A 72089-nucleotide genomic window follows, 5' to 3' on the forward strand; every position below is an offset into this window, starting at 1 on the left:
TCTATTATTGACCTCTTACCTGGATGAGTGCAATGAGGCCTATAGGTGAAGAGAAACTAAACAGAGAGATGGATGGGAAGATGACAAATTGGAGCACAACATTTGCTGACATTAAGGCTAAGCATGCAGAAAGGGACCTGGTACTTCCAGCTATGCATAGTTATTCATCATTCATAGGGCTTAGCTTTGTACTTACATGGTGCAGGGTGCAATTACCAGCTGTGATTCTGCCTCCTGTAATTCTGGGAACCCTGCATGAGGAACTTGTAATTGGGTCCTTAGCAGGAAATTGCTTTTTATTGGTGCTGGAGCATGGAGTGGACACTAGAAATGAGGGACCAATTTATTACCTTGTGCGGACCTGAACAATAAAAGTACCAGACAAAACATTCATCAGTTTTGCTATATTAAAGCCTTATGAAGATTTGGTGTAATTTGGGGCCGCCTTTTTGGTATCTGTCTAGGTTGTTTGGAATTTAGTAAAGTTGATTTTATATTTTTATCAGCATTCTTTTATGGCTATTTGGCCCTACGTTCTTTCATATTATTTCAAACTGTTTCCCCTCCCATTCGTGTTTGACTATCTTCAAATGTAATCTGTATTCTCCGTGGTACCTGCTATTAAACATATCTACATTTTCAAATATTTTAATAAACATTATTGTTTTATGTGTACATTTGAGTACAAACTGCTATTCCAATAAGGTTCATAAATTAAATTTTCCTGAAGCCACATTCAGCAGTTCCAACTGTAAGTATGGAGATAAATCCAATATAATTATTTTTAATATTTCCTCAAAATAAAATTATTTTATTGCCTCATTATTGAAAATATATTCCGAAATAATGAGTGTTAACGTTTTTGTTAATTGTTACTGTGGATTATTTTTTTAGCAAGTTTGTGTGCGTATTGTTTCTTCTTTAAGATAAAATAAGTGCATATCAAATATCTAAGAGGAGCTACACAAGACATTCTTTTTTGTAATTTCGGTTTCTTGAACTCTTTCCAATAGTACTTTTAATAAAAACAATGTGTTCCTCAACCTCTGTCTCTGATGCGTTTGCTGTATACACCTGCACATGTCTCCAGGCAGTTGGGTTCCAAGCACAACAATGACAGGTTGCAATTACTTTCAACATCGATTGCTTTAATTTCCGAGGCACTTCAGGAAACTTTTCACTGCGTTTCTCAGTCTCGTAAGACGCAGTATTGACATAATGAACACTATTTTCTTCCTGCGGATGGAGGATATGTGTGTTTATGACCTAATACTGCTGAAACACAATGTCCTTGATTGTTAAGTTGTGGAAATGGCTTAAAAGAGGTTACTGCACCGAGGTCGGCACAGTCCCCTCTAGACATACTCAATCATAAGTCATAGTTATCATCATTGCATACTTTTAATGTCATTGATTAGCTGTCATAAGTCACCTTCAAAGAAAATCACACGCTTTAAATCCTTTTATGAAACTTGAGTCAGCCATGTAGCATGTTACAAATGCGAAAATAATAATTTAAATATGTTTGTGCATGTGTGTGGATATAGATACATGTGTGTGGGTGTGGGTGTCTGTGTGTGTGGGTGGGTGCGTGCGCGTGTGTGTGTGTGAGTAATGATGCATATCAAGGTTAGTGACAAATGCAGCCTTTACATTATATTCTCAGTAATTGAATCGTATTTATATTTTGGGAGGTGTAATTTCCAGCGTTCATTGTGGGGATTTTTTGCTCTCTTCTAGGGCAGATATGAAAAATTCGACCGAATGAGGGGCATATTACCAACGTTAAGCGATATTTATCGCTAACGATGCTTAGCAACGAATTTTTTAACGCTAAGCATCGTCAGAAATTATCGCAGATAAACCTTGCTATTATCAAGGTTTATCGCAAATGCGATAAAAAACGGCCGCAATGCATGAATATCGCTGAAAAGTCAGCGATATTTATGCATTACCGAGCTAATGCTCTTAGCCATGTTATCCACCTCCCATTGGATAACATGGCTAAGAACTGCTCAGGGCAGGTGTTAGTTTTTGGAGATATTTGCGCTTAGCGCGAATATCTCCAAAAGTTGGTAATAGGAGATAGCGATGTTAGCGACTGTTTCCAGTCGCTAACATCTTGGCACGCCCACTTTGCATGTCATTAGTGATAAATATCACTGACATGCAAAGTGGGGCCCAAGATGGTCGCTATCTCCTACTAGCTGTCGCTAACTGGTGTTAGCGACAGCTAGGCAATAGGGAGATAATTTTATCTCCGCTTTCTTGGCTTTTAAAGCCAAAAAAGCGGAGATAAACCCCCTTGATAATATGCCCCAATATTTTTCCGTTCAATGGAGATTTCTAAGCTGTTAGAATTTCAAAAAATAAATCTGACAGTGGAAATATACCCTGAAATTGGGTGTAATTGTTCTGCCTAGGCATTTTACCCTTTATGTGGCAGACTTTAATGTTGGGAAATACGACAAAAATGATGACAAATCGCTCCCAAAATGAATCGGAAATGTAACATGACACAATGTGTGTTTGTGTTACCTCTACATTGTGGCCAATCTAATCAGGATTTCTTCTCTCAAACAATTGGGCTGCTAGACCTCAGGAACAGCAGATGGTGAACCTGTCATTTTCGTGTCTATTGATTTACTGATCGCCTCTAAATAGAACCACGAGGCAGATCCACAAGGAAGTGCCGGAGCGCAGCACAGCAAGTCCTTTGGCTGCGCCACGCTGCAGCACTTCCAGAGCACATGAATGTGACATATTTACAATGATATGTCGCACGGCATTCCTGTGCTCTCCCCTGTGCTGGCGCATAAACAGCTGCCTTGCACAGGCGCAGGCACCCTTGCACCATGGTGCAATGATACTTGCGTCATGGGTAGATTGTTTTTGTGCAGGAAGGGGCACCTTCCTGCACGAAAACAACCACTACAGGCATTTTCCTCGTTCAGTGCGTGCTGTAGAATGCAGCAAGTATTGAAAGAGGGAACAAACGAGGAGAAATGAAAACATTTCTCCTTATTGCACCTGAAGTAGCATACTGATGCATTTCCACGTTTACAATTCCTCGTAAATCTGAAAACGTGTCTGGTTCCATGAGTGTTGCGTGGGAACACCCACAGCAACACCCATGGAACGCCCCTTTCACACAAAGTGCTGCGTTTAAAGGGGCCATATTTACAAGTACAGGAAAAGCCACGCAGGGTGGCTTTTACTGTCCTTGTAAACTATAGGGCACAGAAATGCGCTGCCAGTACGTCACAAAAAGTGGCGTACTTGCAGCATAAGGGGCTTGTAAAACTACCCCTTGTCTTTAAATTGATTTCATCTACAGTTAATCAAAGATAAGGGGGCAGATTTACAAGCCCCTTGCACTGCCAGGACGTCACTTTTTGTGCCACACTTGCAGTGCATTTCTCAGTCCCATATTTGACTTTGAATACAATAAAGAGAATTAGATTAAAACAATAAGTACCAAAAACTGTTCTCAACAGTGTGCTGATGTGAGACTGAAGAAAGGGCACTGTCTTCCTGAAATAAAGGGGAAAGGGTGGCCTGCCACAACATGAAAAATCCATCAGGAAACAAGTATCACCCAGCAGGTGCAAGGTTCTGAAAGAGGTTAGACAAACATCCAGGGCAAGCATAAAGTATGATATTCATTTCCTTTAAATAGGCACAATGGAATTAAGCAATTTTGCGGACATGGAGTATTTCCACATAATTATGGATCTGCTGAATTTGCCATATAGTCCATCATCTGCTGCATAATTTGCAGATTTTAACCAAAAAATGTTTCTCACAAAATGGATCAAAAGTAAACACGTGTAAAAATGACAAAAATTAGGTAATACTATCAGAAAATGTGCGTCATTATGCTGCATAATTTGACTTTTCTTGACGTATGATTTAGAAAACCCAGCCACATAATTTGGTCCTCCCTGCCTCATAATTCCATTGGCCCCACCTACAATGCCTCCTTTGAAGGGGATTAGCCAAAACATCTGCTAAAGTATTAGAGACAGGAGCTGTGCCCGACAGCATGCTTTGTCATGGACCAATTGCATACTCGCCCACTTCTCTTTGACTCTGTGGCTGCTGCTCTCTGTCTTGGGCATCAACATTTGTGACCTTGCAGCTTAAGCCATCCAGTTCCTGCCCTTGCAAAGCTCAGTCACAAGATACCAATAATATTATGTGGCAATTTAACTCATATCAGGTTCTTAGGATGCACCTATAACACTGGCCTTTTATAGTTGTGGAAAGGGACAGTGAAGGTGACAATTTGTTCATGTAAAACGTGAAAGAGTGAGAAAGTGTTCTTTGAGGCCTTTCAGGCAAATTAAAACAGGTATCATCCTTAACAAATGCAAAAAGAACAATTAATGGATAGAATGCAGAACAATGTAATACGTTCACCCCTGTACAGAGATCTGGGCCTAAATCCAACGTTTTTTTGATTACCATGCCATTCCAGTTTGGATCCAGCCATATGCAAATCAGTCTTGTCCCTGCACCCAATGGGAAGAGTCCAGCCCGAACTGCCAAGCCAGGTTTCCCTGGCCTGTAAGCAAGCATCCTAGGACCGGTTTTGGGGTTTTACCAAGCCAGGCTAGCTTGACTCCGGTGGCATGGAGAGCACGGGACCCACAACCTTACGTTGACATTCCATTTACATAGCAAGTATGTGAAGTTAATGTTGATAAATGTGTGACAGTTAACAAAGATACATGCTGCAACAGCAATGTAAGTCTATAAATGATTGTACGTTGCAAAGTGGAAGAGGTGCTACTGTAAAAAGCCATATCAATAAATGTTGTCAAATGGGCGATAATAGATAGAATAATCACAATGCTTATACCCTTTAAGATTTTGACATAGAAAGTCAACAAGAAAGATTGTACCATAATCCAAACCATCTAATTTTTGCATATGATGCAGGATCATTTGTGTTCGGTGAAAGAAACATTTACCATTGTTAATAAAGAACCAGCAGTTTTAATCAACTGCTTATTCCTTCACTTGGATTTAAAGTCACTTAGGGAAGTACTGGTGTAATTATTCTAATGGGGAAATTCACCCAAATCAGGAAATGAAGGAGCATTTAATGTTTTAGAAGTAGCCAATCCAAAGCAGGTGGTTTGTGAAATAGTGGCATTCAGAAACAACATATGGTTTGGGATGAGACATGCACGATGCAAAGCCTCAGTGCCTTGCACTTGCCAACTTTAAGAACCCCAAACAGATTTAAGATCAATGGTATCTTTCCATTTTTCATAGCCCCCAACAGCCAACTGGTCAATAAAGGACTTCGAATACACTAATTTTGTGTGGGTAAGTCTAACCTTGGAAGAGGACTTCTCAGTCATCTTAAAATAAAATGCATTAGGGTTTGATTGATTTAAAGCAGTAAAATAAGAAAACTTTTTCAAAATCGTTTTTGAGCTGCCTGCCACAAGTGCGGGACAGTGTTCCCACTGTGTGTGGTTAACCACATTTCTAAATGACTTAGTCTTATGCAGAAAATGATTGCCAAAATGCTGGTAACAGTACAAATCACCATAGTTTGCAGACTGTAGATATAAATCCTCAGTATTGAAAGCAGCATAGTATTTCAAATTAGAAAATAAAGCCTCTACGGCCTGGACGTCCCAATCATCAGAGCGAATATTTTGTTTAACCACATCCCCCATAGAAACAAGGAGTACATTGGGAACATTAATAACCTCTGGGGGCTCATGAATCTGGAACTTTACAGCATCCCATTCAATCCCATCTAAAATGGGCCAAGCAGTTATATTCACAAATGTCTGGTCCCTTTTCATGATGTCTGAAGAGGAGAGGGGAGCCAAAGTTCCATAAATCAGTCTAATTGAAGTTCTTTCTTGAACACAGTGTCCATTTATAAAATGAAAAAAATATACCACAAATCCGATGGACATGAATTTAAAAAATCTAAAAGTACCAGCCAAATGTAAATCCAAGGAGGAATAAAAAAATGTTTTTTAAACCAGGTAGCAAAAATCGAAACTTTTGAAGGGGACTTAGATGTGGATGAGCCAGTGTCAAATGAAAAACGGGACTGATTAGCCACATGGGTCTCCAAATCAGGCATAGACAAGTCAGTGGGGTAAGTATATTCAGTGTCATTAAGAGGATCACTAGCAGGTGGATTCAATAAAGGATTCATTTCAATGACAACATCAGGACCGATGGCAGGATCCGCGGACAAAACAGAGTGCCGCACCATTGCTGGACACGAAACCACAGACGTCATGCTATAAAGAATCGGCCACCCTGTGTAGTTTGACATTGTCAATGGAGATGTACCTGTTCCCCTTTTGCCCTGGAAGAGGAGGTAAAATGACTCTTCTTGTACCCTGCACGCCAAGCAGGGCAACTGGAGCTCGATAGGAAGGACCGAATTCTTTCTTGTTGTCGATCTTCTCTCGGACCAGTTCTCCAACTTGAGGTAGCCAGCCGACTACCGGAATCTGCATCAGATGTGGAGGGCAAGCGTTCCTTTGCAAGACTGTCTCTGGTCTTTTGTAGGTTCTGGAAAACATTAGAATGTTCATCTACATCAAAGGATGCAGCAGCCGCCGCCATGTCTGGGCCATCAAGGTCCAGGACAAACATTTTGATGCCAAAGAGCATTTTGCATGGGGTCCGCCCACCCAGAGACCTTCTAGGGAGATTATTTAGTGCATGTTGTACGCTATTGAGGTGGATTAGCCAGTCTCGGCCAGCACCTAAAACCTTCGCTGTCAAGGATTGCTTTAACTGAGAAACAAAGAAGGTTTTGGATCCTACATCTGCCCAGCCCGGATCTCAACAACAAAGAAAACAGAGGAAATTGGCTGGACAGGACAATTCACACAAAAATATTCTACAGGCACGTAGTCAATTTGTACCACGTGGCCACTGGATTTATATTCCAAACACATTTATTTTTATTTTTAACTGAAATTCCCAAAAGTTTCAAAAACAAGGGCAAAAACAAGAAATCGTCAGAACAGTTGGTTCATGTATACAGTATCTACAAATATACAAATATACAAAAATACAGCATATACAACGACGAATCAAACAAAGCTGATGATGACACACCAAAAAATTAATGAAAAACATACAGTGGAACAATTAAATTGCAGTTATATACAGTGCATAATTAGTGCATAAACAAAGGAAAGACAACCAGTCCTTAGAACTCGAAAACCAGGGGACAGGCCACACTGTGGCAATTTCAAAGGGTGCCGCTAGGATATAAATCACTTCTTGACCTTGGACCCTAGCAGTGTAACCCCATAGACTCACTCTGCCACAGGTTTTGGGAGACAGGCAGGCACCACTTTCCATCTGTATACCGCCTGTCCCCTGGTTTTCGAGTTCTAAGGACTGGTTGTCTTTCCTTTGTTTATGCACTAATTATGCACTGTATATAACTGCAATTTAATTGTTCCACTGTATGTTTTTCATTAATTTTTTGGTGTGTCATCATCAGCTTCGTTTGATTCGTCGTTCTATATGCTGTATTTTTGTATATTTGTATATTTGTAGATACTGTATACATGAACCAACTGTTCTGACGATTTCTTGTTTTTGCCCTTGTTTTTGAAACTTTTGGGAATTTCAGTTAAAAATAAAAATAAATGTGTTTGGAATATAAATCCAGTGGCCACGTGGTACAAATTGACTACGTGCCTGTAGAATATTTTTGTGTGAATTGTCCTGTCCAGCCAATTTCCTCTGTTTTCAAGGATTGCTTTAAGTCACAGTTCATCCGCTCCACAACACTATTGCCCTCAGGCCTGTATGGAGACGAAAATTTGACTTGGACCCCCCAAAGAACTCATGGCATCCTTGTATGCCTTAGAGGCAAACGCTGGACCCCGGTCCGAATGGAAGGTGCCAAACGCAAAAATTCCCACAAAGACACGCAAATCCCTCACGACAGTTCTGGAATCAGCACTCCTTTGAGGCCACAACCACACAAAGCGCGTGCAAGAGTCAACTGCTACTAAGATGTACTTATATGCAGTATCAGATGAGAAAGGACCAAAGTGATCTAAATAAACACACGCAAGTGGTTTATTAGATATGTACAACTGAGTTTGGGGCGGGTGTGCAGCAGTAGAAGGTTTAATTTGCTGACAAATGTCACATTGAAGGACATAATCACGCTTTTGTTTGTACAAACCCCGCCACCACTATCGTTGCTAGAGAAGAGATACAGTAGCTGACACGCTGGCGTGCGATGAAGACATCCCAGCATGGGCTGCTGTAATCAAAGTCTGCCTGCCGTCCGCGTTGGGAATCAACCTCTCACCAACGTCATTAATTCTCACATAAGAAACTTTATCAGGACTTAAATGATAAGAGTATTTAGAAGGGAAACCTCTAGGGTAATTACCTCCCTTCTCTGTTGCGGCAATAGCTGCCCAGATGTCATTATCAATCTTACTTTTGGAACGTGTAACCGCTGCTACTGCATATGTTGCAACTGCTGTCTTCGCAGCTTCATCCGCTAGACAGTTGCAAACAGCGTGAACTCCAACACGCTGGTGACCCAGAGTATGAATTACAAAGATAAGTGGCAGCCGTTCTTTAAGCTCAACCACTCGAACCCAGTGTTCTATGTTTTATTGTGCGACCCTTGGAGTCACGATAATCATTTTGAGTCCAAAAGGGTAGATTGTCATTGTATGATTGAACACAGTAGTAAGAGTCACTTACAATAGGAGTAGTCACACTGGGATCGGCGTACTCCAATGCAAGCATCAGAGCACGAAGTTCTGCCAATTGGGCGGTACAGTCCCCTAATGTCTGTGTATGCACGATATCGGACTTGAATTCACCATCAACCATAGAACCAACCACAATTGTGCAGGCCGAAGAATATGCGTGCTTTGAAACCGTAGCCGCTTGCGCGCTTCCGTCAGTGTAAATGATACAATGGAAATCCTCAAGTGTAGCCGCTTGCTTGCTTCCGTCAGTGTAAATGATACAATGGAAATCCTCAAGTGTAGCCGCTTGCTCGCTTCCGTCAGTGTAAATGATACAATGGAAATCCTCAAGTGGGCGCATAGTCAGAGGAGCAGGATGAACAAACTCATACTGCAAGAACTCCTGAGTCTGCAAAGAGGAATAGAAAATGAACCTGACATCCGGGGATATCAAGGATGTGGCCCATTGTATCCACCGAGGGTGCAAAGTTTTGGAATTTGGTACACTGGCTTTCGTCACTGCCTCCAAGGCAGGAATCGCAGGAATCGGAGTAACAACCAATATGCGTTTTCCCTGCGACAGTGCACGTTCCTTAAGAATCGCCATTTGCACTGCTGTCAAAACTTTTTCCACAGTGCAAAACCGCAACTCAGCCGAAGAGTACAAGTGAGACTTGTAAGTGATAGGGACTGTGTTACCCTCATTAAAAGTGACGTACCTGAAACCTCCTGCCCCTGGCACAATTCTTATCACCAGGTTGGTGTGGTTATCACGAGTCAACAAGAATCTAGATTCTAGAAGATCAGCCTGCATAGATTGCAAGATGGCTGAATGTTCAGGCAGCCAGCACGATTTGGAAAAAGTTGGTTGTATCAAGGCGTAAAGAGGCTTGATACGCTGGGCATATTCGGGAAAAAAGGTATGCCCGAAATTCAAAAAGCCCAGTAAAGATTGCAGTTTCTTCAGTGTTGTCGGAACTCGCAAAAGTGCACATTTCTCCAGGAAGTGAGGAGCTAAACCTCAACCTTCATTGTTGAGCTCGTAGCCCAGGAACAACGCTGTGTACTCTGCAATGTGACTTTTCGCAAAGTTCAATTTATAGCCAATATCTGCAAAACGGCAAATTATGCGGTGTACACGGCACCGATGCAGCCATAATTTGTTGTCTGTGAGATAAATGTCATCCACATACGAACACGCATCTGCGTCGAGTCTCTCCAAGAGAGAGACAATGCGGGCAGCAAAGATGCCCGGACTATTCTTGTAGCCCATAGCCAAACGGAAAAATTGGTGTTGTTTGCCACCACTGGTAAAAGCTGTCCATTGACTACTAAGGGGGGACAGATTGTGGGCGAAAAAGCAATTTGATATGTCAAGTGTGGTTTTGAACCTTTTACGCACGAGACTATCCACAAGAGCAGAACTGTGGATATTCTCCACCACGCACGTACGACAATGTGAGTTTAAGTGGCGGTAATCCAGCACCAAACTGTACGAGCCATCTGGCTTGGTCACAGTAAAAAGAGGGTTATTCATCGGAGACAAAGACGTTTCAATTACACCTTGATATTCTAATTGTTCAAGGATTTCCGCAACGGAAGCTTTCACTTCTCGCCGCATGGGGTACTGGGGTTGAGGCTGTGGCATCGACCACAAAGGAATCTCATGTCGAGGGGAAAGATTGTCCCATCCACAGTGAGTACGGTACAATGCCGGCGCAAGCGCCTTAGCCCAATCTTCTGCAAACTGCAGTGCCTGCTCCTTCGGCATTGTGTGTGCGAAAGCCGGGAGGATCACCTCCTCCCCTTGTGGAGCAGCTAAGACAAAGGGTGGGGGCCAGTCAACCTCCGCCAACAAAATATCATAGGTAGTAGTTAGATTTTCCTAAAATACTCCTTTTACGGTACGTGCTATGTCACCTTCAATTATGAGGACAATTTCATAAAGTCTTTCAGGGGGAGCCACTCTAGTGTCAGCTGTCTCAACTACAACGAAGGTGTCAGTCGCTGTCACCTTCAGTAGTGGACGCAATGCCTCTCGAATGATGGTAATCTCCGCCGCGCTGTCCAGCAGCGTCAGAGTCCATGTCAGATTCTGAAGCTGCGTTCTCAGTATCTGTGGCATATCTCACTGTTACCGCAGCTACTTTCTTCTTTTGAAGCTGGGGCGTTTGACGCGGTGACTCGTCCTGCTTGCCTTTTCCGTCAGCCTTGCATGGCTGCTCACGGCTCTGCTGGGCACCTTGTTCTCTGCCGCCGCCTCCTCCACCCGTAGATGGTACCGATGTTTCCTGCAAAGAGCGAGGAGAACGTTGTTCAGGGACCTGAAATCTATCAGGAGACTTCATCGTAGCTCCAGTCGCGCAACTTATATGTACGCTCAGTAGAGGCAGGTGTAGATGAAGCAGGACGGGACCCCTGTTTCTGTTCCCCCTGTTTTTTGCTCTTACTCCAATTTTGTTTCGGAAATTTCGGGTGATCATCTTTATCAGATGACGCCTGCTGAGTTTGCTCCTGTGTTTGTTTTTTAGCAAAAGGCTTATCACCCAAACTATTACGGCCAACGGTTTTATAAGCCTCCGTAATAATTCTTGGTAACTGACGGGGTTTCTCGGCCTTGGGAATATCGCGCAAAGCATTATACACCTGGAAACTTACCGCATCCCCCTTGACATTAGCAAGGACGAGATCGCGAACCATGTCAAATGCTCCCACGAGTCGCATTCCCAACTCTACAGCTGACTCCGGTCCATGTTCATCCTGAACACGCTTAATGACGGCGGGCAGGACAGCCATTGACGGGGTGCCGAAGCACCTAGTCTAGACTGCCGCAAAAATCACACCTCAAGTGGTACAGTCATTTACGTCTGGCACTAAGTCTTTCTGCAAACTAATTGTAAGGATCTTGTGTTTCTCCACAGTAAGTATGGGTGAAATTTGCGAATTCGGGGTCCGCAAATTCGCGCAAAATTGCAAAAAAATCCGCAAGTTCGCCCAAAAATTCTTGAACTCACGGATTTGCAGTTTTGCACAAATAGCACTTACTGATTAGCCAGTAGAAGTACTTTCTGTACTTCTACTGGCTATCAGTAAGTGGTACCTCGTTGGGTAAATGTAAAGTGCTTTTCCTACACACAAGATGCTGAAAGTGCCAGAAGAGTTGTCTCCAGTGACCATGTGTGTGTTACTATGCCATCGCGCCGAAGGGCGCAGGGGTCCCTGGAGTGAGCTGTCCATCATAGTGGGTAAATGGTGGGAAGACGGTGCACACAGCTAATGGGTGGGCGGGGCCAAACGGGTGGGCTTCTATGCGAGTTCACATGCCTCTTGTGTGTATATTCTAAAAGGTCAGAGACCGATCAGAGCAGCAGACGAGGAGAAAGAAGCTCTTGGTCACAGGAACTGCACGGGGATTGCGCTTGTGAAAGTGAAGGATGCAAAGGCCTCTATCCAGCATCACAGCTAATTTTCGACTGTAGATATGGGGAGAAAGCACACCTGCCCAGCCTCAACAAAGATCAAGATTGTTTTTGGGCTGATGAATGCGTTACTGAATTTGAGCTTCAACTCGGGCACCTATCTGTAAGTGCTTCCTGTTGAGGTTTCATTTTTGTGACAGGAGCATCATGCCAGAATGAACCCTGCCCTTTATCCAAGAATACGCCATCGTTTTGTGCGATACCTCTACTCAACTGGAGTACTTTCTACTAGCTAATCAGTAAGTGCTACCTCGTTGGGTAAATGTAAAGGGCTTTTCCTACACTACAGATGCTGAAAGTGCCAGAAGAGTTGTCTCCAGTGACCATGTGTGTGTTACTATGCCATTGTGCCGAAGGGTGCAGGGGTCCCTGGAGTGAGCTGTCCATCATAGTGGGTAATTGGCGGGAAGACGGTGCACACAACTAGTGTGTGGGCGGGGCCAAATGGGCAGGCTTCTATGCGAGTTCACATTCATATGCCTCTTGTGTGTATAAAAGGTCAGAGACCAATCAGAGCAGCAGATGAGGAGAAATAAGTTCCTGGAGACAGGAACTGCACAGGGATTGCGCTCGTGAAAGTGAAGGATGCAGAGGCTTCTATCCAGCATCACAACCAATTTTCGACGGTAGATATGGGGAGAAAGCACACCTGCCCAGCCTCGACAAAGATCACGATTGTTTTTGGGCTGACTAATGCGTTACTGAAATTGAGCTTCAACTCGAGCACCTGCTTTATTTATATCTGTAAGTGCTTCCTGTTGAGGTTTAATTTTTGTGACAGGAGCATTGTGCCAGAATGAACCCTGCCCTTCCTATATAATCTGTCCAAGAATACGCCATCGTTTTGTGCGATACATCTACTCAACTGGAGTACTTTCTACTGGCTAATCAGTAAGTGCTACCTCGTTGGGTTAATGTATAGTGCTTTTCCTGGCAGAAGAGTTGTCTCCAGTGACGTGTGTGTTTTACTATGCCATCGCGCCGAAGGGCGCAGGGGTCCCTTGAGTGAGATGTCCATCATAGTGGGTAAATGGCGGGAAGACGGTGCACACCGCAAGTGTGTGGGCGGGGCCAAACGGGCGGGCCTTCTATGCGAGTTCACATGCCTCTTGTGTGTATAAATGGTCAGAGACCGATCAGAGCAGCAGATGAGGAGAAAGAAGTTCCTGGTCACAGGAAGTGCAAGGCGATTGCGCTCGTGAAAGTGAAGGATGCAAAGGCCTCTATCCAGCATCTCAGCTAATTTTCGACTGTAGATATGGGGAGAAAGCACACCTGCCCTGCCTCGACAAAGCTCACGATTGTTTTTGGGCTGATGAATGCGTTACTGAATTCGAGCTTCAACTCGGGCACCTGCTTTATTTATATCTGTAAGTGCTTCCTGTTGAGGTTTAATTTTTGTGACAGGAGCATCATGCCAGAATGAACCCTGCCCTTCATATTTATCCAAGAAGACGCCAATTCTTACTCGGGAGGATTTACCAATTAGCACCAACCACCTACAAAAAAACGGGAATAACTTACACACCAGGTGTGTGAGGTCCTTCTCCATTTGGATACAATAAATAGTGATGGGCATGGTGCCCCCTATGAGTAGGGGATACTGGTGGTGATGGGCATACAGCACCCTATAGTTAGGATATGCTAGTAGTGATAGGCATCCACCCCCCTATGGGGTGTACCCTGCTGGGAGTGATATGCATCCACCCCCCTATGGGGTGGGCTCTGCTGGGAGTGATAGGCATCCACCCCCTATGGGATGGGCTTTGCTGGGAGTGAGAGGCATCCACCTCCCTATGGTTAGGATATGCTAGTAGTGATAGGCATCCACCCCCCTATGGGGTGCACTCTGCGGGGAGTGATAGACATCCACGCCCCTATGGGGTGGACAATGCTGGGATCGATATGCATCCACTCCCCTATGAGGTGGACAATGCTAGGATAGGCATCCACCCCCCTATAGGGTGGACTATGCTGGGATTGATAGGCATCCACCCCCCTATGGGGTGGGACTGTGCTGGGCTAGGCATTCACCCAACTATGTAGTGGACTCTGCTGGGAGTGATAGGCATCCACCCCCCTATGAGGTGGACTATGCTGGGAGTGATAGGCATCCACCCCACTATGGGGTGGAGTGATAGATATCCAACCCCCTATGGTTAGGATGTGCTAGTAGTGATAGTCATCCTCCCCCCTATGGGGTGAACTCTGCTGGGAGTGATAGGAATCCACCCCCCTATGGTGAAGTTTCCTTTCATGTCATTTTGGTGTGTGGTATGTGTCTGACTTACCTTCTGCGTCGTGCACATCGGTAACGGTAGGCATACAGTATAGGGAAGACATGCCCGATTGGATAAATGGCTGCTCCGTCTCTTCCCCGTTGATCGTGTTGTGCCGCAAATTGGAGCTTCAATACGCCTCGTCCGAATGCTGTGATGTGCTGGAAGTGGCGCCCTGTACGATACGTAGTTAAGAGGCATCGTATTTGCGTGTCCGGAAACTGGTTGGGAGAAGCCTCTGTACGACTCGATTTCCGGGTTTCCTGAGCCTGTTCGGTCATGATATAGAGCACAAATGAGAGCGGACGATTCAGTCAGAAATTTGCCTGTAATACGCATCGTACTTGCTCGCTTGTAGAAAAAAGCTCCGGATACGACTCGGTCGTAAGGTAACCCTACGAATCGCATTGGGAAGGCTTTTAGGCGACATCGGAATCGGGCCCTAACTGTATCACTAGAAAGATTCTCTATGTTTGGTGAGCTTTCAGGAGTTCCAGGACTTTCATCAAGTGTGCAGATGAAAGAAACTCATGAAAAACGTACAACTCTCACAATAGATAACATGTTACAAGAGTACTTAATGACCAAACACTATTCCCAGTAGAACAATAAACATTGACCTATTGGAATGGGAAAAAAGGAACAGTGGCCCGAACTCAACATACTGGCACTAAAATACAGAGCATGTTCTGTAGCTAGCATCTCGTCTGAGAGTGGTTCTATTATTACTGCCAGGGTATTGTCACACTCCAAAAGAACAGTCTGTCTCCTGAAAACATGGAGAGACTCACAATGATCAAAATGGAAAAGCATTTCATCCCAACAAAATTACAATTCTCTAAAAGACACAATCGTGGAGAGGAGTAATTTCTCAGATACCACAGTTTGGCAAATTATATTCCCCTCAGATGAAGTACCTAAATGTGAGGTTGAACTGTTCATATCGAACTACAAACTAACACGTAATAACATAATGCCTGCTGTTTTTTAATGAACAGTACTCATTTGTATTATATCTAGGTAGAGAAACAAAAATGGATTAGGGTGCTCAGTGCGCAAGACACAAACAGATAAGATAAGTTACAGTCATTTTAATCTGGTAAACTTTATCAACAAAACCAACCAATCTAACCATAATGTCACCCACAGGCTTTGCAATGAACAATGAATGTCAAATGTGAAATGTGACATATGGGAAGGACTCTTCTAAACTGTGTATTTGTAGTGATTGATGATTATTCTGGGTGGTGCTTGATTTGCCTGTAGTTTATTGCACATCAGCATGTCTTGCTTTTCTCAGGGCTCTTAGTTTCCTTGTATTTAAGTCTTAGTTTCTTTTCTTTTTCAAAAGGTCTGTCTCATCAGAAGAAAATTAATTCTGCATGTCCAGTCGACAGCAATCCTTAGGAAGATTCGTTTCTGGCTGTGTACTTTCTTGTTAAAAGAGGCACACCCCTCTTGACTGGAAACAGATGACTTATTAAGAATAATGCTTGCTGGAGTAATGAGTGGCAAACAGTTCAGTTCAATAACGCAAAATGATTACTGTGGAAGGCAAGATAGTCCTAGTTAAAACCTCTGTTTTAATGTTTGTGTGATCAATCATTCAGGTAGTGTGCAGCTAGTATTCTGGGGTTAGTATTCGATTGGCCTTTGAGTAATGATGCTTACAATAGTTTATGCCCCTGACTCTGATACCTCGTGTACCCCATTTATCTCAGCTCTAATATATAGACTGTCCTTTTCTTTTTTCATTCTTTGCAAGGAAACTCCTTGGCACTTCTGCTATGTGGTTCAACCTCCCTTCTCCCTAGGCAGATGACAGAAAATAGTGCACCATGTTTATGCAGTGTCAGTTTTACTTATTATCAATATTTTCTAACTGTATTTGTTCTCCCTATTTTGCATTCCTAGTAACTAATTTGAGAGGTTATGGAATTATAAACACTTTTAGAATTGTGTTGACTGGCCTCTTCATTTATTAGCAGATATGCTGGGCCCATGGGCGAGGCCTAATGCCACCTCTTGAATGTTCCCTAATTCGCCCATCCAGTCCATTATTTGATTTACAAACAATGTTTCTTCCCATTCTGAGATCTAATGTACTGTAGTATATTTTCACACTTAAATATCGCAGCCTAAAGTTGTCTGATGTGTTCTAAACAATGTTAAGCTTCTAGAGGAATAGGGTAAAACTATGCAAAGTTGCCCAAAACTATCTGCCCTGCCATGGTATATTTTGTTTTGCACATGCACAATTCAGTTTAAAATGACCAATATATTATTATTATTATTATTATTATTATTATTATTATTATTATTAAAGGAAATGTATATGCAAAGAGCGCAACTAAACCCGGAGGCATCAAGGCGCTGAGGATGGAAAACCAGAATGCTCAAATATCAGCCAGGAAAGAGTTAGAGATAGGCTTCTTGAAAAAGCCACGTCTTGAGTGCCTTGCGGAAATGTATGTGAGAAGAGATCCCCTTGAGGTCATTGGGGAGCGTATTCCAGAGTCTGGGCGCAAGGAAGCGAAAAGACCTTCCACCCCATCTGGCTTTGGCAACACGGGGGACAGTGAGTAGGCCTTTGCTGGATGAGCGCAATGTTCTACTGGGGACATAGTGGGCCACAAGGGCACGAATTGCCTCCGGTCCAGATTGATTCAGGGCACGATGAGTAAGGCATAGGGCCTTGAAATTGATCCTTGCCTGCATAGGAAGCCAGTGCAGGTCTTTTCTGATGGAAGTGCCCGAGGAACGTTTAGGGGCACCTACAACAAACCGGGCAGCCGCATTCTGAACGGTCTGGAGGCGCTGGATAAGACCGCTGCTAATGCCGAGGTAAAGGGCATTGCAGTAGTCAAGTCTGGAGGCAATGACTGCTATTGCCACCTGTTTGCGTGCCCCAGGGGAGAGATAATGAGTGATCTTTCTAAGAATCCTCAGGGCATTGCAGCAGGTGGACACAGTCCCAACTAACCTGCTTGTCCAGGGAGAGGGAGGTATCCAAAATGATCCCAAGATTGCGGGCAGAGAACGTCGGCACAGGGCAAGCCCCAAGAACAGACGGCCACCAGTCCAAGGACCAAATATATATTACTATATAATATCCAGTTAAATTGCATCATCAGAAAAATTGTACGGATTCTAAATGGCCTAGATGTTAGTCAGAGGATGCTGATTATCTACATATGTTTGTCAAATATAATTCTTTGAACAGATTTTAGGAATCAATTACGAGCAGCATCCTGAAATAACAAACGTTGAAGTCGTTTTAACAACAAAATTTATTTTGCTTGTCACTAACGACAATAATTTAATATTAGGTACTCATTTGTGTCTAGTCACTGTAATTATTGCTTGTATACCATCAGACCCTTCCTTCACTAAAATACTCATCTGTTTATCTATAGCAGCCAAAAAAGATTATTTTCTAAGACACTGATGTATCGCTGGCTGATGTTGCTCAGGAATTGGATGACGGGTATAGCAGTCAGTTGTCCATAAAGATAATCTATTGTGGCCCAATTTGGCATCAAAGCAGCATTTATAAGGATCTACCCAGACATGTGTCCAGCTTCTATCCATCTCACAGTGTTCTATGCAGCCCCTCCTTTTTGGATGTCTTGATTTATAACATGACTCCCGTTTCAGTGGCAGGAGTACCAATGTCACGTCTAGAAGATTCTGCATAGAAGTGGGCATCCTAACCGGGGTTCCCTATTGAGGATTTAGCTCTCTATTGCCAGTTCCTCTTCCTCTCATCCTTGCACACTTAAAGTTCACATGAAGTTAGTCTTTTTAGGTTTAGCTACTGATATCTTGACTAGAAAGGACTGAACCATCCTATTTTGGAGCTAGTGCAACATGAGTAGTGTTTTCATTGTGCAATGTTTCTGCAAATTCTGACTACTGTATCTCCAGATTGGCTTATGATACTATGGTTAGAGTCCCTGCCTTGAAAACAAATTGTTTAACCCAGGATCCAAAGATGAAGTCAGTTTTACCGTATCCAGATTCCTTCACATACATGATAATTTGACATATGTCTCTGATCCAGCCTCAACAAACATATTTGCCTTTCTGCCAAATGTAGATTTCTGGAAGTTCTATGATGACTAGCAAATGCATCGAAGCCTCTCCCCCCACACCACCAAGAAAACAATCCTGATTTTGGCACCGGGCTCAACACTTACTTCAGGTAATGCGAGCCGTGCTGTGCAATATTTGTCATGCAGTTGTGCAGAAATACACTGGATTGGATACGGGACAGATGAAGAATGCACATGTGCAAGATGGCTCTTGATGGGTTTTTTTTGTTTGCCATTGCAGGGCCTGTGTGCAGTCTGGTACTGCCATGTTGACTGGGCATGTGCACCCTCTTGCCAGTCCCTAAACCTTCCCTTTTCTTCATATCAGACACCCCTATGGTAGGCCCAAGGGCACGGTGCATTGTAAGTATAAGGTAGGACAAGCCCCGATGTGAGTGGCATGTCCTAATAGTGAATTACAGCCATTTTCGTTTTTCACTATTGCAAGGCTACCTATTCCCCATAAGCCAGAATAGGTAGCTAGATTATTACATTTTATAATCCTAACTGACTCAGGTAACTAGGTAGAAGTTCGAGTTTAGTATGCCTGAACTCAGAATGATAAAATACATCTTTTAGTGAAGTTGGTTTTAACATTCTGTGTTTGAAAATACCACTTTTAGAAAGTAGGTATTTTCTTGTCTAACTATCCAAGCCTCTGCTAGGTTGTGTATTCCTTTGTCTGGAGTTTGAGTGACAGGGGCTGGGGTATTCAAGGAGACAGGGTGAGTCAGCCCAGTGCTGAATAGCGAGATCTGCATCTAGATGGGAGGGAGGAGTTGCACCTGGGACCTGCATAGGGCTGTGCCTTCCCTCCACAATGCTGGATCCGCCTCCCATCTCTGCCATGCACTGTGAAAGGAAAGAAGGAGTCATGTAAACAGAGTGCTCCAGGACTGACCAGAACTGGTTTGGACTAGGCAAAGGCCTCTCTGCCTTCAGAGAACAAAGAGAAACTGTGTATAAAAGAGGGGACCCAAACCGCAGAATTTTAGATCACTTTTGAGAAACAAGAAGAAACCTTTGCTGAGGAGCGGAACCAGAGAGACTGAAAGGAGACTATCCCTAAGCTGAAGTGCTCCTTGGGGGATTGGCCTGCAGTGGTTGCCGGACTGCCAAAGAAAGGAGAGAGGAACTTTGTGGGTACTTTTATCAACTTGTAGGGATCTCCAAGGGCTTGAAAAAATAGCTTGCCTCTTGCTGAGGTCTCATGGACAACAGACTTCACCCCCCAGATCCCCAAGGTTTCTTTGGAAGTGCCTGCAGTTGTGCGGGACTTTTTGAGGAACTGCGCATCGCAAGGAGCTGGAAGCGCGACTCACGAGCAAGAAGCGTGACGCCGAACTGTTGCTTTCACTTCACAACATGAGAGCTCCTTGCATCGCTATAGAAAAGGATCGACGTCGCAGCAGATGCCGCCGCATCACCGGGAAGCGTGTCCCAGGGCCTGTTGCGGCCGAGAAGATGTTGAGTCATCGCAGGGTCCATGTATCGCCTCGCATCACCGGAGAAGAGGATCGACGTTGCAGCAGATGCGGCCACATCACCGGGAAGCATGGCGCAGGGCCTGTCACGGCTCGCATCGTTGTTGAAGCATTGCTCATTGCTGGAGAGGAGGATCGACGTCGCAGCAGACGCCGCCGCATCACCGGGAAGCGTGTCGCAGGGTCTGTCGAGGCTCGCATCGTATCGCACCACGAAGAAGACAACATCTTTATTTCTTTGCACCTAAACTTCATCGCATCACGGTGTTGCTTGCCGCATCGCCACGGTATCACGTAAGGAACCGACGCATCACCTTTTCCTGCAACACTTTCGTTGTATTGCGTTACGTATCTGAAGGTACACTGACTCAAAGTGTTGCATTTTAGGATCTAAAGACAACTAAGCTAATTCTACCATTTTAAGTACAGTATTGTGGCTTTTTGTCGTTTGTGGTCCTGTGTTAAATCTATATAACAGATACTTATTTTTAATATACAACTTGTGTGGTGTCACTTGGTTACTGTATGTGTTCACAAATGCTTTACACACTGCCTCTGAGATAAGCCTGTCTGCTCGTGCCAAGCTACCAAGGGGGTAAGCAGGGTTTATTTTAGGAGTGTACCCCCTTATCGTGACTAAACGCAAGGGTCCCTATTTGTCACAGGTACCTACCTATGCCAACTAGAGACTCCCACATCTAACAATCTCTGATTGTCATTTGTTATGTGGAAGAAGCAATATTTGTATTCAGGACATAATCACAATCTCTGTCTTTACATATTAACCTTCAAATGAGTTTCAGCTCAAGGCATGATTTAGAGTTTCGTGTACTGGGAGAAGTACTTTATTCCCACCATTGAGAGAGTACTCTGTCTGCCAGATCTAGAGATGACTGCCATCCCCGCTGGCATCACTTGCACTTACAGGAACTGCTGTCACATTGGTTCCTGTAAATGCATTGAAAGTGTGCTGTGAGCCTTAGTCAACATGACAGCACCTCACCTTACACTTTAATTTTCTATTTTTATTTTCAAAAAACAAAATCCAAAGCGGAATTTTGTTACTGAAAATAAAATAAAACAATTAGCCCCCCCCATTGGAGTTTTCTCCCATGGTGTTGAGGATCAATGAAAAGTTTTTACTTTTTAAAGTTGCTACATTGTAGGAGGTGGTTTGTAAAAGTAAAACCTAAACATGTGTCTGTCCACCCTAATTCGGGGCGAAGGAAACATAACCAAACCCCCTACAGTCCTTACTCTGTCAGACAATTGGAGAGGCATGTAGGCATTGGAGACAGAGTAATCTCCACTTACGATTATTGAAGGTCGCCAGTCTGAAAATCAGACAGACCTCCAGTTTGGCAGAGAGGGTACTCTGTGGTCTTTGCAATAGAGTACCCTCTGAGCCAAACACTAAATTAAACCCCTAGGGCCTTATTTATGAAGAACCTTATCTTAAGTGTGAATGACACTTAACCTAGGCGCACTGTTGCTCTAGCGTGAAAAACGCTAAAATAATATCAACACTCTTCAATACGTTTTCAAAATAAGTTTTAGTCAACTTTTATCAAATGAGAATTTTCAAAACAGTGTAGATAAACTCAACATGTTATTGTTATATATCAACCACAACACATGATCATAACAAAAAATTTTTTCAGAACTTCAATGACAGTTTCATGAAAATAATAACGTTTCATCTGTGTATGCCCAATGCATTTCGAGCTGTGGGCAGCTCTTCGTCGGGGGCCTGAAAAGATAGAATGTGGAAGGCAATACAATCACTCAAATGTCTTTCTTTAGGCACTGAACAGAACTCATAAACAGAGAAATGAAGAGCAGAACTTTGGTAGATAAAAACCTTCACCAACACCTATGTGCCTGTGTGATAATGACACCAAAAAACTTACTCCAATCGCGCTCCTCAGGCGCTAAATCCTTCTGCAAAAACAAAATACAGACTCTAACTAAAATCCCATCGGATGACTGGGAGAATATCTCCTATCCAAACCAATGACAAGAAATTATTACCAGGAAATTAAAACAGGTAAAACTGCACTTTACCTTATCTTGAACACCAGTGTTCAAAAGAATATACTGTGAACCCAGCGCTTCACTTTTCTACCTGCAAATGACACGAAAACCCATGCCGGTCAGTCGGGGAACATTAACCCTCGCGGATGAAATGCACACCAAAGCTGCAGCGCAGCGCGCTCACCGTGTAAATCTTTCTCAGCGTGTACAACAAACTCCTCTCTATCTCTTAATCGAACACACTCTCCGGGAACAGTAACTGCGAAGGGGCAAGCCTCGACAGTCCTTTTACACGGAACTCCGTTCACAAAAATGAATGAAAATGAAAAGCGGACAACTCACTCAAATGAGCCGATGCTAACCCGCGCCATCTTGCAATGGGGAAATAACAAGAAAGTGATGTGTAGCAAAAGTAAAATGAAAAAAGGTAAAGAAAATGATATAGGACGTGCCTAAAATCAGGTCAGATTCTTATACAGATACAATATAAGTTACATTCATCAAACATAGATGCATAAACAGAGTCATTATAAAAAACATGAGAAATCTACTTTTTCATTAAGACCCTTAGGTTCTTGAGACGATAAAAATTTGATCCAGTGTATTTCTCTCTGGAGGAGGGATCTGTTGAGATCAACCCCCTCGTAGGATTTAACTACCTCTAGAATGGAAAACCTTAGCTGGGCTATGCTGTGGTTATTGTCATTCCAATGTCTAGCTAGATTACTTTTGGTGTTTTTATTTCTGATCGTACTCTTGTGTTCAGAAATTCTTGTTTTCAATTTTCTTTCAGTTTTTCCCGTGTAGATTTTGCCACACGGGCATTTGATGTAATAAATCAAGTTTTTAGTGTTACAATCACCGTTGTAATGTAGCTTTATTTCTCTTCCATTTTGCGGATGGTTTAACGCATTGCCTACAATTACATTGGAACAATGTACGCAGTTTTGGCATTTCTTCATGCCTCTGTTGATCTCTTCAGGTGCCCTAGTTGGGGTCATTAATAGCTCTTTTAGGTTTTTTGAACGTTTGTAGGCAAAAATGGGTGTGTTGTTGTATATTCCATTGAAATCAACTTCATTTCTTAATAGGTTCCAATGTTTGTTTATTATTGTTTTAAGTTTGTTTGATGTTGTAGAAAATTTTGATACAAACACCTGTCTGTCTAGAAGTTTTTTGGGTTTTTGAATAAGCAAATTCTCTCTGCTATAGGCTTTGATCCGGTCTTCGGCTTTCTTCAACACCTCCTCAGGGTATCCTCTATCTTTGTAGCGTTGCTGTTGTGAGTCTAAGTTCTTTCTACATTCATCCTCTTCAGAGCAGATCCTCTTGATTCTCATGTATTGAGATACTGGAAGATTATCTTTGAGATGATATTAAGAAATGAAGTTGATTTCAATGGAATATACAACAACACACCCATTTTTGCCTACAAACGTTCAAAAAACCTAAAAGAGCTATTAATGACCCCAACTAGGGCACCTGAAGAGATCAACAGAGGCATGAAGAAATGCCAAAACTGCGTACATTGTTCCAATGTAATTGTAGGCAATGCGTTAAACCATCCGCAAAATGGAAGAGAAATAAAGCTACATTACAACGGTGATTGTAACACTAAAAACTTGATTTATTACATCAAATGCCCGTGTGGCAAAATCTACACGGGAAAAACTGAAAGAAAATTGAAAACAAGAATTTCTGAACACAAGAGTACGATCAGAAATAAAAACACCAAAAGTAATCTAGCTAGACATTGGAATGACAATAACCACAGCATAGCCCAGCTAAGGTTTTCCATTCTAGAGGTAGTTAAATCCTACGAGGGGGTTGATCTCAACAGATCCCTCCTCCAGAGAGAAATACACTGGATCAAATTTTTATCGTCTCAAGAACCTAAGGGTCTTAATGAAAAAGTAGATTTCTCATGTTTTTTATAATGACTCTGTTTATGCATCTATGTTTGATGAATGTAACTTATATTGTATCTGTATAAGAATCTGACCTGATTTTAGGCACGTCCTATATCATTTTCTTTACCTTTTTTCATTTTACTTTTGCTACACATCACTTTCTTGTTATTTCCCCATTGCAAGATGGCGCGGGTTAGCATCGGCTCATTTGAGTGAGTTGTCCGCTTTTCATTTTCATTCATTTTTGTGAACGGAGTTCCGTGTAAAAGGACTGTCGAGGCTTGCCCCTTCGCAGTTACTGTTCCCGGAGAGTGTGTTCGATTAAGAGATAGAGAGGAGTTTGTTGTACACGCTGAGAAAGATTTACACGGTGAGCGCGCTGCGCTGCAGCTTTGGTGTGCATTTCATCCGCGAGGGTTAATGTTCCCCGACTGACCGGCATGGGTTTTCGTGTCATTTGCAGGTAGAAAAGTGAAGCGCTGGGTTCACAGTATATTCTTTTGAACACTGGTGTTCAAGATAAGGTAAAGTGCAGTTTTACCTGTTTTAATTTCCTGGTAATAATTTCTTGTCATTGGTTTGGATAGGAGATATTCTCCCAGTCATCCGATGGGATTTTAGTTAGAGTCTGTATTTTGTTTTTGCAGAAGGATTTAGCGCCTGAGGAGCGCGATTGGAGTAAGTTTTTTGGTGTCATTATCACACAGGCACATAGGTGTTGGTGAAGGTTTTTATCTACCAAAGTTCTGCTCTTCATTTCTCTGTTTATGAGTTCTGTTCAGTGCCTAAAGAAAGACATTTGAGTGATTGTATTGCCTTCCACATTCTATCTTTTCAGGCCCCCGACGAAGAGCTGCCCACAGCTCGAAATGCATTGGGCATACACAGATGAAACGTTATTATTTTCATGAAACTGTCATTGAAGTTCTGAAAATTTTTTTTGTTATGATCATGTGTTGTGGTTGATATATAACAATAACATGTTGAGTTTATCTACACTGTTTTGAAAATTCTCATTTGATAAAAGTTGACTAAAACTTATTTTGAAAACGTATTGAAGAGTGTTGATATTATTTTAGCGTTTTTCACGCTAGAGCAACAGTGCGCCTAGGTTAAGTGTCATTCACACTTAAGATAAGGTTGTTCGAAGTAAGGCACGTGATAGGGCAGACGTGCTACCTAAGCTGCACGCTTTAAGTTTAAACCTGCACAAATAGGAATTATTCTGAAATAAATAAGAAATAAAAGTAGTGAGTGCTCCTCTAATTACACTAAAAAACCTTATTTATGAAGGCCTTGCGCTGCCGGTGCGTCACTTTTTCCCATTTTAAAAGTGACGCACCGGTGGCGCAAGGGCTTCATAAATAAGGCCCCTAGACTCCAAGGACTAATTATTAATGTTGTATGGATAATACTTGAAAATAACTATCTCTTTTCTAGTTGGCTCTCGATAATCTCCCAGGGCTCGATAGCTAATGAAACAAGCATTGGCATAGCCAATAGGTCTCGCCTTTGGGACCTTATAAGTGTTTAGTTATCCTTCACAGTATCCTTGGTGCAACATCATCAAGTGTTGCATGGCTAAACACTTATAAGGTCCCAAAGGCGAGACCTATTGGCTATGTCAATGCTTGTTCAGTCTAGTGCTGAGGGCGGGATATGAACCCTACTTCTGAATTTGCAGCATATCCCCTTCTTACAATTGCTTCACATTAACAGGTGACAGCTGAGATGCGAGGCCCAAAGGTAAAGGCATGAGGGCACAGAGATGTGAGACACTAGTGAAAAGACACGACTGCCGGTACCGGGTAAGGTTAGGTCTGTTCCTTGGGCGTAACGTAGGCTCCTGGTTCGCAGGGGGATACATCTGTGCGTTTCAGGGGAGGGGCCCTTCACTATATTCTTCAGGAGGGCCCCATTAGTTTTCTTACAACCCTAATGAATGTGACAGTGAAGTTACTCTGTTATGATAAGATGAGCAGGTGTGGGACCCATATGAGGGTTAGTTGTTTTAGACTGCTGTTGTTTTGCAAGAATTTTTCAGGTTTATTTTAGGGTTAGTGCCAGAATAAATGAGACCTTTTGGTGGCAGGGGGCGGTGAGGGTCATTCTGGGGTCATACTGGGGTTGTGTGGGTGCCTTTTAAATGTTGTGATATATAAATTAAGTTATATATGATGTTATGTGAATTGCGATAGCACCTTGTTACTTGTATGGCCGTGTAGAGCTTTTGGAATCTAGGCACGCACTCCGACTTCAAATAAACAGTCAACATCTTCGGCTGTTGTATTGGGTAGTATTTTGAGATGGATCCTATTTTGAATGGAGACTGCATCTCCCAGAATTCCTCCTGGTCTTCAACCAAAGCCCGTGATTGGCAAGGCGAGTCCAAGTGACATGGTCCTTGGATACATTTTACCAAATGTCCTTGGTGCTCTCAACCCACGCCCACAGAGCTTGGCATTTCCCTGCCCAGACTACTGCAGCATGTGCATTTATGTAAATAGCTGCAACTCTCCCAAAACACAACGGCCTGGCTGATGGTAAAAGGTGGAGATGGCAGCCTTTGCACTGGAACCCCCTTGCTGACTCCAGGGGACCGAGCCTTACCTGTGAGGTGAGCTGCCAGACTCACTAGTGTATTGGGACAAACAGTAACGCAGCAAGGAGGCCTTGGGGCCCTGAACAAGCAGACAACTGCTTCTTGAACTGATGTTTGGGTTGTAAAATTAGAGGTTGGAGAGCCCAGCAAAATGTCAGGGAGAGTCATGCCATGTGTCTGGCTCGGATCTTAGAGCCGAACATGAGCCGAGCCCTGAAAATATATGCTATGTAATTCAGACAACGAACCTAGTAAAATAAGAGAACATCACTTCAAATTTAAAACAAGCACAAGCCGCAAGCCAAGCGGCAGCAGGGGGAGGGGGCCTGTGCGATTCCCTCCCGGTAGCAATCGGCAAGGCGCGATAATTGCTGCCATATGGTGCCAGCTGCTTGCTCCCACGAGGGAATAGCCGGACGTGCACGCAATTGCCATTGGAAGCAAAGCAACGCGTGCACGTTTTTGCAGGGAAAGCTGTGCTGATGACTTATGGTCTCTTTCCTATGCAGTGCAAGCGCGCTGTGTAGGCGAGACCTAATTAGAGGTTTCATTGCCTGTTGCAAATAACCTTGTTGACATGATAGTTTAGAGCACAGAAGGTAGCCACTAGTATGTGTGTAATTGTACTTGCAAAATACCAGTTACAAATCTATTTAAAAATGTATTCTACTTTAAATCTTTTAATGTGTAAAACGTATATATAAAACAAAACAGAACCTTGTGGAAAAAGCTGCAAGATTGTTTTACTCGAGAGGTTCAGAGAATTAACTCTGAACTCCTAAAGTGTGAGTGTTTGAGTCTGGATGGCTGACAGCACGAGTGTAGTATAAATAAGACAGATGCGTGCAAATACAGCTGTGGAATCACGTTCATTTTTATTTTGTTAAGCACACATTATGGTGGGGTGGTTCTCTTTTAAGTTTGTTCCCAGGCTGTCCTGGCAGCAGCCTTTTTTGTAACGTTGTATTCCTTGCAGCATGAAGCCCTAGGGCTGACTCCAGGCTGAAGCATCCTCAACGTGGTCACAGAGAAGGGTGAGATATTCCTGAAGCAGCAATTAGGAACACACAAAAGACAGGCCTGACCTAGAAATGTCTTCTCCTTAAAAAGCAGAACCTGTTGTTCCAATCCTAAAGCCTGCCAGCAGTCTACTGGCAGTGCTCAGGAAGACTAATCTGCCTCTCTTTGTTAAACAAAACTCTTCTTGGAATTTCTAAAGGTAGCCCTGGTTCTTCCTCCTCGCCTCAATGCCTGGGTCTCCTCTCTCCACCTACAGGAATGGAGGCTAAACAGTCCACTATCTGGGAGGGGAACTACCATCATCCCCATCCTGTTCCTTGCTGAGCTAGGGCCATCTAAATGGATCCCACTTTGCTTTGGTTAGTAATACTGTGAGGTAAACTTTAGGGTAAACATCAGATGACATATGCTCTAGAATTTGCAGAATCTCCTTTTCAATGTTTGAATTTTTTACCCTGTATATTTTCTCACGTAGCATTTATGAGATTAGTGTTTCATTTAAGAGCTTCTAGCCTGAGCTGATTTGCTGTCCTTGTTGAAGGTGTTACAGCAAGATTACCAGCTTGGGTTTATTCTGAAGCACCATTTTCACCTGGGCCCATAAAACATTCATACAATAAGCTGGCAATCATACCCTGGTGATCAGGACTTGAATTTACCTTGAAATGTATCTTTACCTGTACACCAATTCATGCCAAACCTTAACACTTTAGCTCTTAATTTCCTCTGGTTGTTAGATCAGGTTGATAGCAGAATAGGTATAAATGACATTTACCTTTATTTCTTTGAATGGCCACAGACTCGGGAGAGATTTATAACCTTTATCTATGCAATAATTTTGTGAGTGAAATACCAATACATGTAAAAAAACAACTTTTAAAGAGAAAATAATGCTCTAAGTGAAGACATAAAGACTTAATAAAATCTCATGATGATGGTACCTGGGAAAGGTGGAAAAGGAAACTGTACAACGACATACCACACAGAATTATATTTACCTAGAATGGTGTGAGTACCAACCCCTTGCAAAGGAGCTGGAAAAGTGCAACGTCAGCGTTACACCCCTCACTGGGGCTACTCTCCTCGATTCTATCCCCTTCTGGATGGACAGATTCTTCTCCTTCAGCAATCTCCCCAACTCTTCTCTCTCTCCATCTCTCCTTTCTCGATTCTTCTGTCAGAGTGCTTGAGCAGCGTCTCCGTGGCTTCCGCCGTCTTCTGCAGCAATGATGGGTTGGTGACAGGTCGGTGACAAGTCTGACAAACTAACTGACTAAGCCTACCTTAGTTATACTATTCTCAGTGTATGTACCACCCCTCAAAGTTTCAATATTCCCGAATCCCCAACTGGTGATTGGACAACGAGATGGGGAGAGGCCATCACACCATACTAATGTAATGTCATTTTCTTAGGTTCATTGTTCTAAGTTCCCTCCCCTTAATTAGTTTCCAAGCTTTATTTTCTCACCCACATTTCACATTAGGATTTATACATTGTATGCGAAATTTGGGTTTTCTCCTTCCCCTCTACAGGTCAAGAGGTCCTTTTAACCGCTTCAGCGCGGCGCAGATTCCTGCGCTGTGCTGAACGTTCCATTGAGCCAATGGAACGATGACGGAACGGTTCTGTCATGAGCACAGCTCAACCGTCGCTCATGACGGAACCGTTCTGTCATAAGCATGGAAGGGGTTAAAGAAGGTCGGGACACGGTATGACTTCAAGGTGCGTTTATTTATGGAAACACCGGTACAACAATGCCTCCGCTCAGCTCAAAGTTCAGTATCACTGACAGCATTCCAGAACTCATGCTGACGTGAAACTGCAGAGTGAGACATGGAACGAAGTACAGTAAACATAACACATCCTCCCCCCTTAAATAAAAAAAATAAAATAAACTTTTTAAAAAAACATACGAAACGTCATCATAAACATAGTCTGCCTTCTATTTTGGCTTAGAAGGAATGCGTTTATCACAGAGTGGTAAATCCTTGTTGATATTGCATTGACCATCATCTGGAACAGCAACATTATTATTTACATTAGAAAAAACAGCATCCCATCAATACAATCAGTAACCTCAGTGGAGACTTCAGGAATCTTGCAAAAACAATCTTGTAACAGATTTCATCAGAGTTGGTAGGAAGCAATTCCTCTGTAGTAACTTCCCAATCAGTGTGGGCATCAGAGGAGCGAGGAGTATCAAAGGAAGGAAACTTATTAGAGCAACAGGGAGAAGGAGGGTAAATGGCCACTCTTTTAAAATTCCAAACCTTACCATCAGACAATCGTAGAGCAGTCCTCAACATTTTCTTAACTCTCAAAGGTTTAACATACTGACTTTCCGCCTTACTAGTTTTCCATGGCTTCTTAACCCTGACCCAGCAACCAACCTTGATATGAACATCTTTGGTATTGTGTTTTTGATTATACATCTCTTGGTACTTATTACTTTTGTTCACAATGCTTGACCTGAGGACATCAACAGGAACAGTACTAGAAGCAGCTTCTAACAGCCATTCAGGATTGCACTTAGTTCTAGCACTTAATCCTCTCATGACCTCAAAAGGAGAAATCTCTAAATAATCGTGAGGAGTGGTACTATATATCCGTGTAGTTTTAAATATGTGCACTTCCCAATCACAACCATTGTGGACTGCCATTTGAATAGAATTTTTTAAAACTCTATTAAATCTTTCGAACATGCCATTTCCAGAAGGGTTGTAAAGGGAAGTAGTTCTGTGTTTAATACCAGCTTTTTTAAAATGTTCTTGGGTCATATTAGACATAAATTGAACCCCAATGTCTGAAATAACTTGAGCAGGTAAACCTTCTTCAATGAAGGTCCTGTCAAGAAACTTTAAAATTTCTTCAGAAGTAATTTTGCTGACACTTTTAATTACAGACCACCTTGAGAAAATGTCAATCTGTGCTATGACAAACTTCTTTTCCAAACCAATGGGACCTATAATATCAATAGCAATGGTATGCCACGGTTTGGTAGGGACAAAAGATTCACCTAATTTTGGTCTCAGAGTGACCAAAGATTTACCCGAATTACAGCACGGCAAACAATCATGTACAACTCTCTCGATAAGACATTGAAACCAGGCCACCAGAACCATTGCTTGACTCTTTGCTTAGTTTTAACAATACCACTGTGTTCCTCATGGCACATTTTGACAATTTTCATTCTCAAAGAGAGAGGGGGAATTACTTTATCACCTCTGAAAATGAATCCATTAGAAACAGAGAGTTCATGTCTGATTTCCCAAAAAGGTTTAAAAATTTGACGAAGTTTGCTTTTGCAAGGCCAACCAGTATTAATGAATCCAGACAATCGTTATAACACCAAGACCACAGCCATCTGACCATTCTTTTTCATCAATATTTGATACACTCTGGTTATGAATCAAAGCAACTTGTTCAACATCCAAATCAGAATGATCATCACACTCATGCATTTCAATGGGTAACCTGGACAAGAAATCAGCAATGCCAGGAACATACACAATGTTGTAGATATAGTCTTGTCACCGTAGGGATAATCTGGCAATTCTAGCAGAAGCATTCAAACTTCCCTCCGTAGTGAGTAATTTGACCAATTGTTTAGGATCAGTGCGTATCACACATGACTTTTTCCACACAAAAGATCTAAATTGTTCTATGGCCCATGCGAGGGTTTCCTTTTCAATTACGTAAAATCTTTCCTCAGAGGGAGATAAGGCACGGGAAGCATAACCAACAATATTTTCTTTGCCACCAGCCCTAACTTGGGATGAAACACCACCCAAACCCTTGTTGCTGGCATCCACAGTGACAATATTATCCAAATCAGGATCAAATCCCTTGAGAGCAGGAGCTTCCACATTAGCAAATTTGATATTGTCGAACCCTGACTGACACTCTGCATCCCACAAAAATTTGACCCTATTCTTGAGTAGTTGTCTAATGTGAAACATTCTGGAGGATAAATTCCGCACAAATCTAGAGTAAAGTTCTACCAGTCCAAGAAAGGATCAGACCTCCTCTCTACTCTTGATGCTGGGGACATCACACATGGCTTCTATCAATGAAGGTTTGGGAGAAATGCCCTCCCTGCTAAGAGTGTGACCGAGATATGTGATGGATTTAACGGTAAACTTGCACTTGGAATGCTCCACTGTTTGCCCCTTGGATTCCAAGATGGTAAGAACTTCATTCAAGAATGTATCATGTTCTGACCTATCTGCATCAAATACAAGAATGTCGTCCTGGAAACACCTGATGTTTTTAATTTTGCCAAATAAATGGTACATTAATCTTTGGAAGATAGCAGTGGATGAGGCTAAACCAAAGGGAAGTCTCTTGTATTGAAAACATCCAAAAGGGGTAATGAAAGCTGTAAACTGCTTACTTTCCTCAGCAAGGGAAATCTGATGGTAGGCAGCAGAAAGATCTAAAGACAAAAACCACTCAGCATTTTTCACTAGAGAGAGCATTTCAGAAATCTTTGGAAGAGGAAATATATCTGCAACTATATTATTGTTAAGATGCCTAAGATCAATACACAATCTCAGTTTGCCATTACTGAGTCTGGCTACTTTAATTGGAGAAATCCATTCTGAGGATTCAATTGGTTCTATGATGTCATCTTAAACCAATTTATCCAGTTATTTTTCAACATCATCGCGAAGAAGAACAGGATTATGTCTGACCTTATGTATTTTTGGGCAAGCGTCAGTCTTTAACACAATGTGGTGTTCAAAATCATTTAGGTTCTCACTACTACCATTAAAAACCTTAGGAACTTTCTTCAAAATCTCTTTGCAAGTAATTCACCCTCATTGAGGACCATGACAGGGTCAGGATTGTTAGGATTAAGAATTATATCTAGTCCAAAACTGCAGGTCCCTTCTTTGCAACGTACAATTTGCTGGTGGTCTCTCTATTCTTAAACCTAAAAACTAAGGACTGAACCCGACCATGACGATCTTTTCTCCAGAAAATCCTTCTGGCTGAATATCAGATTCCAGAAGTCTATACCCAAACGTACAGCAAATAGGGATTTCCACATATTTTCATCAACAATAGTGTAAGGAGAACCTGAATCAGCATACATTTTCTCCAAAACTCCCCCAATAGACATGGTACATAACATGGTACACACATTGTTGTTATCATTTACATTCCAAATGAATAATTCTTTAGGATCTAAGTTCTGAGAATTACTACCAGGATCATTAATGGTAAGTTTCTTAATACTTCATTCACAATCACTCGAATCACAGTCGGCATCATCCAAACACTTGACTTTTCTACTCCCCTTCCTCCTATAAGCTTTTGTAAAGTGACCGACAATGCCACAGTTGGAACACCTTTGTTTTAAGGCAGGACAAGATCTACTAGAAGCCAGGTGTGTAGGACTATCACAGCGATTCCATCTGAGATTGGCTTAACAATTAAAATCCTTATTCTTGTTAGCTTCAATTTTATGTTTCACTGAGGCATTATTTTTCTTAGCGGTAACCTTAGCTTTCATCTTACTAACCACTTCGGCAGAAGTTAGAAACTATAGCATCCTGTTTAAGTAACTTGGCACTGCGTCTAGAAATTTCCGCCTTTCTAACAATGCATAAAATATCTTTTAAATCCGCATCCTCATTAATCCATAATCTGCTTGTACAGTAGGATCCTTATCATGCATGCCAACTTGGTCTCTGATGAATTGATAAACTAAGTGATCGAACTTACAATCTGCGGCAAGTTTCCTTAAGGCGGACACATATTCATCAACAGTTTCTTTGGTCTATTGCTTTCTATGGAAAAAATTGAATCTTATTATACCTATGCAAACTTTTGTTGCAAAGTAAGTATCAAAGTCATTCATCATGGCATCAAACACATTAACATCTCCACCCCCTAAAGCTTTAGTCATATCTTCATATGCTTGTAGTCCTCCTGTCTGGTGTCATCTTCCTTTCTTCATCAATGGTGTCAATAAAGTTGAGAACATAAGCTTTCCATTCTGACCACTTTATGCATTGGTCTGAACCTGTGTGCCAGAAAGCTTGTGGTGGCTAAATTGAAAAATGTTGTGTTGCCATGGTGAAAGTAATAAATAAAGGACAAAAATTTTACACAAGTATGTAAAATATTTCAGCTAAAAGGAATGAAAGAAAAAACAAAGGTGTGCGTGTCACCGCACTGAGATAAATGCAAGTAAAATGTAGATAAACATACTTAGAGTACAATGACTATTAAGGTGTGCGCATCACAGTGTGAACTTAAAGTGCTAATGCGCTCGTAAAACACAATGAAGATGTGCGCATCAACGTATACACAAGAAGACTTGGCTGTATATGCGCAACGGCGTTGCAATTAAACGCAGTTAAACATAGCAATGAGAAATGGGTGTGCGCGTCACTGCGCAGTAGATCAAGTAAAGTTGGTGCCTGAAAAAATCGAGGCACGCAAGGTCATGGTGCGTGAGCACGGGCTTACAAGCATGATGAACAAAGATGCTTAGAGGCTACGTCATAGAACAGCAGCGCTGGAAAGAAAGGAAGCCGAATTTCACTGAGATTCCAATTTGGCGATGCGTGCAAGGTAAGCACTCGCGGAAAGTCAGTTGAAGTTTTCTTTTAAAATTGAGCAACTTTCACTAAGGCAGCATAGATGTATTAAATTAGTAAGATGTCTCATACAACCTGTAGAGAGGTGTCCAGCATGTCACCCGAAGCTGTAAAACAAGGCACACATCAAGCCAAATTCCTAGTTGGTCAGAGCACTAATCCTTGACAAGGTTACATCAGTTGTAAGCAAAACCAATGTTATAAACGTGGATTCTACCGGTGTTCCGCTCGTCGCCAATTGTAAAGATGGTCCGGACACAGTATTACTTCAAGTTGCATTTATTTATGGACACACCGGTACAGCAATGCATCCGCTAAGCTCTAAGTCCAGTATCACTGACAGCATTCCAGAACTCATGCTGACATGAAACTGCAGAGCGAGACATGGCACGAAGCACAGTAAACATAACAGTGCTGTTCCCAGGCGCGTCTTCTGGTCAACTGTGCTTGGCAGAGTTTCAATGTCACAGCTCGAAGTTTTACAGAGTCCAACGCGCTTGTGCACAACCGGACAAGATGGAATTTTCAGTCACCCTCCAGGCCCAAATACGAACTAATAACAAAGTCAAAGAAAAAACATATTAGAATACGAAAATAAATGAATGCACTGTATACCAATTATTCCTACCCTAATTCCCTTAATTTATTTTAGCTATTGCATTAGCAGTTTAGTAAGACATGCAAGGTTTAGTTTAAGCATAGCATGTGCATTAGCATGGAAAGTTGAAGCGGCCATTTAAATTCTACTGCGCAGCTGCAAAGATTTCTCACCAAAGCAAAAGACGTCATACTACGTAGATGTAGGAGACTTATGCGCAAAAAGATTCCAGCGTTTTCGGCAGCCATATTAGACACTCGAGTTACTTGTTAGTAAAGCACATTTAAAAGCTTCCCCAAGATAAAGTAAATGTTGTGTAGTGCAATTATTAGTATTTACAAAACATATTGGTTACATTATTACATGTTATTGGAGAGGATTGAATCCGAGAAGTTTCTTACGTACGAAACCTTGCTCCATCAAAGGTGTGGTCTAGCAGTAACCTGGCAATGGACTATTAAGATTATTCCAGGGCCTTTCAAAAAGTATCGAATGCAGCACTATCCCCCAGATTCATCAGTCATGTTTTGCGAGTCCTTAATAGCGAATTTTAAGAATTCGCTATTAAAGACTCGCAAAACGCGATGCATGTAGGAATCGCAATATTTTTTGCGATTTCTACTGATTCCTTATTTGCGATTCGCTAATTGCGAATCACAAATAAGGAATGGCTATCCCATTCAGAATGAATGGGGAGTCATTCCTTATTTGCGATTTGCAATTAGCGAATCGCAAAAAAGGAAGCAATTTCAAGGGTTGCACCCCTGAAATGGTAATGTTCACTGGTGTTGCGCACACACACATGTCCCAAGGACATGTGTGTGTGTAACAAACAACTTAGAAAAATGCACTAAAGTGCATATTTCTAAGTTTTTGCTATTTACCACGTAGTTAGACTTCGCGGTAAATAACGGCCCCAGATTGCTAATTCGCAATCTTGGAATGGTTCATGCATTGCATTTAAGGAATCGCAAATTGCGATTCCTTAAATGCAATCGCAATTTGAGAACTCGCAAATATTTGCGAATTCTTAAATTGAGAGTGGATGAACCCTTGATGCATCTCAAATGCCATTTTTGCGGGCGCAAACGGCCGAATTTTGCGATTCGCACCGTTTGCGCTCGCAAAAATGCTTGATGCATCTACCTCTATCTTACATGCAAATAATTATGTTTCTTTCTAAAGTGTTGCCTGCTCTGAGTTCATGCTATTTCAAATGTCTACTCTAGGTTCCTAAATCCTGCGTGAAAATTTTGACTAGACTTAAATCTTTTGCCTCCTTTTTCTTTGGATGACCCTCTACTTACTTCCCAGTCTCTGCATGCCTCCTCTCTTTGAGGATAGTCTACTCTACATCACATGCATGTTTGCATTATTCTCTATTATTGTATCACTGCTAATTGGTCACACCTCATTTTAAAAGTCAAACCCTCTCCCCTAACAATACCTAATATCCTCTAGATCATCTATTAATCCTACCAAACATCTCCAACTACTCGCATACCCCCCACCAATAATGACACCTAAATTCAACTAATTTAATGAATGACATACACAATTTAGTAAATTAATGGAAGAGCCTCTTTAAGAGCACAAGACTAATCACAATAACCACTGAATTAACTACAAACCTTGGGTTCAGGAGAAGCATTTTGCCCAGGGTAAAGAGCTTCAATGCCTCATTATGGGTAGCAAGCGCTATACAAATGGCAATTAAAATTACAATTAAAAAAACTCCTGCTTTAAGCTGTCTGAATGGAACGGTTATTTGCTCTGCATAAAAGTTGGCAGACCAGTGACTCGTGAGCACAAGAGTCTCATCCAAATAGGCCAGGCTTCTCCTGCTGTAGGAAGGGAGAAGGCAGAGGAATTTTCATAGCTGATAGCAGCAACTTCCTGTTAATTGACTTTGAAGAAACTCCTTCAAGAGGCAAAGTGATTTCTTGCTCAAATTACCACAAGACGCTCCTTTAAAATTTTGGAGGGAAGAGCAGAAGCCCATTTAGGGGGGGCTTGACTAAGAGAGAGATGCCTCACAAATTTGAGAGCTACCAATTCTAATCCTTTCCAGATTTTACTACTGGGATGTGACAGGAAGTAGGCTATCCCTGCTGGTGACACAAAGGGGTGGAGAAATGGTGTTGCCAGATTGGGTGGGTGCCCCAGCTTTCAAAGGAAACCCCAACATTCTTTTAGGTCCCTATAGACGTCTGCAAGAGCTGAGAAAGAGCCTGAAAGAATGGAGAAATAGCAGGGCTTAGCTTATTTGCCTCTGACTAGATTCTGGAGAATCCTCTCTGCTACTGTGAATTTTATGGACTCACACCACGAGATCCCTGACCACCTCTCAATTCCTGTAAAGGGTGGACTTGCAGGAAATCGTACGGCCTTCATCTAGTTCTGTTGTTGCGCCTTTAGTAGTTGGCACTACAGATTGTCACCGGACACAAAATCAGCTAGCAAGTGGCAGAGGTGCTGAGTGGCTGGGGAAGACAGATAAAAGGAGCAGTCTGTTCAGCATGTCCTTGGGATGCTGCTGACAGGAAGACCCAGATCATGAGACCACAAAAGTTGAATAAGAGAGCAGGCCTGGCCCCCAGCATAGCTGCTGCTAAGTCAGAGAAAGTAGCAGTGCTAGAGGCCGTGGGCATTTGCAGGAATCCCCATGACGAGCATTCTAAATATTTAATTGCTGATTCTTCCTGCTGCCCAGGAAGACCTGAGTGAGCTGACAGGGAGGGACGGTCAATGAGCTCCACCACTAAAATATAAGTGAATTGTGCTAACCGAGGACAGGGAGCTTGTGTGATGTCCCAGCTGGAGTCCACCATGTGGGCAGCCGAGTAGGTGCCCCAAGAGAGGTACATGCATAGATGTGGAAAATTAATGTGCTCTGAAGTGACTGTTACCCAGTGACAAGAAGGAAAGAAAAAGAAACAGTTCCGCGTCTGAAGCCCTCCCAATCATCCCACACAGGCTACAATGTTCAGGAGAGACCAAGCATCCTAAAAAAAGTGATTTAGGATGTTTTCGCTGCTGTACAGGAGTAGCAGTGCACCCACACTACACCTCATTGCTGGAAGAAATTTGGTGCATGCTAAGTATCTTACACTAACGAGTGCAGAAGATCGGAAAAGAAGGCCACTTCTTTAAAACACCCAGTAGGTCCTAGCTTTTGAGCAGGTATTGGGAGTGTGTGACCTCTTGTGTGGTAGGTCATTAGTGGTGGTTATGCAACTTGATATAGAAGAAAGAGATGGTTATGTCAAAATCTATAGGCCTCATGCTTTATGAGTAAAAAGATTATGCCAAAGCATATGGATGTGAGATTATGCATAGATATGTGAAAAGTGAATTTCTTAATATGTCATTTCAACTGAATTTCATAATTCCAATTAAGGCTGGAATGTTTATGGTGTGAAATGCCACATGTATCACTAAAGGTTGTAGGCCTTGTGTTTGATTTGTCGAATATTTCAGCAAAACCCCTACACCTAAGAATGTTTTATATTGACACACTTTTCTAAATCTGCTGTAGGCATAAAGGGACAGTTTTATTAATTTTCCATTTGCAAAAAGTGGTCGTAAATTACACACCAACTGTTTGTGAATGGAAAGGAATTTTGCCATCAGACCTATGTCCTAATTGGTCAGTTCACAAAATTTTGAATTGCAACCTACCTCATTATTATGAATGAAGCAGGTCAAAAATGTTGACCCACTATGATTGGCTAGGGTCACAGGCATGGTGGTCTGCTGGTGTCAGCAGACCACCATGTCTATGATTGCTTTTAAATAAAACAACCTTATTTTTAATGCAGCCCATTTTCCTAAAAGTGGGATGCATTTAAGGAAAAAGGTAAAGTTAAGTAAGAATTAGGAACAGGTGGTTTCCCAAGTGGCCAATGCCTACTCCTTTTATCAAAAAGGAAGAGGTCCCCTATTTGCTAATGGCTTAACATCAATTTTAAATGAGTGGAAAACATTGATGTTTTGTGACCAGATTTCAGTCATATCCCTTCCAAATAGTGATTCCTCAACGTCAACATAACCTATTTAACAATTCACCTTTTCCAAATCATTAATTCAGTTTAGTAAATTACAAAAGTGTTTTGCAAACTTGCAAACCCTCAGATGTACCGAATCTGAGGCTTTGCAACTGTTAAAAGCATTTTGCAAATCAGGCCCATGGGGAGGCATTCTGGTTTTGAGGGATAGGGCAAAAAGGTGAACAAATTGCCAATAGGGGGCTTGCAGATCAGGGGATCAGCCTGGATTTAGGGGGGTTTGTTGCCTCTTGTGCCCGTTCTTCAGAGTATGTGGTTTGTGGCATGGTTATTTTGGGAGGCCCATTTAGAGGGGGTTTCAACTGGAATTTCGACATGCTCTCTTCACTTATTCATAAAACATTTAGTTATGTGTGTTTTAAAATATTTTTCCTTATCAGAGAAAAACCACTGACTAGACAGTGTTGTATCGAGTTGTGAGTTTATTGCCCACAGCACCTCCTGTGGAAACCTTTGACCACCAAATGCTAAAATTAGCACTTGTTCTCCTACTCGAATGTCGGCGGTATGGAGACCCTTGGACTTAAGAAGTGAAAGACTGCCATTGACACAATTAGGACTCACTAACTTTTGATCGCCGTAGCACACCCCATACCTGTCATACATTATACCGCGCTTCCATATTGTTATAGGCCAAGATATAACTTCATTATGGGATTTTCCTTCTACAGCAGAAAGACAGACTGACACACACATACATACACACACACTTTTTTAAATGCTGGCATATTAGGATATTGTTCACTGTATCAGTCTGTTGCAGCTGTCCACTTAGTGCCTAAGCCTACTCTCTTCCTTTAAGTGTTTCTGATTTCCACTTCTAAAATTATATAGAATTATAGATGGGTTTCAGTGAATTATTGGGATGTGTTTAACCTACTAGTGCCTTGAAAAGGAGTTCATCAGGGGAAGAGCTGTGCTTGTGACCCTACCTTATCCACACATGTATTTATTGACCAGGATCAATGGCTGGTAACCGCACATGGAAAATCTTGGTACAGAAACACCGGCCCAGTTATAATCTCATGGAGCAGTATCCCACCAGGGGATAGAACTCAGTCCGACTCCTGACGCAGTCGCAATCTGGCAATAGTGATTAAAATATATTTTTATAAAAGTCTTGCATGCTGCTGTTACCACAGGAAGCAAAGTAACTCCATGCCATAAATTCAGATTCATAGAAGAAGCCAACTGGAAAGAGTGATTTTAAAAATAATAAATATACACAAGTAAAGAATTATTACAGAGTAATTTTTACATTCTACATAATTAAACAAAAGACCATAAAAGCAATCAAAACAATGGATGACTCGTAGTTGCCCGTTTAGTATCCCACCTTGGAAAACCACTCCCGGCAACTCGTATTGAGGGCTTCTGTCATAAAAAAACTTTTTGTATAATAAAAATTGTAGCAAGAATGAATGTGTTTTGAGAAGTGAAAGAGCAACTTGTATGTGTGCTTGCCCTACAGGCGCTTTTCTGGAACAACATGTAGGAATATTTCTAAATGGCAGTTTTTAGGTCGAGCTGGAGTTGCATCCGAAGGATGCTCCAGTTCGACAACTTTAGTCGTCCGTCTCGGGGGAATTAGGGACAGGAGGGTGCCACGCGCTTCTGCTGCTGGATTTGCCTGCGTGAACGCGCAAGTCGGCTCCGTCCACATTCCCAGCAAGTCAGCCTAACGCGCGTGCATGCACACAGACACACACGCGCTCACACGCACTTACACTTACACACACACACACACACACACACACACACACACACACACACACACGCAGGCACCCAGACGCAGGCACACACATACAGGCAACCCCCTCTCCCCTCCCCTCTCTTACCTAACTGGGCTTCGGGCTTCTCGGGAGCCTCGCAGAGCACTCAAGCTCCTTTGTCATTCCAGCAAGAAGCGGCCTCTCCCCTTCGGCTTGGGGGTCCCGCAGTCTCCCCGCTGGTCTTCGCCTGGGCCCCCTCCTGGGTCCCGGGACTTCAGGTATGGTACGGCACTTCGCTGTCGCTCCGGGCAGGCGCTCCGACCTCAAAACAAAACTTTAAAATGTTGCGCATGCGCAGGCAGCCCCCGCCCTCCCTCTCCTCCCAGCCCGGAAACTAAGCTTGTTATTATAGACGCGAAGTGCTGCGATGTTGCTGTTACTGGTGTCCTCGATGTGTATGTTTGTGTCAGGTGAGTCACGAGTACATTTCTTTCTTATTGAAGTTTATTGAAACACTTCTTTTATTAGAAAAAAACGATTGTTTTCTGTGGGTGGGAGCGGCCTATTCCCTGAGCAGTCGTCAGTCAGCCATCAAATCAAGGAGGAAAAAAAACATTTGTTCATTTATTTTTTTGCTACCCTTGCATATACGCTGCAAAATGCGTCTATGATATCTTAGGTTAAGTAACTACAAATGTCTAATAAGACGAGAAGTTGTTTTCAGAATCGATAACAAGATTATCTCACTGTCCCCTCCAGCAAAACCTGCCCCGAGCGCGTGAGATTAGAAAGACACGATAAACATCAGAAGCAGCAAGCAGCTGGGTCTGTCACGGGTGACAGGAGACAGACAGGACAGCGGTGCCTGACGTGTCGCTGCTCACCTGAGCTAAAGACGCACGTGCATGGTGCAGAAGAGAAACAACTGAAAACACGTGGCAGATGATCAGGGCAATCATTTAGAAACCCACTCCCAGAATAACAGCCCCGCACCCTGCGGGTTGCACCGTCACTGCCTTTCATTAGTCACCTACTCTAACATCACCTCACCACCAATGTAATCAGAAAGTCGTAATGTGACTGCGAGTTGCTTCACAGCTTCGAGGACGACCGCTCTAGCGGTTATGCCACATCCTCTTGGAGCCCCCACTCCCAGACAGACTTTCAGGGCGAAGGTAATAGGTGGCTGACCCCCACCTTTGCGAAAGACCCGGTGCTTGGAGGAGATGGTCTACCCCCGCGGTAGGGTCCTTGCATTCAGCATCAGTAGCGCATCTCTTCTCCAAACCACTCCTACTCCCCCACTCACCCTCCCTCTGCACCCCACCCCCGGCCTCAGGGATGACAGGTACCCTCCTACTGGCTACCTTGGACGCTGCGTCCCACTCCCCTATTTATCTGCCCTTCTCTCCTTGGTTCCTTCCCGCCTTCAGTGCCTGTTGCTTCCTGCAGCCCCTCGCTCCACAGAGAGCTACTGGTACCCGCACACAGCCTGCACGCGAGGAGAAGATGCGGTGCAGGACATCATCTTTTCCGAACTTGACGCAGTTTTAAGACGAGGACCCGCATGGAGGTGGACGCAAGATTCGTGTCTAAGTTGCACCCGGCAGTGGATTACGCAGATATCTCAGGCAATGTGGGTGCATGTATGATGAGAGCTCGCACGGTCGCACCCTCTCCCTGAGAAGTGCTGGTTTAAGTTTGCTCGTCCCCGGACGTGTTGCAGTCTCACTTCCGGGCAGCAAATTTTGGTGGTTTTCATGTCTTCTGCTTGAGGCTGACTTGGGTGCAGAAATAAACCTGTACCCTATGGCCAAGCTCTTCCTCCTTCTCCTCCTCACAGCGCTTCAAAGCCAAAAGACAGCAGGGGTTGAGACCACCGCCCGCTGGCAGCATGCTGTGTGGGAGCGTTGCCCTCGCCCTTTTCAGCCTGGGACTTGTTGTTTAAATGTAAGTCATTCCATATCAAGCCGTGTGCTTCCAGCCTGCAGGCGGCTGCACCGCTCTGCGACCAGACGTTTGAAGCCCATGTTTTGGGCTAAGCAGTACCACGTCACATTTAAACACAGCCACGTGTATTGGAAATGGATAAAACAAAAGAATGCGTCTTGTGACCCTAGAACTGGATGTACAGACGACTCAAGATTTTCTAAGGGGTTTATAATCCTGCAGTGCCAGTCTAAATCTAGCTGCTATGAAGTGCAGGTGCGTCATTCATGCTGAAGTAACCAGGGCCTTCCACACATTGGACACTGCGCTGCCTCACACGCACTGCGCTGCCTCACACACACTGCGCTGCCTCACACACACTGCGCTGCCTCACACACGCTGCGCTGCCCTCACATACACACTGCCCTCCCTCACACACACTGCGCTGCCTCACACACACTGCGCTGCCTCACACACACTGCGCTGCCTCACACACACTGCGCTGCCTCACACACACTGCCCTGCCTCACACACACTGCCCTCCCTCACACACACTGCGCTGCCTCACACACACTGCGCTGCCTCACACACACTGCGCTGCCTCACATACACACTGCGCTGCCTCACATACACACTGCCCTCCCTCACACACACTGTGGTGCCTCACACACACTGCGCTGCCTCACACACACACTACGCCGCCTCACACACACACTGCGCCGCCTCACACACACTGCGCCACCTCACACACACACACACACTGCGCCGCCTCACACATACACAATGCGCTGCCTCACACACTGCGCTGCCTCACACACTGCGCTGCCTCACACACTGCGCTGCCTCACACACTGCGCTGCCTCACACACTGCGCTGCCTCACACACTGCGCTGCCTCACATACTGCGCTGCCTCACACACTGCACCGCCACATAATTACACAGCTCTCAATGCAACATACACTACAAATACCACTCAGTGCCACATAATTATATGCGACATAATTACACTGCACTCAATGCAACATACACTACAAATACCGCTCACTGCCACATAATTACACACCACATAATTACTCTGCTGAATGCAACCCACACTCCACACAATACCACTCAGTGCCACAAATGTACACACAACACAATTCCACTCTACTGAATACAACATACACTCCACACAATACTACTCAATGCCACATAATTACATGCTACATAATTACACTGCACTCAATGCAACATACACTCCAAATACTACTAAGTGCCACACAATTACACACCACATAATTACACTGCACTCAATGCAACATTCACTCCAAATCCCACTCAGTGCCACATAAGTACACTCCACTGAATGCAACACACACTCCACACAATACCACTCAGTGCCACATAATATGCTACAGAATTACACTGCACTCAAGGCAACATACACTCCAAACAATACCACTCGGTGCCATATAATTATATGCTACGTAATTACACTGCACTCAATGCAACATGCACTCCAAATACCACTCAGTGCCACATAATTACTCTACTGAATACAACATACACTCCCCATATTACCACTCAGTCCCACATAATTACACCCCATATAATTACTCTTCTCAATGCAACGTAAATACACTCCACCTAATACCTCTTAGTGCCGTATAATTACACACCTCATACTTACACTACTCAATGCTACTTAATGCAACATAAATACACTCTATCGCCGTCACTGTATCTATCTATCGCCCTCACTCTATCTATCTATTGCTTTGCCACAGCATCGCTCAGCACCACCACAGCATCACTCATGGGAAATACAACATCACTAGGCACGACCACAGCATCACTGAACGCCACAGCATCACTTGTCGCCACCACAACATCACTCAGCGCCACCACAGCATCAATCTGTGCAACCATTGAACAACTGGTTCAAATATGTTCAAGCTTTATTACAAATGTCACAAAAAGATGTTAATATTTCACTTCTGTTCTTGGATTTTCGTTACAAGAAAGTACAATTTACATAATCTTCACAAATTTTTTTAACAAAAGTTTAAGCTATTGCTATTATAAATTACAATAACTTTTATTTAAGTATTAATTATAAAAAAATGTAAAAGCCATTGTTATTTGAAATATCAATACATCTAAGTCACGTAAATACAACACATATTGCATTACAAATGCTATAAGTGTCACATTTGCGAAAGTTAAAACTATTGGCATTGTAAACGACAAAGCTATTAAGTTTGCTATTTTCAAAACCAACACATAAATAAAAAATGTGTCATTTACAATACCAATAGCTCAAACTTTCCTAATGCGAGACCTATTGCATTGCAAATGCTTGTTATGAGATGTGATGTAAGGTGAAATGCAAATGTTGATAAAAAGCAAAACCAAATTAATGATGAGTTACTTTCGACAAAGAATACATTTTATTGCTTTTTATAATGCACGTGTATGCATAATTAAAGTCTTGAGGAAGACATTAAGCCTTCATGCAAGTTGAAGAGTACTAATGATGTGCACCGGTAAACACCTGTGCCATACAGAAACCACCTACAAGTACTGTGCAAGGATGGGTTAATTGGCACAAAATGAGGGATAACTTTACACACCCGTTTTCTCAGGTCAAATTACAGATAAAATTCCCAATTTCGTGGAAATTAGAATGAATGTTCCCCCTTTACCACTTGCTATGAGCAAGTGTTAAATGTGAGCAGTGGCCATATGTGGTGCAGCGGCGAAGGAATGGAGTGGTGGTCAGGGTATGGGACATTAAAGGATGGGGCCTGGCAGAGATAAGTGTTTCCAGCTCTTCTTATGACATAAGGGATTTAGAAGGGGATGGACTGTGCTTGTGCCCGCATTGTAAAAAGGTCAGGCTACCAATCAGAAAAAAAGATCCTTAAGTATTGCCCGGCGGTGTCGCCTCTTTAACCCACAAGATATTAATCAATGAAGAGGCAGGCGCTGGAGACTGGAAGGCAGGAATCAAGGGTTTATTCTCTCCGGAGGAGAACACATCAGTTCGGACAGCAAGTATCGTCACGAGGTGCTCTAACCGCATCTCTGAGGCCTGGCCTCTTATACACAGGTTTATGATCTTTATTGCAGGTTACACATTCTTGCAATGCTTTGAAGTATGAAAGGACATCCTCAGAATCTCCCCTTCAGATCCGTTCCCACACACATTTACAGTTGAAGTCCCCACCCCGGTCACAACAGGTGATGATTATCGCGCAGCTGGACATTCCGCCGATTCACGGAATGTGTGGGGTTGATCGGATCTCATAGGGTGGGGGCTTTGATCAACTCGAGGGTCCTTTAATGGGGGAAGCTTCCTACTGTACGGGGGGGGGGCAATAAACAGTATCCGCAGAGCCAGGTGGCGGCCTGGGAACGAGGAAGACAAACGGGCACACAGGAAAAAGGGGGTTTGTATCAAAGGGCCTGGGACCATGAAAGGAATGAAGGGAGGTGTCGCGCTGGGAACAGGATGGGATTCCGGGGCAGAGCTGCGCTGAAGAGGGGTTTACGACCCAAGGCATGTGAGAGCGGGGGGGGTTGTCAGCGTGCGGGGGGATGCCTGCGAGGTTGAGAGAGAGAGAGAGAGAGAGAGAGAGAGAGACGCGCTGGCTATCAGCAAGGGGCAGGGAGGCCATGGTGCTCAAAATGGCTGCCGCTTACGTGCACGAATGGGTTCAAGAAGAGCAAGATGGCGCCGATAATGTTGACGTTTGCAGCCTAACTTTTAACAGTCCTCCCTTTTCAACATATCTAGCCAACTTGCCTACTCAATGTCAATCTTCATCAAATTCCTAACCTCGGCATCATATAATGCTCCCATGCGTTCGTTTCCAAGGTCCACAGTCTTAGGGCAAATACAATTTGTACATAATGAACACAGAGGTGGCAGACATTGAATTCCTAAGCATAGACCGCATATTACAACTACAGGAATCAGGACAATGGTGAACAGTCTCCAGCCCCAGTTCTTAACGGTGTTCCAGAACCAACCACCAAGCGACCATTCTTCCTGATCCTGGTGGACTTCTGAAGAGAGTCTGTGAAGATGTTCGATGGCTTTGTACACTGAGGGTGAATTGTCCGGTATGTATGTACAGCAGCTGGACCCAATAATGCGGCATGCTCCACCACGGTCCGTAAGAACCACATCTAGGACAAGGCGGTTCTGGAGGGCCACCAAGCAGACCGCTTGAAGCTCGGCGGTGTTGTTAGCAAAGATACCAGCTGTGATGTTCATTGTTGTCTCAACTGCCTGAGTCAGATGTCGGATGGCACGGCTGTTTGCCATCGGGCCCCAGAGGGGAACAAGTCCCTTCATAGCATCGAGGAACTGCGCTCCTGTTGAGTTGGCTTGTTCAATGTCCTTGGCTCGTTTTTGTCTATGATGATTCGCTGGGGCCACATAAGTCGGAGGAAGGATGAAGGAGATGAAACAAGTGCCCCCCCAGCCTTTGGGGAGCCAGGTGTAGGCCTTTGTGCCGCAGACGAAATACATGTTTGGGGACGACACAAAGGAAGGTGGATCCGTGGAGTCCAAAGTTCTGGTAAAACGGCAAGCACTGCGGCCCACCAGCTGTGTCCCACGTCCTTCTATGCACATGTGGCCTGTGACGTTGATGACTGACAGGGCCACAGTCAGAGTGGCAGCCGTTCGTTTCCGCAGGTAGGAGAAGGTGGGTCTGGTTGGATTGTTGAACACCTGCATTTCAATTCGTTCTTTAGCAGGGATGTCCATGTGGATTGAGTCGTTGGAGGTCTGCGGGCAGAAGTGTGCCTTTGTTTTGTTTCGCCAGACCCCGTGGAAGAAATGCGTTACGGTTTTGCTGGAGGTGGCATTGTCCTTATAGCTTTCTTGCAGGAGGATCAGCCAAGCAAGGCAGGAGCCATGAACTGAGAAGGGTGAAGGGATGAATGGTATCGAGTGTCCAGTGGCGTGGGGTAGCAACCCACAGATCCAACCGTTGGTGGCATTGGTGGCGAGATTGTGCTGGTGAAGTAGCTGTACAAAAGAGTTATTCCAAAACTCCTTTCGCCTCTCTCTGAGTTGAGGAGAGAGCGAAATCAGATAATGTTCCTTCATGGTGGTAGGCTGAGCAGTGGTCAGGAATGTTTCGTGAGCAGGTGCATTTTCTTCCACAATCCAGAGTGTGGTCATGAGGAGAAAGCAGAAAAGGATTGTGATGAAGAGTGCAATTGTCTTTGAGCTGTGGAGTCTGTCTGTTCTTGGGTTTCTGTAGTGGGTATTTCCTGTTGCCTCCATCATCTTCTTATTTGGCGCTTCCATCATCTTCTTATCTGGCGCTTCCATCATCTTCATCTTCAAGGTGCTCGGTAGTGGGCAGAACCACAGACTTAGTTTAGCTTCTCTCCAGGTAACCCTTGGTTGCTTTGGGTCACCGTTCTGAGATTTAACTTAGTTCGTGGTCTACTTAGCCGAAGCTCCCTCCTTTCGACGCAGGAAATACCCTTCTCTGGATGGCACAGTGGGATCAGAGAATTTTGAAAGTTCAAGTGCTTCGGTATCAGGATAGCAGGTTAGCGACGGTCGGTCCTTGTTCAGGAGCTCTTCTTGGTTGTCGATGTTTTCTGTCGTGGCCAGGGTCGAGGAGACCTTCTTACAGTGGTGTGCGTGCAGCCAGTGCCGTTTCCCCTCCACACGAAGAGCCGTCCGGGTGGTGATTAACACTTGCCAGGGGCCCGTCCACCGGGGTTTCAAACTCTTCGACCGCTGAAAGTTTCGGATCAGCACGAAATCTCCAGGTTGGATGGCGTGACCCGGACCCCTGGAAGCATCGGGGATGGCCTGCTGCACCTGCTGATGAATGACAGACAGAGTTTCAGTCAATTTATACAGATAATCAGACATTAGGACGTCCGGGACGTCATGAATGGAAGTTGGTTTCGGTGCAGACCAGACACTCATGGGTCGACCGAAAACAACTTCATAAGGTGTTAAGTGATGTCTGGTGGGGGTGGAATGCATCGATAGCAATGCCAGTGGGAGGGCGTCTGGCCATTTCAGACCCGTGGTAGCCACTATCTTGGCCAGTTTAAGCTTTAGTGTGGCATTGTGTCGCTCAACAAGTCCAGCAGACTGGGGGTGGAAGACTGCGTGGAATTTCTGCTTGATGCCCAACCCCTTTAAGATGAGCTGGATGACTTCGGCTATGAAGTGGGGGCCATTATCGCTCCATAAAATACGACAAAGGCCGTAACTGGGGAAAAACTCCTTTAACAGTACTTTTGCAGTGGCCATAGCAGTGTTGTCACGGGTTGGGTATGCTTCCACCCATTTGCTAAATGCGCACACCACAACAAGTACATATTTCAGGCCTTGGCACCTGTCTAGCTGGATGTAGTCCATCTGCAGGACTTCAAACGGGTGATTTGGGACCCCAAATCCTCCCCGGGGTACTACAGTTCCTTTCCCGGGGTTGTGTTGCAGGCATATCAAGCATTGTTGGACCAGACGTTTGGCGGAGTCTGTGATTTTATCATTGTGCCAAACTCTGGAGACAAGTTCAATCATGGGGGCTGATCCTATGTGGGCAGGGGAGTGTGCCATAGTCAGTATGGGAATCAGGTACGAGTCAGGTAGCAACCATTTGTTTGTGTCTCTTGTCCGCCAGCAGCCTTCGTCATCTTTTAATCCCACCCGTGTCCATTCAGTCAGTTCGTGCTGTGTGCTAGCCGTTTGAATGTCTCTAATAGTGTCCCTAGCGCCAGTCCATTTTTCTGCTTGTGACCTGGTCACGTACATATGTGTTGTCGTCCTATTTTCAGCTGTCGTTCGGGCAGTGATGTCGGCTAGCGCATTTCCCTGCCCAATGATGTCTGTCACCCTTTTGTGTGCCTGGCATTTGACGACTGCAAGCTTTTTGGGGAGAAGGACAGCTTCGATCAAGGCGGAGACTAGATCCCCGTGCAAAATGGGGGTGCCGTGTGAGGTCAGGAATCCCCTTTCCCTCCAAAGGAGCCCAAAATGGTGAACCACCCCGAAGGCATACTGGCTGTCGGTGTAAATGTTCGCTGTGGTTCCTGCTGCCAGAATGCAGGCTCGTGTCAGGGCAATCAGTTCCGCTGCCTGGGCAGATCGTTGCGTGATGCGGGCTGTCTCGACTACAGTTCGAGCCGTGGTGACTGCATAGGCAGCGGAAGTGGTGCCATCGGGGAGTTTGATGCAAGAACCGTCCACCCACAGCTCTCCGTCAGGGTCAGGGAAAGCCGTGTCTCTGAGGTCAACCCTACTTCTAGTCTGTTCGTCCGTAAGAGTCACGCAGTCATGTACAGGGTGCACATTGGGATCGTTCTCTGGTAAGGGTAACAGAGTTGCCGGGTTCAGTGTGGTGCATCTTTTCAGGGCGATATGGGGTGCAAGCAAAGTCAGTTCGTATCCAGTCAGTCGTGCACTCGTCAGGTGTTGCGTCTTGGTTTGGTTCAGGAGGGTGTCAACTGCATGGGGTACCAGTACCGTGAGGGAATTCGAGAGTACGATCCCCTCACTCTGTCGGATAGAGATTGCAGCAGCAGCTACAGCTCGAAGGCAGGCAGGCAAGGCTCTGGCTACAGGGTCAAGAGTGGCAGAGAAGTAAGCGCACGGTCGTTGCTTTGGGCCAATGGCCTGGGTCAGGACAGATAAAGCGCACCCCTCCCTTTCGTGAGTGTAAAGGGAGAAGGGCTTTGTGTAATCAGGGGTACCTAGGACAGGGGCCGAACAAAGGGCATCTCGTAGTTCCGTGAAGGATGTTTGACACTCAGGGGTCCAAGGGAGTGGGAAGGGGACGTCTTTACCTAGCAGAGAAATCAGCGGTTTCACAATGAGGCTAAAGTTTGGTAACCACTGTCGGCAGAAGGAGGTGAGGCCTAGTAGGGAGCGAACCTGTTTCTGGGTCTTAGGGACAGGAGTTTCGAGAATGGTTTGGATACGGTCGGGAGTGAGTTTCCTTCCTTCTTTGGACAAAAGGTGGCCTAGGTAAGTGACCTGGGGTTGGCAGAATTGCAACTTCTTCTTGGAGACCTTGTGGCCATTTTCCGCAAGGAAGTGCAGGAGTTGAATGGTGGCTGTAACTGCTAATGGAGTGGTGTCGGCTGCCAAAAGGATGTCATCGACATATTGCACTAACACCACTCCATCGGGTAACTGGACTTGATCCAGTTGTCTCTTGAGGGCCTGGCTGTAGATGCTAGGGCTTTCTGTGTAGCCCTGAGGTGCTCGGCAGAACCTACATGAGCGGGCTTTTAGGGTGAAGTAGAAGAGATATCGGCTGTCTGGGTGGATGGGGATGGAAAAGAATGTGTTTTTGAGGTCAATGACTGTGAAGGTGGTGGCAGTAGAAGGAATCAAAGTCAGGATGGTGGTGATGTCTGAGACCACGGGGTACTGGGGTACCACCACTTGATCTCTCGAAGGTCAATGATAAAACGGTATGCTTTCTCATGTCCCTCTCCCTGTTTCTTGATGATGGGCAAGATAGGGCTGTTGCAAACGTTGCTAACCACTTCCTCTACCACTCCTGCGTCTATCAGTGACTGAATAATCTTTACCAATGCCTTCTCGCCCTCGGGCGATATCCGATATTGTGGAAGTTTTGGGAGTGTTGCGTCTGGTCGGACAGTAATGTGCACTGGGTCAATCAACATGCGCCCTACGTCCGAATCCGCCTTGGCCCACAGATACGGAGGCAGAGTGTCAAGCAGGGATGTGTCAGCGTCGGTGATGGAAAACATGCGTCGGGGAGGGCAATGTCTAAGCAGAACGGGGTTGTCGTAAAGGAAAACTCGAACTCCGTCTTGAGAACATCTGATTGTCGCTCGGAAGTGTTTCAATAAGTCAAGTCCCATAATGGCGTCAGGGCTATTGGAGGAAAGCAAAAACGTGGTGTCAGTGGTGTTGTTTTCTAAGTCGAAGAGGATCGGGGCGGACAAAGGGTTAGTGGAGGGCGTTCCATCGAAACCTGTCGATGTTATAAGTGAGCCAGACAAGGGTGTCCTTGGAATCAGTCGTTTAGATAACGCACTACGTGTTGCGCCAGTGTCTACCAGAAATGGAGACTTTGTACCCAGGACCTTAGCAGTGACGTAAGGGCCTTGCTGGTCAACATAGAGCTCGACTGGATCCCTCCCTTGCCCTTGGCAGTCCTATGCAGAGTTGTGGGCGTCATCGTAGTCAGATTGCTGGTATTGGTTCTGTCTGGGTCGATCAAATGTATTTGGTCTGCCTGATCTGTCGTTAGTCGTGTCATTTGGGGGCCCTCGCTGTTGTCCCTTATTTCTCGGTCCACTTGCTATGTCCTTGGGGTCTTTGTTTCTGATTATTTCCAGAAGAACTGGGCACTGGGATTTCCAATGGCCAGTTCCTTTGCAGAAAGCACACTGGTCCTCTCTAAGGTCTGTACGTCCACTGTGGGGAGTCAAAGTGCGGTCCTGGGGAAATGCAGTCTTAGGGACGTTCGTCTGATAGTTTCCCCGGTATTGGTCTCGTCCTATAGTCACCCCTTGCAGTTGGGCAATCATCACCCTCTCTTTCAAGTCCTTCTTCTTTTTCTCTGTTGCTCTATTATTTTCATTTTTCTGATGTTCATAATATTGGGCCATCTGGAGGATAGCCGTAGGTTTGGAGGCTGCCCAACTACTCTCACTAGCCTGCAGTTTCTGGGAGACCTCCGGTGACAGACCCTTAACATAATTCTGGACAAACAGATGGTGTCCGGTTGCAGTGGTCATGTCCTGGCCGCTGTAATCGGAGAACACCGTTTCAAACCGGGAGAAGTATTCTGATACATCCTCCTGGGGTTTCTGGCGACAGGCCGTTACTATCGACCAGTCCACTTTCTTTTCTGGGATCAGGGTTTTTAATTTCTGTACGATTTTATCTGGAAGGTCTAGAATGGATTTCAAAGGCTTTTGTCCAGGTCCTCGTTGTTTATCAATGTCATCGAGTTGTGACCAGGTATGTCCAAACAGCTCAAGGTGGTCGACTTTCCGGATTTGCTTCCACACATCAGCTGGTAGACATAACCCGAAAAACAAGTCGATGTCAGCCAGGGTCATAATCGTTGAACCTAGGGCTGTACCCAATTCAGTATAGAAGGCAGTGGGGTTTTTACGTAGGTCAGGCAGAGATTTCCGGAATGTTAGAATCTCTTGCCGGTCCCATGGCTGGTAGACCCAGTTGTACACTACCCTTCCTTTTGCATCTTGGTGGTTTGCATCATCGTTAGTCCCTGCACCTCGTGGAGGAACCCAGTAAGGGGCAGCCTCTCGTATCGGCATCATGGTGTTAGATTGCTCAGTTTGTGGTTCGGTCGCTACGGATGTCGTGGGTTTAGTTCCCAATTCTCGTTCAGTGAGGTGGCGGAAAACCTCAAGCGTACGCGTAAGGAGGTCCGTCACATCACACTCGCCCTCATCCCCGATATCGACCTTCCGGTACAGAGTCGTTAGGCTCTCGGGACCTTTGTCTCGATATCGGTCCTCGTATGCGTTCAAGACATGGTAACACAGTCGTACGGTAAAATGTCGTCTGTGACTCCCTGTATACGAGTTAAACATATCAGTGATGTACTCTTCATCTTCCTTCCTTTCTACCAGTGTCCTTGCTATCTTGTCGATCCCTGCTCGCTCATCTTTGCTTAGTCTGCTTGTTCTTGCAGAACCAGCCCTTCGGGTCTCAGGGTCGCCTAACGTTGTCGTTTGCGTAGTATTTAATACAAGGGGTTCGGCCGGCACAGAGGCCATGGGGGCCGAAGCTGTGGCGCTACCCTCGTTTGTACCTGGGGGTGGTGGGTGCTGTGCTAAGGGTTGGGAAGGGGCATATGGAGGGGGCATGTAGATGATCGGAGGACCTAACAGCAGATCATCGTTGGCTCGTTGTTTCGAGGGTAAATCAAGGTAGAGCATGGAGGACGTTCTAACCGGACACTGGCTTGATGTTTCCATTTCTAGTTTCTGTTTGGCTTTCTCTCTTTCCTTTATCTCTCCTTCTAGTTTCTGAGCAGCTAGGTGGGCTGCTTTTCGCAGCTCTTTTCCCAACCTACTCTCAGTTTTCTTTTTACGTTGTTCAGTTTCTTTGCGCCACATGCCGAAACTATCAAGCATAGTGGGCGTTGTCTTGTTTTTACCAAGGGCTGTTCCTAGCGCGTTTATTTTGTCATCATCGAAGGATCCTATCAGTGGCCACTGACTTTCTCGATCCTTTTTCGTATATTTATGCCACAGCTTGTTATAGGCTATAGCGATCAATCCATGCTTCATGAACATGTCCTTATTAGGGGTGCCTTCCAGTGGAGCCGGATGTTTCATCTCTAATAAGCGGTCCGGGCTAAACAGGCTACCAATCAGTGGGGAGAAGACAGACATGACGGATCACAACGGGGACAAAAGTCAGCACTGCCTATCTTATCACTGCAAAGACTAGACAGAATATTTCTATTCTACGTTGTTTGCAGGCAGTGAATACCTCATGAACCAATATCGAATAGTCAACGTTCGGTCAATCAAACAATTCAGTGGGGAGAATAAATAGGCCCGCAAAGGTCTGCGTTACCTACCCTTTCACTATCTGTAAAAAGGGGGGGAAGCTCTTTCCTGTTTGCAGACAGAGAATCTCCAGAAAACAGTCTGTGAACAATAGTTCAGGTTCAAATAATTAATCAGTGGGGGAGAAAGATAGGCACAACGGCTGCGTTACCTATCCTCCACTGCTTGCAAAGAGAGAGCCTGTTGTTTCTCCGTTTGCAGACAGCGAATCTCCAAATAAATCAACAAAGAGTAATACTAGTATTTTCTAAACAATCAAACAATCATTTCGCAATTCGTCGTGTTTACACGACCTTACCCGGACCGCATGGACAGTTTCTTGTCTTCCGAATCCAGCGCCGGATCGTCCTCTTTTCTTCGTAATCCTCGCGGCACTCCTGATGGTTCCCAGTCAGGACCGTAGATCACTCGAGAGAGGTCTGTTCGGAACCAGTGAAGTTCGGATGATCGGCTGTCAGACGAGGGTCTATCGAACAGGTGCACTCCCGATCGTTGCAGTCATTCACTCTGTCGTCAGGACCTCTCCCACTGGATCCACGAGTCACTGATGGGCCCCACTTGGGCGCCAATTGTAAAAAGGTCAGGCTACCAATCAGAAAAAAAGATCCTTAAGTATTGCCCGGCGGTGTCGCCTCTTTAACCCACAAGATATTAATCAATGAAGAGGCAGGCGCTGGAGACTGGAAGGCAGGAAACAAGGGTTTATTCTCTCCGGAGGAGAACACATCAGTTCGGACAGCAAGTATCGTCACGAGGTGCTCTAACCGCATCTCTGAGGCCTGGCCTCTTATACACAGGTTTATGATCTTTATTGCAGGTTACACATTCTTGCAATGCTTTGAAGTATGAAAGGACATCCTCGGAATCTCCCCTTCAGATCCGCTCCCACACACATTTACAGTTGAAGTCCCCACCCCGGTCACAACAGGTGATGATTATCGCGCAGCTGGACATTCCGCCGATTCACGGAATGTGTGGGGTTGATCGGATCTCATAGGGTGGGGGCTTTGATCAACTCGAGGGTCCTTTAATGGGGGAAGCTTCCTACTGTACGGGGGGGGGCAATAAACAGTATCCGCAAAGCCAGGTGGCGGCCTGGGAACGAGGAAGACAAACGGGCACACAGGAAAAAGGGGGTTTGTATCAAAGGGCCTGGGACCATGAAAGGAATGAAGGGAGGTGTCGCGCTGGGAACAGGATGGGATTCCGGGGCAGAGCTGCGCTGAAGAGGGGTTTACGACCCAAGGCATGTGAGAGCGGGGGGGGTTGTCAGCGTGCGGGGGGATGCCTGCGAGGTTGAGAGAGAGAGAGAGAGAGAGAGAGAGAGAGAGAGAGAGAGAGACGCGCTGGCTATCAGCGAGGGGCAGGGAGGCCATGGTGCTCAAAATGGCTGCCGCTTACGTGCACGAATGGGTTCAAGAAGAGCAAGATGGCGCCGATAATGTTGACGTTTGCAGCCTAACTTTTAACAGCAGCCCCTGTCCAATCTGCATGTTCTTTTACTGTTCAGACTGGTAACATTGAGCTAGGTGTTCCCGCATTCGGAGAATATGGGTGCAGGAATAGCTGGCCAGTTGTGATCAGGTGAAGCAGTATCCTGCCAAGGGCTACCACTCTATTCAACTCCGAATTGGAGCGATAGCGGCCAAAATATATTTGATCAAGGTCTGGAATGTTAATGTTACTGCATGGAGCAAGTTAGTGCCTTATATTCAGATACATAGGGGGAGATAATTAGTATGGGTAATTTCAAAGACAATGTGAAAATACACAGTTAAAGTATATAAGCTTTTTACATTGCGCTTTCAAAAATCTACATAATTAATGGAGAAAAAAGAAGAGCAGTGGACAAAGTTGACTAATGATAGTTACTTTTAGAGGTATGCCTCCCTGGCAAAAGCTATCCAGACAACTCGTAATGAGGGCTTGTGTCATCAAAAGACGTTAATTATAATTCAAAAAACTGGAGCAGGTATCACTGTGTTGAAGAAAGTGAAAAAAATATAGCAGCAGCCTTTGATAGAGTCACAAAGCCTATTAAGTTTGTTAGTTTGAGGGTTCTATATAGGAAAATGTTGTGATTATCAAACAGCATCCAATTTCCCTGTTGGACCCGGCCCTCCCTGCAGGGTCACCTCCAATTTTTGCCTTTCTTTGCTGAAACTGTTTTTGTTGGCTTTTAGGGCTCTATGCTTTTGTTCCCTGCTAATCAGTTGTAAAATATTTGTGCTCTCCTATTAAACATGGCAAAATTGGCCTACAGCTGATTGGATTATCTAATTTACACGTAAATCACTAATATATAGTATTACATGTATCCAGGGCCGGTAAATTAAATGCTACTAATTGGCTGCAACACTCATTGTGCCACCCATTAAACTAGCCTATCTCTCCCATTGACTAACACTGGGTTACCTTATTGCACTTAAAAAGTGATAACTTCAATTTGGGAACAGATAGATAAATGCTTCTTCTGCTCAAATGAATTGTAATTTAAAATCCTCATTAATTGTAAAGTCGGATTTTAAGTTACTATTTTGAAAATGCTACTTTTACAGAGTTTTTCAAAAAGGGAGAGTATGGCCCATACGGACAGAAGCGGGGTAAGGGCCCAATAACTTTACACGAAAGACAAGAACCCACACTTCCATAAATTTCACACCATATACTTTAGGGATGAAAAAAGATAAACACTATTTAATGTGTTTACCTTGGCGATTAGTTGCGCCAGTTTTATTCATCAATTTTCACGAAAAGAGAACATGTCACTATAGTCAAGAGAAATATCAAAGCCTTAAACGTAATGGCCATTTAGTGTCCAATATTTACAATGAAAAATTCAATATTTACAATGCAGAAATGAGATTTAAACAACAAATTGACAAAACATACATAAATTGTGAAACTGTGCAAAAATAGTACACAAACGTCATTATGTGATATCATTTCGTAAATAAAATGAGGGGAAGAATTATCCACATGTTTTTTTAACATAGCATTTTTTATGAACCAACAATTTTTTAAAGACTGAAAAATAGTATTTGGCAAAAATGGAGATTTTTAGTAGATCTCCAAAAACAACAGGACAACCTCTCGGTAGAAATGTTGATAGGCTTTTAAATCATAAACAATTTTAGATGTTTACAGGACTTGATCCTATCCGCCTACGCGTTTCGAGTTTGTGAGGGTTCTTCTCAAACTCTCTTCAGGGCCAAATGAATTCCATTCCCCATTTGTTAAACCTAATAGCACTAAGTATCCATTATTTGTTATGTTTTCACTATTAGGTTTAACAAATGGGGAATGGAATTCATTTGGCCCTGAAGAGAGTTTGAGAAGAACCCTCACAAACTCGAAACGCGTAGGCGGATAGGATCAAGTCCTGTAAACATCTAAAATTGTTTATGATTTAAAAGCCTATCAACATTTCTACCGAGAGGTTGTCGTGTTGTTTTTGGAGATCTACTAAAAATCTCCATTTTTGCCAAATACTATATTTCAGTCTTTAAAAAATTGTTGGTTCATAAAAAATGCTATGTTAAAAAAAACATGTGGATAATTCTTCCCCTCATTTTATTTACGAAATGATATCACATAATGACGTTTGTGTACTATTTTTGCACAGTTTCACAATTTATGTATGTTTTGTCAATTTGTTGTTTAAATCTCATTTCTGCATTGTAAATATTGAATTTTTCATTGTAAATATTGGACACTAAATGGCCATTACGTTTAAGGCTTTGATATTTCTCTTGACTATAGTGACATGTTCTCTTTTCGTGAAAATTGATGAATAAAACTGGCGCAACTAATCGCCAAGGTAAACACATTAAATAGTGTTTATCTTTTTTCATCCCTAAAGTATATGGTGTGAAATTTATGGAAGTGTGGGTTCTTGTCTTTCGTGTAAAACTTTTACAGAGTTGGCATTTTTCTGCCATATGCCTTTCTCAAGGATTTGGGAAGGTAAATCTCACCCTGTTTGACTCATGCTCCAATATAGCCAACCTGAGCTTGTGACTTTCCAATGCAACCAGAGACCCATGAGTAGAACTTCTGTGCTTTTAGGTTCTATGTTCACTGAGAACTTTAAAAAACATATCCGCGGTTCTAATTACTGGATTTTAGTTTTTTCTAAATTGGTTTGGGATTTTTCTGGTGTTGTGTTTTCACTTTTAATACTGTTTGAGTAGTTGATAAATACTTTATACATTACCTAGAAGTTAAGCATGACTGTGCTTATGTGTCAAACTGTAAGAGGGTTAACCTTTTAAATGCAGGCATCAGCCAATGACCGACACTCACTATACCTTACCACTGCAACTGTCAGCCATTGGCCGACAGTGGCGAGGCACTAAGAGGATCCTCGATTGCTTGAAATGGAGTATTCCTTTTTTTTTTTACAAAGGGCAGGGGAAAGGGAATTTGCTCTTGCTTCAGCCCCCCTGCCCATCTCCATGCTGACATCACAGTTTCCTCACTGGACGCAGAGGAGTAAGGAGGTAAGAACTCTGTCCTGCTCTGGTGGGATTTTTGAAATTTCTGATGCCTCTCCACATTTCAGGAAGCCATTGTTAGAAAGGGGAGGGTTTCCCATTTCCAACAACTCCTCCCTGAAAGATTTTCATGATTGTAGATCGCGATCGCACCACGATTCATAACCAAAAAAAACACTAGACCACTAGGAGGTGGTGTATTTGGGAGTTCATCCCTTGTGGTGGATGGGCTGAGCTCCTAGGGTGGGAGTGATCATGACACAAGGGGATTTGAAAAGTGTTATAAAAAAAACTTGAAGGGATTGTCCGGGATTCACCACTTATGCTATACAGTCTGCTTCTTGCGGCCCTAATTTGTTTTTTTTTAATGTGTGTTTTCCCTATAAACAGAATCTGCAAGATTCCACAAAATTCTTACCAGCCAGTGTTAAAGTGAGGCAAATCTGTGTGTTCTTAGTTAAAGGTTGCATTTGCAAAGGCTTATGGGTAAGGAAACCTGGTTATAGCCAAGTAGGACACCCATCCCTGGAATCCTCTAAATCAGTAGATTTAAAAAAACAGGTGTCCTAGATTTCCATGGGAACCTACTGAGCTAGTGTCCAAAATTCACAGCTACTGACTGAAAGTCACTTTTCAGTGAGGAAATGTGATGTATCCACGTTGCGCTGGGATTGTTTCCTGTTGCTGCCACTAGGCCTACCCACACAAGTGAGTTACCATTTTTATTGGAAGGCATATGGGAACATAGAATAGAACATTTGTTATTACCAATCCGATTTCACTAGATTTGTGCTAGTTTCTTTGAGAAACTCTTGCAGGATCTACGCACATGACTGATTGCTGAATTCAGAATTGTTTCCACTTTTCAGAAATCTATAGCTTTCTAGGATGACTCAAGGTTTTCATATCCGTTTCCACCGCACACTGGAAGTAAGTTGAAACCACAAAATATAGGAAAAATTAGCCACCTCTTTAAACAAAGCCATAACTGTGGTAAAAGGCAGTTTTTTTTATTCAGCTCCACGTGTTCCTAAAAGCTGGGAAGATGGTGAATTTAGCGCAGCAAACCTTTTGCTGATGCCACTTTTAGGAAAAGAAAACCAGACACTTTCCTATTTTCCCCCCAAAACTCGACATGTAGCTTTTTTGCCTAATTTCTTGGTCTCCTCCAGGGGAATCCACAATCCCTGGGCAGCTTTAGAACCCCTAGGATGTTGAAAAAAGGACGCAAATTTGACATGAATAACTTATGTGGAAAAAAGTTATGGAGGCCTAAGCGTGGACAACCACAAATATCCAAAAAAGGGCTCATACATTAGGGGGAGAATGGGATCTCAGCAGTTAGGGGTTAAGCGGGCGGGTCACCCTGACTGAGATCGAGTAGAGAATACACCCCTCCCAACTAATAACCCAATTTCTTACATGCGCCTATGGGCAAGCAAAGCTCTCTGGGTATAGTGTTCCACATTTTTTTACATTTGAATCTGGCTCATAGAAAGAAAAACAGATAGCATGAGCTCCTCTTTACTGCACTATGTTATTTTTTTGCAGACATACTTTATCAACGCTCAGCTTGCTGAAACGAAAACACTTGATAGTGTGGCAAAAATAATGGGTGGCTTTTAACATAAATATTGAGATGTCAAAATCATTCTGCTATTTTTGCTGTAAGCCATTGATGCTATGGAAAAATGCTAATCGAATATGAGTTCCAAGGAGCCTGGAAAATCTATAGAATGACATTTCTAATAAGAGGTTTCCTCGAGAGGATTACTCGTCCCAGTTCAGGTTAAGCTCCGCACGACCTTGGACCATTCACAAGGTACCAGTTGAGACTTCTCCGAGCGTCAGATCAAAATTGGTTTTTCAGAGAGTCTCAGAGGACTGCTCTGAAAGGATTGTCGGTAACAGTTAGGTGGAAGCAACAATTATATGTCAAGTACACTTTCTTTTCAGAGAAATCATGTTGGCTGGCTGGCAGGTTGCTGCAAAATGGCTCTGTTTCAGGTCTCACTTAGCCCAAGAGATGCGGGGGCCGAGGCTCGCAAGGAAACAAAACAGGTGAAATCCGATGAAGGGGTGCGTTGAATGCAATAGCGAGCACGTGCCACAGTCTGTGACATTGCCACGAGCCATTGGCAGAATGCTGCGTTTCAAAGCTGGACTAAAGCATTAGTCTTTGTATGACATGCTATATAAAAGGAACACTGAGCCAGGATAATGTATTGTTGCACTCAGCCACGGCCGGTGGTAGGTGTAACTGCAGGGCGGTGACGTAGGGAGGGGGAGGCAGGGTGGGGGGTTGTAATGTATGGATTACGGACTTTAACAGGTACGTACACCAGTGGTCGAAGTGGGAAATAAAAAGTAGGGGAACTGTGGGTGGGGAATCAGGGGGCAGGAATAACTGAAAATTGAATCAGTGGGCGGAGTCAGGGGTGTGGCTAGAAATAGCAAAACATACCAATTTTTTGTACGTTTAGCATTTCACTGACTAGTTACAGCTTATAACGTTATTTAATTAAAACAATGGAGAAACATGTTTATTTGAGGTTTAATTCAGGGAAAAGCAAATACTTATAGGGAATACAGGTTTATGTAAAGTGTGTGAAATATAAGCAGGAACAACATGTCACCTTAACCCTTTCTTTGCTGCCATCGGCCAACGGACGTCGCGAGTACTACCTTTGTAGTGCTGCGCAAGTCCGTTGGCTGACGTGGCCCCGCCCCCTCATCAGAACGCCCGAACCGCGGCGGAATTGCTGCCGCGGTTAAGGTGTTAATGCTTTTACTCTCATTGTTCAGAAATCCATGATTATTTTTTGTCTCAAACATTGAGGTCATGAATATAGGGCTCCTCATGTACACATGTGTTAAGCAGGGCTCAGAAGAGAAAGGGACTCTTCAGCAGAATCTAGACTCTTGGAAACCCACAAAGGCTCCTTCATATTCATGTCTGCCAGCCAGCTGCTCAACCATAATATAGCAAAAAGAACAACTGGTGGACAGAATGCAGAACAATATCATACATTCACCCCAGTACAGAGATCTAGGCCTAAATCCATTGTTTTTTTGTTCACCATGCCTTTCCAGTTTGGACCCAGCCATATGCAAATCAGTCTTGATCCTGCACCCAATGGGAACAATCCAGCCCAAACTGCCAGGCCAGGTCCTCCCTGGACTGGAAACAAGCATCCTAGGACCCGTTTTGGTCTTTCAGCCCTCATCAGCCAGGATAGCTTGATTCCAGTGGCATGGAGAGCACAGTACTCTTGTCTGAGCATACCTGTCCCATCCGGGGTGACAAATGCAAAAAGAACAATTGATGGACAGAATGCAGAACAATGCCATACATTCACCCCAGTTCAGAGATCTAGGCCTAAATCCATTGTTTTTTTGCTCACCATGCCATTCCAGTTTGGACCCAGCCATATGCAAACAGTCTTGATTCTGCACCCAATGTGAACAGTCAAGCCCGAACTGCCAGGCCATATGCATTTAAGTGTCCTTTCATTCGGGAAGAGAACACAAAGCAGTACCCACTGAAGTATGCACATAAAATATTGCTCTTTGATATGCATGGTACATGTTCTTTGCAGCAGGCATATTACCCCTCTGCACTACCTTAGATGAGTTAAACAGCCACTAGACAAAACGTGCTCCCATCTCTCTCCAGCAGGTACATTGATCTTCAAAGTTATCTTGGCACTTGTATTGTTGACCGAAACCTGCTGAATACACAAAGAACTTTGCAGTGTTATTAAAACTCCTGCACTTGTACAAAAACGCCCCCCCCCAAACTAAACTGGCCCCCTACCCTTCCAGTCACCCTGGGAAACGCCTGCTCCTGCCCTTTCACTGCTCCTGTCCAGTCAGTACTCCTGCTCATGCTCGATCAACACTCCTGCTTCGTCAATTCCCCTGCCCCCCCTTCTCCTGCCCTGTCACTTCTCCTGACCCATCACTTCACCTGGCCCGTCACTTCTCCTGGCCCGTCACTTCTCCTGGCCCGTCACTTCTCCTGCCCTGATTACTGCTCCTGCCTGTTTACTTCTCCTGCCCTGTTCAATGCTCCTGCCCCGTTCAATGCTCGTGCCCCGTTCAATGCTCCTGCCCCGTTCAATGCTCCTGCCCCGTTCAATGCTCCTGCCCGTTCAATGCTCCTGCCCGTTCACCGCTCCTGTCCGTTCACCTCTCCTGCCCCGTCACTTCTCCTGCCCCATCACCTCTCCTGCCCCGTAACCTCTCCTGCCCCATCACCTCTCCTGCCCCATCACCTCTCCTGCCCCATCAACTCTCCTGCCCGTCACTTCTCCTGCCAATCGCCTCTCCTTCCCTGGCGCCTCTCCTTCCCTGGCGCCTCTCCTTCCCTGGCGCCTTTCCTGCCCTGTTGCCTCTCCTGCCCTGTCCCTTCTCCTGCCCCGTCACTTCTCCTGCCCCGTCACTTCTCCTGCCCGTCACTTCTCCCCCGTTCACTGCTCCTGCCCCGTTCACTGCTCCTGCCCTGTTCACTGCTCCTGCCCCGTTCACTGCTCCTGCCCCGTTCACTGCTCCTGCCCCGTTCACTGCTCCTGCCCCGTTCACTCCTCCTGCCCCGTTCACTCCTCCTGCCCCGTTCACTGCTCCTGCCCTGTTCACTCCTCCTGCCCCGTTCACTCCTCCTGCCCCGTTCACTGCTCCTGACCTGTTCACTTCTCCTGTCCGTTCACCGCTCCTGCCCGGTTACCACTCCTGCTCATGCCTAATCACCGCTCCTGCCCCATTACTTCTAATGCTTCGTCACTTCTCCTGCCCCGTCACCTCTCCTGCCCATTACATCACCTGCCTGTCATGTCACCTGCCCGTCACTTCTTGTGCCCAGTCACCTCTCCTGCCCTGTTGCCTCTCCTTCCCAGTCACCTCTCCTGCCCCGTCACCGCTCCTGACCCATCACTTCACCTGGCCCGTCACTTCTCCTGGCCCGTCACTTCTCCTGCCCTGATTACTGCTCCTGCCCTGTTTACTTCTCCTGCCCTGTTCAATGCTCCTGCCCTGTTCAATGCTCCTGCCCCGTTCAATGCTCGTGCCCCGTTCAATGCTCCTGCCCCGTTCAATGCTCCTGCCCCGTTCAATGCTCCTGCCCGTTCAATGCTCCTGCCCGTTCACCGCTCCTGTCCGTTCACCTCTCCTGCCCCGTCACTTCTCCTGCCCCATCACCTCTCCTGCCCCGTAACCTCTCCTGCCCCATCACCTCTCCTGCCCCATCACCTCTCCTGCCCCATCAACTCTCCTGCCCGTCACTTCTCCTGCCAATCGCCTCTCCTTCCCTGGCGCCTTTCCTTCCCTGCCCCGTTCACTGCTCCTGACCTGTTCACTTCTCCTGTCCGTTCACCGCTCCTGCCCGGTTACCACTCCTGCTCATGCCTAATCACCGCTCCTGCCCCATTACTTCTAATGCTTCGTCACTTCTCCTGCCCCGTCACCTCTCCTGCCCATCACATCACCTGCCTGTCATGTCACCTGCCCGTCACTTCTTGTGCCCAGTCACCTCTCCTGCCCTGTTGCCTCTCCTTCCCAGTCACCTCTCCTGCCCCGTCACCTCTCCTGCCCCGTCACCTCTCCTGCCCCGTCACCTCTCCTGCCCATCACATCACCTGCCTGTCATGTCACCTGCCCGTCACTTCTTGTGCCCAATCACCTCTCCTGCCCTGTTGCCTCTCCTTCCCAGTCACCTCTCCTGCCCCGTCACCTCTCCTGCCCCGTCACCGCTCCTGCCCATCAACTCTCCTGCCCCGTCACCTGTCCTGTCCCATCACCTCTCCTGCCCCGTCACCTCTCCTGCCCCGTCACTTCTCCTGGCCTGTCACTGCTCCTGCCCCGTTCACTGCTCCTGCCCTGTTCACTGCTCCTGCCCCGTTCACCGCTCCTGCCCAGATACCTCTCCTGCCCAGTCACCTCTCCTTTCCTGTTGCCTCTTGTGACCCGTCACTGCTCCTGGCCCGTTACTTTTTCTGCCCCGTCACCGCTCCTGCCCGTTCACTGCTCCTGCCCGTTCACTGCTCCTGTTCAGTCAGCACGCCTGCCCGATCACCGCTCCAGCCCCATCACTTCTCTTGTCCTATCACTTCTCCTGCCCAGTTCACTGCTCTTATCCGTTCACTGCCCCTATCCGTTCACTGCTCCTGCCGGTTACCGCTCCTGCCCATTCCTAATCACCGCTCCTGCCCCTTCACTTCTCCTGTCCCATCACTTCTGCTGCACTGTCACCTCTCCTTTCCTGTCACCTCTCCTGTCCAATCACTGCTCCTGACACGTCACCTCTCCTGCCCCGCCACTTCTCCTATCCGTTACTTCTCCTACCCGTCACTTCTCCTGCCCTGTCACTTCTCCTGCCCTGTCACTTCTCCTGCCCAGTCACCTCTCCTGCCCTATTACCTCTCCTTTCCTGTCGCCTCTTCTCTCCCGTCACTGCTCCTGCCCAGTTCACTCTGTGTACAACATTGACAAATTACGCAAGGTGGCAAATTCCCCACAGTACTCTGTTTGGAGAAAGCTCCTCTGTAATCACTAACTCCAATCTCACTGGCACATGACATCCTAAAGGCAGACGGCGCATTGTCATTTGAAAGGGGGTAATCAGCCTCAATTGGAAACTAAAGCATTTTCAATATTATATACAACAAAGCCATAGTTGTATGAAAGTTGTATCTTTTCCAACCAACAACCTTTGACAAAGCCAATAGTCATTGCTTGTTGTAGGTGTAATGTTTCTTGTTGTATTATATATGTGGAGGCAATAACAGAAGCAGCAAAATACAAGTCGGGCAGCACATTACGCTGGGCACATATTTTTAGCATAAATGTTTTAAGCCACATCCTTAATTATATCGGCCACGTCCCTCTGAGAGCCCCCCAGTTTTTTCATCCCACTTACAGCCCTGCCCCAATTATGCTGTGAGTGATGGAAGGTCAAGAAAAGTTGGTCGTATGGGTGTCAAGGGGGATCATATTGTCAGAGCCACTGTAGCGTCACAACGAGAGATTCCCCATCACACAGGCCCTTTACGAGGAGATACAAAGCTATACTGATCTGCGCTGCTTAACGATTTCAATCAGATCTGCAGCCATTGCAGTCTCAGACAAACAAAGTCAGCATAGAGGGAATTGAGACAAATAGTTTTTCTCAGTCTCTTTTGATTGTACTGGGTTGCATTCCTGAGGAACAGTGCAAAAAATGTCAGTGCAGTGAAAAAAAAATGTCTCCTTGAGTAACCTTATACACCGAAAAGGCATTTTTTTCAGGCTTTCTCAAGTAACATGACACAATCATTGTATTGTATTGTAATTGCATTTATATAGTGCTTACTACCCCCAACCAGGTGTCGAAGCGCTCTTTCTGGGAAAGCTCCTCTGTAATCACTAACTCCAATCTCACTGGCACATGACATGCTAAAGGCAGAGGGCGGGTGCATTGTCATTCGAAAGGGGTTAATCAGCCTCAATCGGAATGACAATGGGCCTGCCCTCAGCCTGTGTGAGCTCAGGGAGGGGCTGCTGCAGCCTCTGGAGTTTAACAGAGAAGTGCGAGCAGCCCCTGAAACCTGAAAGAAAAAAAAGTTATTGTTTTTTTATTAAGTAGGACTATTCTTGCCGTCCCGGGATGCTTTTTGGAAAGTAAGAAGTAGGGGAACGGACTGAAATTATTTTTAGAAGTAGGGGCACGCCGTGCCCTTCCGTCCCCGCCCACTTCTACCACTGACGTACACATATAAATTAATAAAACGAATTTCGTTGCTTGCACTGCATCACCAAATGCGATGCAGTGCGCGCAACGAAATTCGTTTTATTAATTTATATGTTTACTTACCTGTTAAAGTCCATAATCCATACATTACAACCCCCCACCCTGCCCCTCCCCCTCCCTACGTCACCGCACTGCAGTTACACCTACCACAGGCCGTGGCTGGTTGCACTTTGTCCTGTAACACGTTTTTCCTGGGCGCTTAACTTGCACACCAAGGGCCATATTTTACAAATTGTAATGCCGCAAACTTGCTGCACAGCGTTGCGTTATAGGGATAGGGCAGGAATGTGCTATATTTATCAAAAAACGGCTCATTCCTGCCTTTTCCCAGCACTGGTGCACAATGTGCTGCATAGTGCCAATGCAGGCACTCGTGTACCATGGTGCAAGGGCACCTGCTTTGTAAGCAGGATTGTTTTTTGCAGGAAGGGTCACCTGCGGACTTTTCCTCTTTCTATGTGTGCTGAATTCTGCAGCACACATAGAAAGATGAAACATTGGAGAGAAATAAAGATATTTCTCCTCGTTACGCCTCCCCTGGAGATGCATAGCCTTTTGGCGCATTCCCAGGTTTACCAGTAATGGTAAACCTGGGAATGCATCAGAATCCTGCACCACCCATGGAACGCCTCCTTGGGGCAGAGTAATGCAACACAGCAATATCTGCTGCTTTGTGCTACTCTGGAGTTATCAAGTCAAGGGTGCCTTGAGTGGCTTTGTAAATTGTATCTTAGGTGTTGCGTTGCTTTTGCACCACAATGAATCGTGCAAATGAAATGCAACCCTCGATAAATATGCCCCTTAGCAAAAGTGAAAATGCCAAAAATGAAAGGATTTTAGTCGACTCTGACCCCCATTTTGACATGCCCCCAAATTGCATGGCCTTCCAAAAATTTGAGCTACCTGGTTTAGCTATAGAGGAGATTGGCCGTGGATTCCCTCCTTGGTCGTCACCTACCTAGTCGGTCTTTAGACAGACTTCTTCTCGTCTCTCCTTATTGTCTCTTCCTTTATCCTCCCTTTCTCACCTCCCCTGCTCCCTCCACTACTTCTCTCTCTCCTTTCTCTCCCCTCCTAATTGTATTGCTTATTTGATGTATTGTGTAATTTGTTGAACTTGTTCTGTTACATTGTTGATTCTCATGTAAAGCGCTCTGATACCTTCGAGTCTAGCCAGCGCTATATAAAACTCTTTAAATAAATAAATAATAAATAAATGAAATGGGCACTCGCTAAATTCCTATTATGTGGTCATTGGTGGTTAGACAGTGTTCATTGTGCATCCTATTCTGTTGTATGCATCTCAGAATAGGGCAACTCCGCAGCAATAATGCATGTTAATTTTCCACTATAAGGTCAAAAATAACGACTGTGTGGTATTTGCCTGCGCAGCTTGTGCCAGGTTTTACATGGCAAAGACGAGGTGAACAAAACTCCCACTGTGCATACTTTTCTCCTGTTCAGGATTTGTCATTCTCTCGTAATAAAAGCCTATGCAGCCTTTGAGTGATGCTGCCGGGGGACCTCCTGCTGATGGCTGCTAAAATGGGGCTGTTGATTAAGCGAGAACTCGCTATTTGTCTCCTTCCTTCACGACGAGCCTGACCTATGGATAGATCCTGGTACACTCTCTGCTGCAGAACTTATTTTGTTATCACTGGAAAACATGAAAATAAAGAAACATTACTAAAGAAATATAAACATGGAGACTCCTAATTGGAGAAAAGTTAATCTATTTTATTTACTTAAAGTGAAGGAAAACAATAACATGATAATTGAATAAGATGGTGTTCTTTTGTGTAAAAAGCGGTGCCACATTACAGGAAGATTGTGGGGCATATTTACAAGCACTTATCGCCACAGGAAAGTCACATTTTGCGACATTCCTGTGGCGATAATCCGTTTGCTTTATTTACAAGGCGGTGTTAAGCCATGTTAAGTGGCTTAATGCTGCATTGTAATTAAGACCCGCTTTCACGGTACAAACTTAGATCTAAAGGGGTGGGCAATAGGTGTTGCGGTGGGCATTCTGCCGCAAAACCCATTGATTTTGATGCTGCCCCCTATTTATAAGGGTGGCGTAAATAGGAGGCAGTGCCAAAATTAAGACGAGGGAAAACCTGGTCTTAACATGACGAAACGAGGAGAAACATTTCTGCTGTTTCTATGTATGCTGCATTGTGCCCTTTCCTGCACATACACAATCATTAAACAAATGGTGATGTGCAACTTCTATAAGTGCTCCACAATGCAGCACACATAGGAGTTTCAAATTGGCATTCTGGATTGTTTATGTGCAGGAAGGGACACCTTCCTGCACATAAACAATCATTCTCCCCAAAGCAGACACTCTTGCACTATGGTGCAAGGGTGCCTGTGTTGATGTTAGACAGCTAGATTCAGCACCAGCACTAGGGGAAACGCAGTGGTGTGCCGCATTCTTGTGAATACAATGCATCCCTACATTTTCAGGATGGCGACGGCGTTAGCAACTTTTGCTTAATGCCATGCTTCGCCATTCTGTTGTAAATATTTCCCTACGGTTTCAGATAAGGGGTGGGGGAAGATCAGAGGTAGATTAGGTTTACATTGAGAGTTTGGATTAGTATTAGATGTAGGACTGGGATTATTAGGTATCGAGCTGCAGTTTTAACTATGTTTAGCATTAGGGTTGGTCTGCATAAGTGGGGATAAGAGTAGTAAAAAAAATCAACCACATCACACTGAAACGTCAGAGAAGAAGAGTGCAGAAATATGAATAGACTTCACTGCTTTAAATTGAAAGACTGCTGGTTTTTGTAAGGATTTTCAATAGGAGTCAATCCCACTCTATTAAAACAAGGGGGAATTTCTCTAAATAATCCTTTCAACTAGGTTGGCTTTTAGAGCTGAGCTTGCTCTTCTAAGGCACAAAACTGCTTTAATATGAAGAGAAGCAAACGTATATCTTTGTGGAATTTCACGAAGAAGTTTTTACCAAATAGCAAAGGCCTAATTTAGAGTTTGGCAGATGTGGAAACGTCTGTCTATCTGTCCATAGCTATAGAGGTCTGGCCATCAGATTTTAAGGGGCAGATTTACAAGCCCCTTGCGCCTCTTTTACGCCGCCGTTGCGTCACTTTTGTGATGCAGCGGCGGCGCAAAAGATGCACCATGGTGCGGAGTATTTACAACGTGACGCATCTGGGAGATGCGTCACGTTGTAAAGCCCTATGCCATAAGGAGGCGTTCCGGCACAGGGGGGGCGTTCCTGCGCAGGAACGCCTCCTAAAAGTGGCTGAGTGAAATCTACAAGATTTCACTCCGTCACTTTTAGGCCAATGCTGCATCAAAACCCTGCGCCTGCTTGAAGCAGGCGTAAGGCTTGACGCAGCATTGGAAGAAAAGGCCCCCCAGTGCATTGCTGGAGCTGCGTCGCGCTTGCGACGCAACTCCAGCAATGCGCCGCCTTTATGGCACAGATGCGTGATGCATCTGTGCCGTTTTTGCCCCATGGTGCGCCGCATTGTAAATGCAGCGCATCACGGGTGGCTGAGCTGCGGTGCACAATTACTGGCGCATCCCTGCTAATTTGCAGGGATGCACCAGTAATTGTAAATCTGCCCCTAAGTATTTTTGTTTGATGGATGAAAGTCTGTCAATCGACCGCTACTACTGCATTTTCTTTCTCCCGTCAATAGAGGTAGACCCAAAACCTGATGGACAGAATGCTGGAAAGCCACTAATTTGTCTATCATATTTAGAGCATCATTTACAGTACTGGAAAACATTTCAGTTCATCCAATGCTCCTGGGTTGTACGGAACAGAGCATAAATAGCCAAAACGTGCCACAACAGCCACAAAAACAGCTGTCAAGACGTCTTTGCTACTGTAATGCCTGGTACTCTAGCTGGCAGTGATGAAGGAAGAACAGCACAATGCACAACTAAATAGAAGGCACATAAAACTTTTTTAACGTTTTAAAATGCACTATGTTAACTATCAATGACATTAAACCTAACTTCAGGAACACCAGACTATATCTAATATCAATTTACCCTGTCTCCCTGTCTGGCCACATGCTTCACAATACATATCCAAATTAAATGCTCACCTAACACAATGTTGCTCTCTTCTAGTGCTTTAAGTGAATGTATGTTTTTGCCAATCTACATGGCCAGACAAAAATAATACTAACACTCTATAACTAAACAGTTTTAAATGGTTGAAACAATAAATGTATGCTAATAGAAATCTCCAGAATAAAGTACTTACCATAAAAAGACACAATTGTTCTGAGCCTAACCTTCAAACACATCACAATCATATCAATTGACCAGGTACCCTAGGTATACATTTACACTACCCAGTTACTGACATACTACATTTTTTAATCTGGAACATAATATCAAGGGCTTGGTTGATATATGAACCCCTGAAATCTGAAGGTATTCATAAATGTAATCACAAAAAATATATTAAATGTAGTTACACACTCTAATTCTCTTAATGCCCCACACACTAGGCCCTCACATCAACACCACCACTTCCTTTAACACACATGGAAACTAGAAAGGTATGCAACTTCCACAATGCAACATATGGGAAATCAGAAGACCTGTAAATGGAAATAAATGGTTAACCTATGCAACATATTGCACTACAAATTCACATATAGGAAGCATAATAATACCAATGTATGAAGGTTCTCATGTTGGATGATAATAATCTGGGCAATAACAATTTAAATATTATTGATGCTGATGAAATGTGCTTTGATCTATCCTTCTAGAGCCACTTTTGTTGTGTTCAGGAAGCACTGGTCCTAGGCTGAGCACTAGAAGAGAGAGAAACTCTCTGTAATGCAAACAAAGCACAGCACACGACGTGCATGATATTAATAATTTAAGTGAGTTGCTCACTAACACCCTTGTTGGCATTCAACAATGGCATCTGCCCACAGAGAGGTTTTTTAGACCTTCCAGTGCTCCTCTGATACCAGTACTCACAGGATAGGGCTGGGGAGTAGGTACCTGGGGATAAGAAGACACCAGCAGAGGACCAGGAGTGATGGTGCGTTCACTTATAGTGGTGTTGGCAGCCTTAAGAGCAGATGTTGCAGCCTGTGCTGTTTTTGGCTGTCACCACGAGGGGCTGACCAGAATCTGAGGTATCTGATTCTAATGTTGCTGTAGCATCCTTGCCAGCCCCAGCACCTGAATTGCCATATGGTCCCTCCATGTCAGTGATTCCACCTTTCAACTCAAAGGGCTATCCTATGTGTCTCCATAGTCTTTCCTCCATTCCCCTTGCCTGCTCCAGAAATTGGAAGGACAGATATGCACAGATCAGTTATATACTACAGAGATGAATAGTGAAGGTACCACATTAGAGAGAGTCAAACATATAACATTTTACAATATTAGCCCCAATAAAGGACACCAATGGGACATGATTGTGAATTTGGAAGACTGGTTGATCCTTCAGAAACGTCCTAGAGATTCAGTCTGCCTTATTACAAGCGGATTATATACCCCTTGTAATAAGGTGGATAGACTATCTGTCACTTTCATGATAAAAAATACAAATCTGCAATCTGCAAAATACCAATCTGCAAAACTCCAAATCATGCCCTATATCTGTTAATTAATGGATTTCAATTAAAGCTACATTTACCTACGTATCCACAATTGTAATCTGATCCCAAACCCTGAGTCA

The sequence above is a fragment of the Lissotriton helveticus genome, chromosome 8, assembly GCF_964261635.1.
Source record: "Lissotriton helveticus chromosome 8, aLisHel1.1, whole genome shotgun sequence".
Taxonomy (NCBI): domain Eukaryota; kingdom Metazoa; phylum Chordata; class Amphibia; order Caudata; family Salamandridae; genus Lissotriton; species Lissotriton helveticus.